Source organism: Corella eumyota, chromosome 7 (genome assembly GCF_963082875.1).
Source record: "Corella eumyota chromosome 7, kaCorEumy4.1, whole genome shotgun sequence".
Classification (NCBI taxonomy): domain Eukaryota; kingdom Metazoa; phylum Chordata; class Ascidiacea; order Phlebobranchia; family Corellidae; genus Corella; species Corella eumyota.
Window position 1 is genome coordinate 9,363,336 of NC_137496.1, and position 70,885 is coordinate 9,434,220.

General features: G+C 33.1%; 8 protein-coding genes and 1 long non-coding RNA gene across 9 annotated transcripts in view; 7 read left to right on the top strand and 2 right to left on the bottom strand.

Annotated features, from left to right (window-relative positions):
* The first annotated feature begins 3,904 nt into the window (after positions 1–3,904).
* On the top strand, positions 3,905–5,203 carry LOC145760033 (uncharacterized). The gene is made up of 4 exons (XM_082573898.1): positions 3,905–4,040; positions 4,210–4,457; positions 4,574–4,681; positions 5,027–5,203. Exons 1-4 carry the CDS (start codon positions 3,980–3,982, stop codon positions 5,123–5,125), a joined length of 516 nt encoding a protein of 171 aa, XP_082430024.1. The 5' UTR covers positions 3,905–3,979; the 3' UTR covers positions 5,126–5,203.
* A 1,145-nt stretch (positions 5,204–6,348) lies between these two features.
* On the top strand, positions 6,349–8,303 carry LOC145759414 (uncharacterized). The gene has a single exon (XM_082573244.1). It carries the CDS (start codon positions 6,423–6,425, stop codon positions 7,899–7,901), a length of 1,479 nt encoding a protein of 492 aa, XP_082429370.1. The 5' UTR covers positions 6,349–6,422; the 3' UTR covers positions 7,902–8,303.
* Positions 8,304–8,347: 44 nt separating this feature from the next.
* LOC145759415 (putative proline--tRNA ligase, mitochondrial) lies at positions 8,348–9,669 on the top strand. The gene has a single exon (XM_082573245.1). It carries the CDS (start codon positions 8,350–8,352, stop codon positions 9,646–9,648), a length of 1,299 nt encoding a protein of 432 aa, XP_082429371.1. The 5' UTR covers positions 8,348–8,349; the 3' UTR covers positions 9,649–9,669.
* Positions 9,604–13,671, bottom strand: LOC145759416 (E2F-associated phosphoprotein-like). The gene is made up of 6 exons (XM_082573246.1): positions 13,475–13,671; positions 13,048–13,136; positions 12,117–12,212; positions 11,253–11,451; positions 10,402–10,509; positions 9,604–10,071 (listed from the first exon to the last, which is right to left on the bottom strand). Exons 1-6 carry the CDS (start codon positions 13,546–13,548, stop codon positions 9,765–9,767), a joined length of 873 nt encoding a protein of 290 aa, XP_082429372.1. The 5' UTR covers positions 13,549–13,671; the 3' UTR covers positions 9,604–9,764.
* Positions 13,672–14,117: 446 nt separating this feature from the next.
* Positions 14,118–17,411, top strand: LOC145759863 (ATP synthase F(0) complex subunit f, mitochondrial-like). Its single transcript, XM_082573719.1, has 5 exons — positions 14,118–14,141; positions 14,447–14,535; positions 15,328–15,453; positions 16,769–16,885; positions 17,294–17,411. Exons 2-5 carry the CDS (start codon positions 14,484–14,486, stop codon positions 17,320–17,322), a joined length of 324 nt encoding a protein of 107 aa, XP_082429845.1. The 5' UTR covers positions 14,118–14,141; positions 14,447–14,483; the 3' UTR covers positions 17,323–17,411.
* A 545-nt stretch (positions 17,412–17,956) lies between these two features.
* On the bottom strand, positions 17,957–22,415 carry LOC145759260 (asparagine synthetase domain-containing protein 1-like). The gene is made up of 4 exons (XM_082573037.1): positions 21,879–22,415; positions 20,986–21,201; positions 18,806–20,049; positions 17,957–18,292 (listed from the first exon to the last, which is right to left on the bottom strand). Exons 1-4 carry the CDS (start codon positions 21,906–21,908, stop codon positions 18,004–18,006), a joined length of 1,779 nt encoding a protein of 592 aa, XP_082429163.1. The 5' UTR covers positions 21,909–22,415; the 3' UTR covers positions 17,957–18,003.
* Positions 22,416–25,174: 2,759 nt separating this feature from the next.
* On the top strand, positions 25,175–35,731 carry LOC145760307 (uncharacterized). Its single transcript, XM_082574174.1, has 13 exons — positions 25,175–25,260; positions 26,125–26,410; positions 27,235–27,413; positions 27,934–28,047; positions 30,386–30,482; positions 30,589–30,720; positions 31,048–31,200; positions 31,751–31,895; positions 32,289–32,428; positions 32,754–32,937; positions 33,656–33,836; positions 33,915–34,069; positions 34,989–35,731. The coding sequence occupies exons 1-13, from the start codon at positions 25,175–25,177 to the stop codon at positions 35,276–35,278; spliced, it is 2,142 nt and encodes a 713-aa protein (XP_082430300.1). The 3' UTR covers positions 35,279–35,731.
* A 24,925-nt stretch (positions 35,732–60,656) lies between these two features.
* On the top strand, positions 60,657–62,824 carry LOC145759815 (uncharacterized). The gene is made up of 3 exons (XR_014286539.1): positions 60,657–60,793; positions 61,026–61,145; positions 62,448–62,824. It is a non-coding gene; the product is annotated as an uncharacterized LOC145759815 (long non-coding RNA).
* Positions 62,825–63,922: 1,098 nt separating this feature from the next.
* Positions 63,923–70,885, top strand: part of LOC145760308 (uncharacterized) — a 10,417-nt gene continuing 3,454 nt past the window's right edge. Inside the window, exons 1-11 of the mRNA XM_082574175.1 lie at positions 63,923–63,928; positions 64,053–64,114; positions 65,065–65,364; positions 66,159–66,359; positions 66,899–67,012; positions 67,452–67,514; positions 68,391–68,537; positions 68,944–69,196; positions 69,558–69,689; positions 70,020–70,172; positions 70,748–70,885. The exon at positions 70,748–70,885 is cut by the window's right edge and continues 13 nt beyond it. Of these exons, the coding sequence (XP_082430301.1) occupies positions 63,923–63,928; positions 64,053–64,114; positions 65,065–65,364; positions 66,159–66,359; positions 66,899–67,012; positions 67,452–67,514; positions 68,391–68,537; positions 68,944–69,196; positions 69,558–69,689; positions 70,020–70,172; positions 70,748–70,885 (1,569 nt within the window). The remainder of the gene's footprint in view (positions 63,929–64,052; positions 64,115–65,064; positions 65,365–66,158; positions 66,360–66,898; positions 67,013–67,451; positions 67,515–68,390; positions 68,538–68,943; positions 69,197–69,557; positions 69,690–70,019; positions 70,173–70,747) is intronic.

Below are 70,885 nucleotides of genomic sequence, written 5' to 3' on the forward strand. Positions count from 1 at the left end.
ATTGTTTATATATCATCTTTATCCTCGATGTGGAAAAATCAAATTCGCGACTTAAACATCGAGTAACATCGGTTACTCCGACCCAGTCTCGAGTTGCCTGTGGCAGTTTGGGGTATTACAGATTATAATTGCCCGGTAATTATGCTGCTGATTAAGTGCTGGCTCAGCCGGAGTTTATACCGTTTATAGCGCCTTACTCAAGGGCGCTACAGCATGAGAGCAGTCTGGATTGAACCCACGACCTCATGTGTGGTGTAGCAAGGGTTCTTACCACTACACCACGCTGCCGGTCGATTGTATAAGTTCTTTGCTAACGCCTAACTTATCTCTGACCAAGTACTATAGTAGTTATACAGTGCATATATATATTTATATATTATGATTATTGCAACTTTAACTTTTTGTATTTGAATACGGTTTATTTATAGTAAGGAATTAGAATTGATTATAATTTAACTAATGAGTGATGTACTAGCAAAACGTCATCAGCAAGTATTTAAATAATTAGCAACCAATTTTTGCTTTTTCGCTCTCGGAAATAAATTTGTAATGTTAACTGGCACAGCAAAAGAAAATGAAATTTTATTTGTTTATTTTATTTACTTAAAGAACCACACAAATTATTAAATCTGTTATAACTTTTATTTCCGATTATAATTTACTTTATCTGGCATGTTTACCCATGCTAAATGTAAGCTATTCCAGGGTATAGCTGACCTATGTTATTTGGTTACTCTAGATCGAAATAACATAAAGGTACAGGTTTGTGAACAGTGCCAATTGGAGTGTTGAAAACCCCTCCGTGTTTGGAAAGGCGATCCATATTCACCTTAAACCAAATAACTTGAATTATTTTTAAATTTAAATCGTAATATACTTTAAATACAATTTACAGAATTCAACACGATGTGGCAAACTACTTGGCTTCATTACATGGGTTCAGAAAACTTGGCTCCCAATATGAGGTACCTGGGTTCGATTCCGACTTTTCTTCTGCTGTGGCGTCAATGAGTTATGTGCTTTAAATTGTGTAAACTATTGCTAAGCCAAAAACTCTCAGCAGGTTATAAAAATCCAACAAATATATTATTTTATCTATAACATTACAAACTGCCAAAGCTACACGAAACTGGATCGGTGTAGCTGATGTTACTGTTTGTAGGTCGTAAAATTGCATTTCCCACATCGAGGATAAATAAATATATAAAATAAAGCATGTTATAGTTACCAAAAATCCAATATAAGTGTATCCGGATTTCTTTTGTGGAAATCCTGGCTGCCACAAACCTTTTCTTGGGATCCAAAAGTCACCGCTGTTGAGTCGAATTCCATTGTTTTAAAATTAAAAACAATGAAAACTTGAATCTTTTGTTGAAATTCGTGGTTTAAATGGAAAACTAACAAACACAGTTTAGAAAAGTCGGTTAATTATGTAAAATTTTAAAATACTTACTTCGTATTTTGAGGCTAGTCTAATATTGACGTATTGCCACCACCCACCCAAATACGTGTTCCAGTTATCTTGAACATAACTGTAAAACAAGTCGTACTGCTCTTCCGAAGCAACCTCAGCCAGTTTTCCACCATGGTGTTTGCAGATATCATGAGCTTGGGCTAAAGTAAAACCATTCGCTGGAGCAACTGTGTAGATTAACCTGTAGCACTTGTTATTGCTCACCACACCATCGCAATTCCGATTTTCTAAATAAATGAAAAAGAAATGATTAATTTTAAGAAAATTTTTGTGTAAGTTAATAACGCCATAGTGTATCGCTATAAAAGTTACAAGTCAGGCATTTAGTTTAAATATTTAACCTAACCTAATTGGCATTAAACGTTGTTTTATTAAAAATACTTGAACCTAAATTACCACAATTGCCTCTCCCATTCACCAGTACTAGACAAATCAAAGAAATTACGATAATAACTTTTAAGAACATTTTTCTCACAATATCTTCTTAATTAAAACGAATTTTTCAATCTGAAATATTGCACAACTTAATTACCACTTTTTGGTAGAAGCGTACAAGTAAGTGATCAAGTGTACACTGCTTACCTTGTTATATAGCTTTACTCCAAGTCATTATTGACTATTGAATTAACTATCGGAAGTTTTACTCAGAAATTTTGATATCAAATGAAAATTTTCTATTCACACGTACCAATTTTATAAGACAAATAGTGTTAATAATGAAATATGTGCAAAAAGGTATGAGCAAATATATAATTAATTAGTAACAAAATTTTCGCTATTTAGCCTGCGGAAATGAGTTTGTATTGTGAACTGGCACACCAAAAAAAAAAAGTTATACAAAGCTAAATTTATATTAAAAACTGATTAATTATATAGTTTTGATCAAAATTGAAGTAGATTTTCATTTTCTATTCAAAATTGATTGAGGGTAGGCAGAAACTTACGGAAGTCGTTATAAATTAATCTACCAAACCTTATGGGGCTTTGTGCTTGAATATATCAAACCGGGGTAGCTGACAACAGAAAGAATATTAATTATAAATTCTTACCACATTGCGTTTTGTTACTTTTTTGCTTTGCCACGTAGCATGTTAGTTTTGCAGGCTTTTAATTGGTTAAGAAACCCAAGTTATTTTAGTCTCACTACAAGCCTTTTCCTTTTTTACAGGTAGCAAAAAAGGCAAAAAACAATATGGAAAGGGCCTAAGCCAGTTCACAATACAAACTCATTTCCGTTAGCTTAGGGGTGAACACTTTCGCTGGCAATTAATTATATATTTGCACATAGTTTTTTGACTATATTTCATTAAAAACACAATTCGTTTTATTAAAATTGGACTGTGTAAATAAAAAATTTAAATTTGTAATTTAAATAATGCGTTATTTATTATTTCATTTTAAATTAATTTGGGAGTTTTAGGGATATTTTAAATATATTATTTGCATTAGATTGTATGTGTGCTTTAAAACTCTAGTAATTATTATGTAGGGATAAAAATCGCTCCGCTACACAAAAATTATTTAAATATTCATAATACTCAAACAAACATGTCACAAAAGTTCGAAAAATTCGTATTTTTATTAAACATTATTTAAAAACTAAAATAAGTAACATAACAAACAACGTGGCCCAATAAAATAAGATTTTTATTAAAGACTTAATGCACTTATAACAGTGGGAATTTTTATTTTGGTTACTTAATACTTACAACTAGCCTGTACTATTAAAATAATTAAACGAAACAACGCAGAGCTCCATCCAACTCGTTTTTTGCCCTTTTCTGCGTATAAAAAGAAAAAGGCGTGTAGTAAGACTAAAAAAGTAAGGTCTCTTAACCAATGAAAAGCTTAAAAAATCATAACGCTACGTGGCAAAATCAAAATCCAAAACGCAACGTGGTATTAAGAATTTATAATTAATATTCTTTCTGTTGTCAGCTATCCCGGTTTGATATATTCAAGCACAAAGCCCGATAAGGTTTGGTGGATTAATTTATAACGACTTCTTCCGTAAGTTTCTGACTACCCTCAATCAATTTGGAATAAAAAATGAAAATCTGCTTTAATTTTGATCAAAACTGGATAATTAATCAGCTTTTATTATAAATTTTACTTTGTATAACTTTATTTTTCTTTTGCAATGCCAGTTCACAATACAAAGTCATTTCCGTGAGATTAGGGGCGAACACTTTTGTTGTCAATTAATTATATATTTGCTCATACCTTTTTGCACATATTTCATTAATAACACTATTTGTCTTATCAAATTGGGACGTGTGAATAGAAAATTTTCATTTGATATCAAAATTTCAAACTCCGCTTAATGAGTAAAGCTTCCGATAGTTAATTCAATAGTCAATAATGACTTGGAGTAAAGCTATATAACAAGGTAAGCAGTGTACACTTGATCACTTACTTGTGCGCTTCTGCCAAAAAGTGATAATTAAGTTGTGCAATATTTCAGATTGAAAAATTCGTTTTAATTAAGAAGATATTGTGAGAAAAATGTTCTTCAAAGTTATTATCGCAATTTCGTTGATTTGTCTAGGACTGGTGAATGGGAGAGGTAATTTAAGTTCAAGTATTTTTAATAAAACAACGTTAAATGCCAATTAGGTTAAGTTAAATATTTAAACTTAATGCCTGACTTGTAACTTTTATAGCGATACACTATGGCGTTATTAACTTACACAAAAATTTTCTTAAAATTAATCATTTCTTTTTCATTTATTTAGAAAATCGGAATTGCGATGGTGTGGTGAGCAATAACAAGTGCTACAGGTTGATCTACACGGTTGCTCCAGAGAGAGGTTTTACTTTAGCCCAAGCTCATGATATCTGCAAACACCATGGTGGAAAACTGGCTGAGGTTGCTTCGGAAGAGCAGTACGACTTGTTTTACAGTTATGTTCAAGATAACTGGAACACGTATTTAGGTGGGGCGTGGCAATGGGTCAACATTAGACTAGCTTCAAAATACGAAGTAAGTATTTTAAAATTTTACATAATTAACCAACTTTTCTAAACTGTGTTTGTTAGTTTTCCATTTAAACCACGAATTTTAACAAAAGATTAGGTTTTCATTGTTTTTATTCCTAGAACAATGGAATTCGACTTAAAAACGGTAACTTTTGGAAACCAAGAAAAGCTTTGTGGATTCCAGGATTTCCACAAAATAAACCTGGATGGACAGGTATAGGGTTTCAGGTAACTATAACATGCTTTTTTTATATTTATTTTTCCTCAATGTGGGAAATGCAATTTCACGATCTATACAAACAGTAACATCAGCTACACCGATCCAGTTTCGAATAGCTTTGGCAGTTTGTGATGTTATAGATAATGTAATTTAATTGTTGAATTTTTATAACCTGCAGAATTTTTTTGGCTTAGCAGGAGTTTACACAATTTATAGCGCATTACTTAATGGCGCTTCAGCATGATAGAAGTATGGGTCGAATCCAGGACCTTATATAGTAAATTCAAGTATTCTGACCTCCACACCATGTTGTATTATGTAAATTTAAAATAATTAAAATTATTTTATTTAAGGTGAGTATGCAACTCAATCATAAAAATAAAGGTTTTTTTGACATTCCAATTGGCACTCTTCGTAAACCAGTACCTTTATGTTATTTCGATCTTGAGTAACCAAATGACATAGGTCAGCTATACCCTGGAATAGCTTACATTTAGCATGGGTAAACATGCCAGATAAAGTAAATTATAATCGGAAATAAAAGTTATAACAGATTTAATAATTTGTGTGGTTCTTTGAGTAAATAAAATAAATACAATTTCATTTTCTTTTGCTGTGCCAGTTAACAATACAACGTCATTTCCGAGAGCTTAAAAGCAAAAATTGGTTGCTAATTATTTAAATACTTGCTGATGAGGTTTTGATAGTACATCACTTATTAGTTAAGTTATAATCAATTTCAATTCCTTACTATAAATAAACCGTATTCAAATACAAATGTAAAAGTTAAAGTTGCAATAATCATAATATATAAATATAGATATGCACTGTAACTACTATAGTACTTGGTCAGAAATCAGTTAGGCGTTAGCAACAAAAGACCGGCAGCGTGGTGTAGTGGTAAGAACACTTGCTACACCACACATTAGTTCGTTAGTTCGATCCCCACTGCTCTCGTTCCCCCTTTCCAATAAAATTTATAACAATTTTAAATATTGTGTGGTTTCTTATTTTTCTTTCGCTTTGCCAGTTCACAATACAAAATCATTATTTTGAAAGGCCCAGAAACAAATATTCGTTGCTAATTAATTATATATTCGCTTATACCTTTTTATAATTTTGACAATAACAACGCCCCATAGTCTGACACTGACAGTATGTAACCAATAACATTGCTTGGCAAGTGATCGTAAGCCGTAATTAATGTTAAACTAATAACATTAGTTAGGGATTTAAAATATAACAGCAGGCAGTCGGATAATTAGAAAAAAAACATGTCGTGACGCGGCGTTAAAAATGTCAGATAAAATAGTTTTCCCTTTTTCTAATGTTGTATAAACACAAAAGCCGCCCTCCATTATTGTCGTAGTGGTAGTCACGTACTCAAAATGACGTTTACTGACTGTAAATCAATTAGTCATTTATTAATTTGTGTTGCTTAATAAAAACAATAAAATTTCAGTTTTTAAAATATATAAATTCTATTGTAAAAAAGCCTACTGACTATCTTTTTGTCAAGTTTTTATTGGTTTTACTTTAAAAATATCAGTATATTTAGACAATAGCCGACAAAATAGATAAAATATTGTACATAATCATTTTAAAAATAACAAATTGTAGTTTTTGATGGCTATCTATAAAGTTTTATCTTCATATATCTGTCTGATCTGTTCATCACCTTATATTTTAAATTATAGGTTAATAAATAAGTATTTTTTTTTTACAATTTTTAGTACCAGTATTTGCAAAATGACATTGCCTCAGGATTTGGTTAAGGAAATTAAACTAGCACTAAAAGAACCAAACTCTGCTCAAAATGGCATCGAAGCTTTAGATCTTGATGCAAATCGAGTTAGAGACAAAATTCGATCGGTTTTTACAAGCAAGGTTCATCAATTAAGGGTCCGGGAGCAGTGGTTGCTTAATCAAGTCGAGCAACTGCATCATTGTATGTTACTCGTGCTGCAAAGCAATGAGGAAAACGTAACGGAAGGCCGTGGAAAGCTGAAAGCATGCTTGGACATTCTACAAAGCTGTGAAGCGAGCGATACTATCCAAATAAAACGTTACGTTGATGATATTCTAGAGACATACAGGGATTGTGTAACTCAGATAACTGGAAATGCCACAATTGATTTTGAGTGCAAAGATTCAAAGCTGTCGGAAGTGATCAGAAAGTTCGGATCGGTGAAAAAGGTAGTCGATGACACTGCTTCTGATGCTTCATGGGAATTTCCTGCCAGCGAGACGCAGTCGACCGACTACGATTGCAATGAGACTTTACCCGAGACCGATGATATCGAAATAAAAGAAACAAGTTGTTGCGGAAATTGTGATACGAAAAATTCCTTCGAAATTGAAGATTTGGACAAATATTTCTCAAGCAAAACAGCATCTGTTGACCTGAAAGAAGTGTGTCGCGCGAACGAAACTTGCTGTAGTTTTGAAGAGTGTTTATGTGACCAAAAATGCTACTTAGTAGCCTCTGAAAATGGTAAACCATCGACTTTTGATAACAAATACGTCAACGCAATTGAATCTTCATTTTTGGTTAGGTCTGCAGCTTGTACACCAGTGAAAAGCAGTACAAATGAATATGTTAAGACAACAGAATTTGCGCCAAGTACTCAGCATATTACTACTATAGAAGAAGAGTTCATGCAGATCATGTCAGGAGTCTATAGTCCTATTCAAATACCATCCAAACCAGTGAGATCTTCTACAAGTCCGTGGTCGATGGAACAAGTGTCTTTCGAAATCAATCAGATTTTGGAAGAGCGTAATCAGTTGACTACCACACAAACCCAAGCGTTGCCGGTAGAAATCGCTTCTGCAGCAATTAATGACATAATTTCTTCACCCAATCCTGGCGATTCCTTTGATTTTTTTACCCCTTCTTCTGCCATCATTGCCCAAAACCCAACACCCTCTGCCCCGAATTATCACTTCGGTGAGTTAAACTCTCAACTGGATTCAATTCTTAATGGGGAAATGCCAATGTTTGGAGTAGACACAAAAGAATTTACCGGAAACAGCCAAGCCGTTCCAAATACAGAAAGTTACCATGAAAAATTCAGCTTCATCTTGAAACAAAAGGAACAGAATCAGCAAGATCGTTTTGAATCTGAAAAAGATGATCATGTTGAGAAATATATCAAAGACGACAACCCGAAAAAGTGGAGTACTGTCGAAGATGTTCAAGATATACTCAGCGCAATTTTGAGCTAATATCCAACCATTTTCGGTCATTTTTAAACTGATTTTATCATTTTTTATGGGTGTTACGAAATGTAATTTTATCAACCTTGTACCAAAACCTTATGCTTAAGAACTGTATTTTACCGACAATGGGACCCATCTATAACCCCCATTAAACTCTAAGAAATGCCCCTTTATTTTCTAGGTTTGGTCAAATGTCTTTTCGTTAAAATTTTTTGGAAAATTTCCAATTTTTTAGCAAACTTTATAAAATTATATTTGGTTGATTTTTATATATCTTCTTGTTTGTATATAAGTATTAATTACCTTAATTTTTAATACATGTATTCGCATTCATTTAAAGAGATCTTTTAACTTGTAAATACATGATGCACTTTTTAATATAATTGTAAAAACTTAATTTTTTATTAGGTTAGATTATGGTTTTTTTCCGATAATTTAGTTTAAAATTTTTATTATGAGAAGACTTGTTTCGAAATATTTTCCGTTGAATATTATAAGCAATGCAAATATACAAGCTAACATTTCAGGGAGCCGGAGCACAAATTTGCTCCTTCGAAACGGTCTTCTTTGGCCCGCAAGTACTGGAATGTTCCACATCTCACCTGCTCTTCTTCGCTCCTTAAATAAATTTGAAGTGCTTATAGACCAGCACATGCAAGGAATTGGCTCAATTAAAATAAGAATGTCGAACTTAGCAACTAAGAACCAACTAGAAGAATCAGGTCGTTGGAATTTATTCGGTAATGAGCTTATCTCCACAAAGGTTGGAGGAAAGTTACATTGCCTGTGCCCTACCCACGAAGAATCGATATGTGCTATAATTAAACAGTACGAAAAACAACTTTCTTACAAACATTTGCCTTTAAAGTTGTACCAAATTACTAACAAATATCGGGACGAAATACGGCCACATTTCGGTTTGCTACGCTGTCGCGAATTTTTAATGAAGGACCTTTACACCTTTGATAGGAACAAAAAAGATGCCGCACAAACTTATGAAGACGTCTGCCTGTCCTATGATAAATTATTTCAGTACCTTGGTATTAATTTTGTAAAAGCTTTAGCAGTAAACGGCGTTATAGGGGGCGAATATTCACACGAATATCATATTCCGATGCCAATTGGTGAGGACACAATTAGTATGTGTACTAACACCGGAACTGCATGGAATTCTGCATTAGACGAAGACAAACAAATTAATTCTTTTGTAAAACATATTAAAGGCATGGAAATTGGACATACATTCCTACTAGGTAAAAAATACTCTAAATTATTAAACGCTAATTTTATGAACAAGAGTTCTGTACCGGAACCTTGTGAGATGGGTTGTTATGGCATCGGTGTGACAAGAGCTCTTTCTGCATTTCTTGAGATTCTGTCCAGTGAAAACGAAATAAGATGGCCCATTCCGCTTTCCCCTTTTAAAGTGTGCATTATTCCAGCTAAAAAGGGAAGCGATGAATATTCTAAAACCACGATATTAGCCGAAGAACTGTACGACGAATTCCAAATGACATCGGAATTAAAAGATGAGGTAATTATTGATGATCGTGACGATCAAACCATAGGTTGGAGAGTTAAACAGGCCGGTATTTTTGGATATCCAATTGTTATCGTATTGGGCAAAAAAGCGGTTTTAAATACCCCAACAATCGAAGTTATTGAACAAAAAAACACTAAAACTACTAAACATTTACCTATATTTGATGTTAAACAACATATTAAATCAATTTTGAAACCCTATTTTAGATGATATTTTAATAAAAAACAATTAATTGAATTCAGTTCATCTTTTTAAAAGAAAACAGTAATATTTTTGCATTATTTTTAAAACAGGTTACATTTTTGGAGGGGTTAAATTTTTAATATTTAAGGTTGTCCTGTGATAACGTTAAAAAAATGGTAGACTTCGTCGTTATCGTACACAGCTACTTCTGTATCACAACTTGCACAGTTTACTAGGTTATAAAAATTGTCTGTAGTAGCTGAATTGTCTGACGGTTGTAATTTTGTTGTTAAACTTCCCGGGGTTTCAGCGTTTTTCGTAGGTTCACTTATTTTCCTTTTTCGTTTGAAAATCTTCTTTTTAGGTTCTTTGTAGGTAACTTTTTGGTCTCTTATTACTTTGCAATTCATTACGAACATTGCGCGATATTGGTTGGGATACTTTTCGTGCCTAGAAAAAAATTATTGATATTGGGTTAGAACCGGCAGTGTAGTGTAGTGATAAGAACACTTTCTACACTACATGAGGTCGTAGGTTCAATTCCTACTGCTCTCATGCTGTGGCGCTCTTGAGTAAAGCGCTATAAACAGTATAAACTCCTGCTGAGCCAGCACTTAATCAGCAGCATAATTATCGGGCAATTATAATCTATAATATTCCAAACTGCCACAGGCAACTCGAGACTGGGTCGGGGTAACTGATGTTACTCTATGTTTAGGTCGCGCATTCGACCTTCCCACATCAAGGATAAAAAAAAAAAAAAAATATTGAAAAGCTTACTTCTGGCAATCTATGCACAGGGTTGTTAAGCAAGCAGGGCAACTTAGCATTTCATTTTTCCTTTCTTCTTTTTGTTTGGTTTTCTTATTTTCTTTCACAGCAGACCCTCTAAATAAAACATTTTTTGTTATTTCTACCACATATTTTTTTTTGTATATATCTTTATCCTCGATGTGGGAAAGTCGAATGCGCGACTTAAACATAGTATAACATCAGTTACTCCGACCCAGTCTCGAGTTGCCTGTGGCAGTTTGGAATATTATAGATTATAATTGCCCGATAATTATGCTGCTGATTAAGTGCTGGCTCAGCTGGAGTTTATACCGTTTATAGTGCCTTACTCAATGGTGCTACAGCATAAGATCAATGGGGATTGAACCCATGACCTTATGTGTGGTGTAGCAAGTGTTCTTACCACTACACCACGCTGCCGGTTTATATACTACCTGAACATTGTTCTTACAACAAAGTTGAACAATAATAGATCTTTTAAAACAGGAGTTTATACCATTTTGTTTGCCTTACACAATGGCACTACAGCATGAAAGCATAGGAATCAAACCCATTAACTTAACCATGTAAGGTCACTGGTTTGATTCCAACTGCTTCTATGCTTTAACTACCTTAAGTGGGGTGGTATAAACCAAAAGGTTACGAACTCCTGCTGAGCCAACACTTAATCAGCAGCATAATTATCGGGCAATTATAATCAATATTATCCCAAACTGCCAAAGTCAACTTGAGACTGGCTCGGGGTAACAAATTTGAGACCATGAAGTTGACTTTTCCACATCGAGGATAAATATTTAAAAAAGAAGATGACTTTTTTATATTAAGAATTAATTATTTGCCTTAATCTCTGCTTGTCCACCCAATTTTGATCCTTTTCATCTGCGTTAGGATCATAAAATAATTCGTCGTTAGATTTCCTGCGTTTTCCGACCTTTTTATTTTCTGTATCTTCATCAGAGTCGAAGTAGATGTCATTGTAATACTCCTTAAGTGATTCTTTCTGCTGCTTTGAGGAACTCGAAGCTTCGTTCTTATCATCTTCAGAAAAAAAACACAAATTAAAATCTATTACTTTAATGCTTTTAAAATGGCAACAGGGTTTGGTGGTTAAAACACTCGGCTTTACTGTGTGAGGTCTTGGGTTCAAACCCCATTGCTGTAGCACCCTTTATTAAGAAGCTTTTAACAATATAAATTTCTACTGAGCCCAAAAACTATTGGCACGTTGATTATCAGGCAATTATAATCAATATAAAATTGCATGATAATTAAAAATGACCGGCAGCGTGGTGTAGTTGTAAGAACACTTGCTACACCACCATGGGGTCGTGGGTTTAATCCCCACTGCTCTCATGCTGTAGTGCCTTTAAGTAAGGCGCTATAAACGGTATAAACTCCTGCTGAGCCAGCACTTAAGCACCAGTATAATTATCGGGCAATTATAATCCATAATAACCCAAACTGCCACAGGCAACTCGAGACTGGGTCGGAGTAACTGATGTTACTCTATGTTTAGGTCACGCATTCGACCTTCCCACATCGAGGATAAAGATATATACAAAAAAATAAAACCCTAAACTGCTAAAGTCAACTTAAGACTGGGTCGGGTAACTAGTGTTACTCTTTTTAAGGCCCTGCTTATATTGACTAGGGAATAATGAAAATATAGAATAATATAAGTAACATTAAAAACTAAATCTGACCTTTAGTCCATGTGGTTTTAATATTTTTAATTTTGTTTTCGAGTTCGTCTCTCATTTCTGCTTCAAACTCATCTTCAGAAGAAGACGCTTCATTTCCTAAAAAAATATTTTTTTAAATGTTATTAAACTCTATCTAGTGGTTTAAACACTTGGCTTCATAAAATAACTTCCTGGGTTCAAACCCCTTAAATTGGGTTAACTAAAGACTGGGTAGGAGTATTAAAAATAAACCGGCAGCGTGGTGTAGTGGTAAGAACACTTGCTACACCACACATGAGGTCGTTGGTTTAATCCCCACTGATCTCATGCTGTAGCGCCCTTGAGTAAGGTGCTATAATAGGTACGAACTCCTGCTGAGCCAGCACTTAATCAGCAGCATAATTATCGGGCAATTATAATCTAAATATTCCAAACTGCTAAAGGCAACTCGAGACTAGGTCGGAGTAACTGATATTACTTTATGTTTAAGTCGCGCATTCCACCTTCCCACATCGAGGATAAAGATATATACAAAAAAAAATGTTACTTCATGTTTAGGCTGTAAAGTCACTCTTTCCACATCAAGAATAAATAAATTTAAGCGGCGGCTTGGTGTACTGGTTAGAACACTTGGCTTTACTACATAAGGTCTTAGGTTCGATCCCCATTGCTTTTATGCTGTAGCATCCTTGAGTAAGGTGCTATAAACAATATAAACTCCTGCTGAGCCACCGTTTAATCAGCAGCTTAATTATTGTGCAATTGTAATCAATTATATCCAAAACTGCCACAGTTAACTAAGTTAGGGTAACAAATGTTACTTTACGTTTAAGCTGTAAAGTTGTCCTTACCACACTGAGAATAAATACAAAGATTCAATATGATATCATTTGTCATGTTAAACTTAGGTGTATTTTAACAATTTTTCAATAATTTTAAGCAATATAACTACCAGCCAATCGTTGTAAAGCACGTTGTCTTTGCTTGGAAGTACCATTTAAGAAAATATTGACTTCGTCCAAGGGTGGTGGATCCTCAGAACTGCAAAAACAAAAAAGAAAACTTTATAGTTGATGTAGAAAAGTCGAATGCGCAACTTAAACATAGAGTAACACAAGTTACTTCGACCCAGTCTCGAGTTGCCTGTGGCAGTTTGGGATATTATACATTATAATTGCCAGATAATTATGATGCTAATTAAGTGCTGGCCCAGCAGGAGTTCATACCGTTTATAGCGCCTTACTCAAGGGCGCTACAGCATGAGATCAGTGAGGATTGAACCCACGACCTCATGTGGTGTAGCGAGTGTTCTTACCACTGATCTGTTAATCTAAAAAACTAATAGTTTATATTTAAACCATTTAACAATAGAGGTTTACCTATCTGAACCACGACATTCATCGTCGCTTTCGTTAGAAATGTAATAGTTATATCCATCTATTTGGTGAGACATTTTAATTAAAAAGGTAAGATGCGTAGCGCTTAGCTTTTACAAAAAATGGCCGCAATTAAAACGTAAAAAAATCGTATTTTGTTTGTTTTCAACTAAGCACGTGAACTGGAAAATGATACAAAGATGTCTTTTTCGTATGTAGGTAATGATAACCCATATACTTATAAGGCTGACCTTACAAACTAAACATAATATAGTATTTTATAACATATAATTTCCCGATAATTAAATTGGCAATTGGATTTTGGATACTGTTTATAGCACTATAGCTTAGAAGCGGCGAGGATCGAACCAGGAACTTTAGGTGGTGAACAAAGATGTAACTGAATTAATTGTTAATACTTATTTTTGAATTAATTAATATTAACTTAATTGTTTTTTAAATATTATTAATTAAACAATAAAAATTTTAGAACCGTGTTAAAGACTTTTGATTACAAAATTCAGTAAGGCACGTTAGCCTTATATATGTTACAACTTCTGCCTTATTTAACGAAGGTCATTTTTTCTAATTTTGAGATTTTTTTAGTTTTAAATTTTAGGTAATAAGTAAATAGTTTTTATATATTTTTGGTAAACAGGATATTTTTGTGGTAAGTTAAAGCTGTTCCTAAACGCCGGTTTCTAGTCAGCTGGGGTAAATAGTATAGCATTAGTCTGTTAGTGCTCTTAAACCGGCAGCGTGCGTGGTCAGGTGGTGTGGTTGTAAGAACACTTGCTACACCAACGTAAGATCGTGGAGTCAATCCCTACTGCTCTCATGCTGTAACGCCCTCGAGTAAGGCGCCATAAACCGTATGAACCCCTGCTGAGCTAGCATTTTGACCTTTACACTCTGCCTAATGATAGTGATTAGTCATTTTATTATAAAAAATGAATTAATATGCTGTTTTTGCAGAATCGAATTTAAATTTAAGTTACTAAGGTTCTTCATAATGGCTGAAACTAGTGGCTTGACAACTCATCCAAAAGCTTTTGGGGCAAAAAGTAAGAATTATTTATTTATATACACTTGGTAATTAATCATATATATATATACAATAATAAGTCAGTTATATATACTTTTAGAATTAAAATTTTGGATCTCTATTAGTTTCGCACGCCCTACATAAACAGGGTGTGTAACCAAACTGCGGCACATGTATTTAAACAAAGAGGTTGCATAAATTAAACCCTTACCCTAACCCTCACCTATTAAGTTTACCCATTAACACATCTGACTTGTAAAGTGGACTAAGTTATACTCATTAAAACATATTTTAACTAATTTTTAATGTCTGGTTGAACAATTGCCATACTTAGGTTATAACGCCTTGTTAAATTCGGGCGTGCGAAAGTAATAGAGATCCAAAATTTTAAGTCTTTTATTTATTAAAACGTATCGTACTTTATGGTTGTTGAATTAACTCACTATTTTACGTTTTTTGAAATATATGTATAAAAAACCGGCAGCATGGTAAGAACATTTAGTAAACCATATGAGGTCATAGGTTCAATCCCTACTGCTCTCATGCTGTAACGCCTTTGAGTAAGGCGCTATAAACTCCTGCTAAACCAGCACTAATCAGCAGCATAATTACCAGGTAATTATATTTTATAATATCCCAAACTGCTAAAGGCAACTCGAGATTGGGTCGGGTTAACTAATGTTACCCAACCTTCCCAGATCGAGGATAAAGATATATACAAAAAATATATTACGGTTGTTAAATTAACTTACTAATTTTCTAAAATACCCGGTCATCTGACAAAATTTTAAATGACATTATTTTTTTTTAGTCTTACCCGAAATGAGGGTACCTTCCGACCCCAGATTGTTTCGGGACATTAAACTCCGTGAGGTACCCGGATGGCTTAAAACGAGGAATTTCTCTGGGTTGGGAATGTACTTCTGGGCGAAACGATGTGAGAAAATTAATTTATTTATCCTCAATGTGGAAAGGTCTACTTCATAGCCTAATAACATTGAGTAACATTTAGTACCCTGACCCAGTCTCTAGATGGCTTTGGCAGTTTTGGATATTATTGATTATAATTGCACGGAAATTAATCTGCTGATTAGTTATTTGGCGGAGCAAAATTATATTCTGTTTGAAGCACTTTAGAAAAGGTTGCTATAGCTTTAGGGATGGGCCAATCGAGTCCGAGTACTCGGCCCAAGTATTAGGAATATTTTAATACTCGTGCTTGTCGAGCATTTTTTAGTACTCGGACGCCGAGTAATAATTTCGTATACGAATTACTTTACTTAAAAAAACACGAAGTTTGCTCTTTTCTAATAAATTATAATCTACTCTCAATTATATCATGTTATTTAAGCAACGATTGCACAACAAATACCGTTTTTACGTGGTAAAATTTTACGCATAATAAATTTAAGACTTTTACATTTTCGTTTGGACTTAAAATAATATTGCTATCAGCGGTAGGTAGTTTTGCCAATGTTAAACACTTTATAATCGTTATTTGGCAGTTTAAAATTATGCGGGAAAGATTCTCGTGAACAGTTATATACATTTAAATGACGTCATAACCAAGTACTCGGACTCGGCCGAGTATCGCGACAAAATACTCGGGCTCGTCGAATCCAAGTAATTTGGATTTTAGCCCATCCCTAATAAATATATATCCCCAAAAAAACGATATCAAAAATTTAGGTTGAATTTTTTTTTCGAAAATTAAGACCAATTCACAAAAAAAGTGGTAATTCACAAAAAATTGTTAACGGACCTGTTAACTTTCATTAAATTGTACTTCCTTTAAATTAAGTCTGTTAATTAAAAGTAAATCGTGGTATTATAGGGATATATTTGTTTAATTTTGCCGTTTATCGGGCTTAAACATTTCAATTTTTAAAACAATGTACGTAACTACCATCTGGCCGCTGTTATTCGGACATTATTTAAGTTTCGAAAACGTCTTTTATATATATATACTTAAGTTCGTTTAGTTATAATATCAACTAAGTTAAAAACTTTTTTTTTTTTGAAAAAAGGGGACGTTTCTTTGTTTGTTTTATTTAAATTTTAACGTCCACGGTTATCGATAACTTCTGTTACATTTCGTTTAATTTAACTAATCAACATTAATGTATTGTGTAACGAATTATCACTTAACGAATTTACTTTCTCAGTTAACTGTGCTCACCTGTGAAAATATCCCATTGTCTGTAAAATGGTCTTCATAAATTAGTTATCTAACAATTAATTTACTTTTTTAGTCAAGAAGAGTTTTCACACTAAATATTTTTACACCCGAAGGCCCGGTGGAAATTTTATTGCCATACAAGCAGTGGTTATTTCAATTGTTATGTATTGTTCAAACTATCCATGGACCCGTAAGTTCTAAATTTTTTTTACAAAAGAAAAAATGGATAGGTCAATAGTTTCATATTTAGATATATACCGGCAGTGTAGTGGTCAGAACACTTCCCACACCACATGAGGTCCTAGGTTCAATCCCCAGTGATATTTTGCTGTAGCGTCCTTAAGAAAGGTGCTATAAACGGTACAAATTTCTGCTGAGATGTTAAATTTTCTAGCAAATTTAATCTATAATATCTTAAACTGTCACAGGCAACTTAAGACTGGGTGAGAGTAACTGTTCTTACTTTATGTTTAGGTCGTGCATTCGATCTTTCCAACGGTGTGTTTAACTGACATTTGACCATCATTATACTAGCACTAACATAGTGTAAAAAAAGTAACGTTTTTTAAAAAATATTGTAAATATTTCCTCTGTTTAGGTATGGAGCGATTAAGAAAGTACCACTAACCTGACGTTAGACCGATAATTTTGTGTTTTGAAATACTCTCTCTAAAATTCAATATTTTGTGCTTAATAATAAACCAAAACTAAATTGATGTGGGTTAATTGAAAGAAAATTTTAGACAAAATACACTTAAGACTACTACAACTCCATAAAATGCCTTTTTACCGTAGTGCCCTTGGGTAAGGCATTATAAATGGTAAAAACTCCTGCTAACCGGCACCGTGGTGTAGTGGTAAGAACACTTGCTACACCACACATGAGGTCGTGGGTTCAATCCCCACTGCTCTCATGCTGTAGCGCCCTTGAGTAAGGCGCTATAAACAATATGAACTTCTTCTGAGCCCTTTATCAGCAGTATAATTATCGGGCAATTATAATCTATATAATATCCCAAACTGCTAAAGGCAACTTGAGGCTGAGTCGGAGTAACTGATGTTACTCTATGTTTAAGTCGCGCATTCCACCTTCCCACATCGAGGATAAAGATATACACAAAAAAAAAACTTTCAACTAATTTTTGATTGCAATAATTTACCCAGACACCACAAATTAAAATTTATTTATTTTGTAGACCTATAAATTGGACTGTCCATTGGCTGCAATATAATATTTACAAAACAGTTTTTTTATAAGTTTTTGTTTAATTAAAAAAAAAATTTGCGGTAAAAAACAAAAAAAATTCTTTAACTTAGTTTTGCGGCAACGTCAAGGCGTTGGCATAGATCATTTCCCCTTTCTTTCCCACTTTCAGCTTTTGCAATTCTGGATCCAAACTGAATCGCTCTTTTTGGTAACACTGCTGCTTCTCGCAGACCAAGATAATATGCTGCTCCTCGGAGGAGGATTTTTTCGCCTACTCCACGATTAAGTCTTAAATCAGTTTTATAATGAACAGGCAGGGACATAAGGAATGAGACGACATTTTCGTCTAGATAAGGAAGCAAAGCCTCTCGGCTGTGGTCTGCGATAACTCTGTAAAAAAATAAAATGATGTTTATGGCACAGTGGTTAGAACAAAGCAGCGTTGTGTAGTGGTTAAATCACTTTCTACACTACATGAGGTTCTGGGTTTGATCCCCACTGATCTCTTGCTGTAGTGCCCTTGAGTAATGCGCTATAAATGGTATAAGCTCTTGCTGAGCCAGCACGTAATAAGCAGTATATATAATTATCGAGCAATTACAGTCTCTATAATATCCCAACTGCCACAGGCATTTGAGACTGGGTCGGAGTAACTGATGTAACCTATGTTTAGGTCGCGCATTCGACTTTTCAACATCGAGGATAAAGATATATACAACCCAGTCTTAAGTTGCCTTTGGCAGAATAGGATATTATTAACTATAATTGCCAATTAAGTTTTGGCCCAGCAAAAGTTGATACAGTTTATAGCATCTTACTAAAGGGCGCTACGGCATGGAAGCAGTGGTAATAAAACCCAGGACTTTATGTAGTGAAGACAAGTGTTCTGACAAAATAACTTACCTGTCATCTCTGCCCAAGTTTCTGGATGATATGCGCTCCACTTCCATATTCAATTCCGCCTCCACACCATTCCAATTCATTTCCTTATTGTTAAATATATTTCGATGTCTTGAATAACCACCCAACTGCTCGTCAGCTCCCATACCACACAATAATATTCGACAAGATGAAGAGTATGGAGTTCTCTTGTTGTTTTCGTCGCGGATAAAACCAGTACCACGACTGGCAAACCATAGAGCACATGCAATACTGTCGTCTAGTACTGTCGCTTTCGGGTAGGTTAGATTTGCTATGGTTTGTTCGCGCATTAATTTTAGCCCTTCAATTGTGATATTGATTTCAACAAAATTCCATTTACGATTTGGGAAAAGTTGTCGTAACTCTAAGAGCGTTGATAAACCTGTGATTCTATCAGGAACGTTATATTCTTCTACATCCGATGTGATTTGTTTTTTGTGTTTTAATTTCAGGTTTTGTTGTCGATGTCTTTGAAAAGCAACATTAAGTAAATCGATAGGTTCATTTTCAGGCAAATTTTTATGGGCTAAAAGTGCTAACATCGTACAGTCTATACCACCAGAAAATAGAATCCCAACGTTGCAGTTCGTTCCCCACGATTCTAACGTTCTTGTACGCTTCTTAACAGCATTATTTAAATAAAAAATAAACTGTTTACAAATAGGCCATAAATTCGTTGTATCACAATACTGTTTTAAAGTTACAAGTGGATCTTGGTTTTCGATATTACTAAGAAGACACGGTTCATTACGTTTAATTTTTATATCATTTATTTTTTGCTGCATATTTGTAACTAACGGACTTTCAACAGTGTAAAAAATATGCTGGCCACCAGCAAAAAGGTCTTCTTTCTTAAGAGTATTATCACTAACAGAAATCCAAGGATATAATTTGAAGTTACTAAAATGGTTTTTAGGGTGAAGTTGGTCTAAAGAAAGTGAAAAAACACCGCAACCCGGAATTTCATCCCATTTGAAGTCGATTTCATTGTAACACGATCTATTTGCCGTAGAACTTATTACAAAATTGTCGTTGATAATAGTACACAACAAACTGCGTCTTCCAAAATAATCCCGCCCGAAAAATAAGGTCTTTGTGGACAGTTGAAAGTAGACAATCGACCATGGGCCTTCAATGGTAGCCATTAAATTTGCAATATCAAGTTGAGAAGTACATTCATCGAGCTTGTTTAATAATACTTCAGTATCACATTCATGATCAAGTACCTAGAAATAATGTTTTTCTAATTTAGTTATCCTTAATGCAGCACCTAAACATAGAGTAACATATTGACACTGGCAGCGTGGTGTAGTGGTAAGAACACTTGCTACACCACACATGGGGTTGTGGGTTCAATCCCCACCGCTTTCATGCTGTAGCGCCCTTAAGAAAGGCGCTATAAGCGATATGAACTCCTGCTGAGTCAGCACTTAATCAGCAGAATAACTATCGGGCAATTATATTCTAAAATATCCCAAAATGCCACAGGCGACTCAAGACCAGGTCGGGGTAACTGGTGTTACTCTTAAGTTTAAGTCATGCATTTGACTTTCCCACATCAAGGATAAAGATATATTTAAAAAAAAATTAATATTGACCAGCAGCATGGTGTAGTAGTAGTTAGAACACCTGCTACCCTACATGAGGTTGTAAGTTTGATCCCCAATGCTCTCATGCTGTAGCTCCTTAAAATAGGTGCTAAAATGTTATAAACTTTTGCTGAGCAAGCATTTAATCAACAGCTCAATTATTGTGCAATTATAATCCATGATATCCCTAACTGCCAAAGTCAACTTTATTTGGAGGAGCTACAGCATGGAAGCAGTGGGGATCAAACCCAGAACCTCATGTAGTAAACCCAAGTGTAACACCACGCTACCGGCTTAATGTATATGTATCATTGTGATGTTGTTATGTTATTCAACTTCCTTTGGCATGGAAGCACTGGATATCAAAATAGGCCTCAAGACCAGCAGCGTGGTGTAGTGGTTAAAACACTTGGTTTTACTACATGAGGTTCTGGATGCGATTCTCACTGCTGTCATGCGGTAACGCCTTGAGGAAGAATCAATATAGTCAAAAATATGGTAAAATGCCAGGATCATCATAAGACTGGGTCTGGGTAACAATTACTTAACAATTATGCAGTAAATCCAACCTACCCTTATTCCCCCAAAAATTTCACCATTCCAAACTAGTATATTTCTATCTTCAGATGTGCTCGGCTGTCGATAAATTTCGTCTCCTCTCATGTGAAGAACCCATGCTTCAAAATGCAAAAAATAATCATCCAATTGAATTTCTTTTATTCCATGATGGTCTGGTCCTCTTCTTTTGAGGATTTCTCTGTGTTTGTTATCACATTTGTGTTGCCCTTTCTGCATTAAAAGCATTGTATTTTAATTCAACATACAACAACACTTTAAATTTTAAGCAAAAAATAATAAGATATAAAAACCTTAAAATTTGTCCTCAATGTGGGAAGGTCGAGAGCGCGACCTAAACATAGAGCAACATGGGTTACTCCGATCCAGTTTTGAATTGCCTTTACCAGTTTGGGATATTATATAGATTGTGACTACCAGTAATTATGCTGCTGATTAAGTGCTGGTTTAGCAGTAGTTCATATTGTTTATAGCGTCTTAATCAAAGGTGCTACAGCATGAGGTCAGTGGGGATTGAACCCAAGACATCATGCTGGTGTAGCAAGTGTTCTTACCAATACACCACGCTGCTGGGTAAATAGGTATTATCTGGAATATAAAATAATAAAAACCAATCATTTGATATAAACATTTTTTGTTGTATTTATTTATTCTTAATGTAAGAAGGTGGATTTCACAGCCTTAACATAGGATTTCACAGCCTTAACATAGACATTTGTTACTCTGACTCAGTAGTAAGTTAACTTTCACAGTTTGCGATGTTATTAATTATAATTTTCGGATTAAACCCAGGACCTCATGTAGCAAAGTCAAGTGTTCAAGATCATTAATTTTCAAATTTATTATCCAAAATTTTTTTAAAACACAAATTGTTTATTAAGTTTAAATACCTTTGATATAGAGCAAAAAATGCCACACATTTTGTATTAAAAAAGTAGAGAGAACTATAAAAGAGAAAATTAAATTGTTATTAGAAATGTAATCCTAAATTATTTTTGGGGCTGTTTAAAAAAAATATTTTTGTTTATTAACGTATTTTTTTGTATATAAATTTATCCTCGATGTGGAAAGGTCAAATGCGCAACCTAAACATAGAGTAACATCAGTTACCCCGAATTATGCGGCTGAAAAAGTACTCGCTTAGCAGGAGTTCATTCTGTTTATAGTGCCTTACTCATGGGCACTGCAGCATGAGAGCAGTGGGGATTGAACATACGACCTCATGATGGTGTAAAAAATGTTCTTACCACTACACTGCTACACCACGCTGCCGGTTGAATTATCTAAACAGTCACTTTAAAAACTTATAAAATGCAAAATTTACTTTTTTATATTGTTTTTGTATTTTTAGGACAAAGAAGAATATATTAAAAGTTAATATTAGTCACAGCAAATCGAGTTTAATAATTCTAAAGACCCTAATTCATCAATAGGGGTTGCGGGTTCGTTTGGCACATGTGCTAAAAAATGTGCCAAAAAACGGCACAAAATATTGGCAAAAAAAATGGCACAAAAATTGTGCCAAGCTAGAATGTGCCAATCTGAAAAAATTTTACAAATTATGTGTCATTCTGCGAAATATGCTTGTAAATGTGCCAATCAATAGTAAAGGATTAAAAGTAATATTAACGTTTTAGATTATCACTGGTGTTGTAAATTATGTGCCAATTTGCAAAATTAAGCTAATTCTTTAAAATGTGCCAATTTGCAAAATTGAACTGATTCTTAATTATGTGCCAATAAGTTGTGGATTGTTAAGGGTAATGATATGTTTTAAGATAATAGTATAAATTATGTGCCAATTTGCAAAATTGAGCTAATTCTTTAAAATGTGCCAATTTGCAAAATTGAACTAATTCTTAATTATGTGCCAATTTACAAAATTGTGCTAGTTTTTAATTATGTGCCAATAAGTTGTAAAATGTTAAGGGTAATGATATGTTTTAAGATATTAGCATAAATTATATGCCAAAACGTTCTTTAAAAGCCATTACATAAAAGGATTTTAAATTTTCATATTATTAATTTAGTTTATTTAAACTTAATTTAGACTGTTTTTAGTTTAAACAATTATGGATTCGTATGACGATTTGCTGTACCTTTACTTTTAAATTAATAAAAATCGTTTTTAAAGAAATTGTTAATTACATTTAAATAAAAATAATAAAAAATTGTTTTAAAATGTTATTTGTTAGTGTAATATTTAAGTTTTTTCAATGCACTTTACTTAAACAGGATGTAGACAATATATCACAAGCAACATTTAATTTAAAAATAAACAAGCCTATGTTACATATATAGTCTATATTCAATTCAAGTCATTTTTGACAAATGATTTATTTAATATGTTAATATACAGGTAGTGCAGTAAACGTATGCTGTAGCGCCATTTTAATTCCCACTGATTCTGTGATGTAGCATTATTTAATAAGGCATTATAAACATTATAAAATCATGCAGTGCTAACACTTAAAGTCATATATTAGCGATATTTTTTTCCTCAAAAATTAATAAAGTTGGTGTCACTGAACACAAAAATAATTTTAACTTTTAATTATTTCACCTACTTTTTAAGTTATGCAACTTTAAAAAAAAAATTTAAATTAATTAATAAAAAAAAAGGAAGCCCTGTTTGTGATGACGTAGAAAGTACTAGCTTATAAAGTACTAGCTTACATTCACTACGCTACTTAGTACTTTCTACGTCACACAAAAAATATGGTAACCTGATTTTTTATGTTAATCATTTTCTAATATTTAAAAAAATTAAATTGTAGGTACCACAGACATTTTTTAAAGGTTTTAAAGCCATTTGGTGATTCAGTGTCAACCATACTAACATGCTATATACATCACTCACAAAATTGCAAAACTCTGTAACATAACACTTTAATCAACAAATCTGTAATATTTGCGGTTACAGATGTTATTCTATGTTTGGGTTATGAAGTTAACCTTCCCACATTAAAAATAAATAAATATAAATAAGTAACAGTTTAAAATTAAAACAAACAATTTTTAAACATTTTTTTTCGAAGATAAAAATCACAAATTTTATTTTTTAGACTAGAAAAAACACGGTTGAAAAAATGTTAAGTTTGTTAAAAATCAAGGATATATTACCTTCAGTCTATTTTCAAATGCTCGTCAGGTGTTTTGGTCTTTCTGTGATTCAGCATCTAACAAGAGATCATCTACAAATTGAGTAAACTAAAAAATTAATTTTACAAGAATAAAAAAAAAAAATTTTTAAATTAAAAAAAATTCGTAAGCAAAATTAACTACATTTTAAAACTGTATTTTAAATATTTAATAGGTTATTTTGTTGTATTTTTTTATTTTTTATTTGGAAAGGTTAACTTTACAGCTTAAACACAGAGTTATATTTGTTGCCCTAACCCAGGGATATTATAGAATAAAATTGCCCGATAATTAAGCTGCTGATTAGGTGCTAGCTCAGCAGGTGTAAATGGCGCTACAGCATGGAATCACTGGGGATCAAACCCACGACCTCATGTAGTGTAAAAAGTGTTCTGACCACTACACCACGATGCCGGCTATATAAAAAAAAGTTGTTATGATAAGCCGACTACGGTTGGGTAGCGTTAATAACGTTCTTTAAAAGCCATTACATAAAAGGATTTTAAATTTTCATATTATTAATTTAGTTTATTTTAAACTTATTTTAGACTGTTTTTAGTTTAAACAATTATGGATTCGTGTGACGATTTGCTGTACCTTTACTTTTAAATTAATAAAAATCGTTTTTAAAGAAATTGTTAATTACATTTAAATAAAAATAATTAAAAATTGTTTTAAAATGTTATTTGTTAGTGTAATATTTAATTTTTGTCAATGCACTTTACTTAAACAGGATGTAGACAATATATCACAAGCAACATTTAATTTAAATAAATAGGCCTATGTTACATATATAGTCTATATTAAATTCAAGTCATTTTTGACAAATGATTTATTTAATATGTTAATATACAGGTAGTGCAGTAAACGTATAATTTATTACATAAATAAACCATAACATAGATATAATGACAATATGTGCAAGTGTCTAGGGAGTTAGAAAAAGTTGCTTTAGAGTTGCTTGCTTATTTTGAAAACAAAAATTGTACCTAAACTATAAGGTTTAAAATTAAATTTGAATTTTTTGTTATGTTAGAGTTTAAAAATGAACTACTACTTGGTTATTGCTCTTTTGACACTTGGATGGAAAGTTTATGGAGAATATGATTTTAGTAAAGTTGACCTTTCGAAGTATGAATTTAATGGTTGAGTTTCAATTTTATAAAAAGTTAATACTCAAAATTTTTTATTTTTAATCCGCTTTTATATTTAGCTTTTTTACATTTAATTTTTTACGCATTAACGAAATTTGGGCAGCGCGGTGTAGCACACGGCAGCGTGGTGTAGTGGTAAGAACCCTTTCTACACCACCATCGGGTTGTGGGTAAAATTCCCACTGCTCCTATGCTGTAGCGGCCTCGAAGAAGACGCTATAGACGGTTTAAACTACTGCTGAGCCAGCACTTAATCAGCAGCATAATTATCGGGAAATTATATTCTATATAATATCCCAAACTGCTAAAGGCAACTCGAGACTGGGTCAGAATAACTAATGTTACGTTGCTATGTGTTTAGGTTGCGCATTCGACTTCCCACGTCGAGGATAAAGATATATACAGAAAAAAACTTTTTTATATTTAAATTTTTCACGAATTATTGAAATTTGGGCAGCGTGGTGATGGGGTAAGAACACTTGCTACACCACCTTGGGGTTATGGGTTAAATTCCCACTGATCTCAATCTGTAGCGCTCTTGAGTAAAGCGCTATAAACGGTACGAACTCCTTATCGGCAACTAATATTTATAATATCCCAAACTGTTACAGGCAACTCGAGATTGGGTCGGCGTAACTGATGTTACTCTATGTTTAGGTTGCGCATTTGACCTTCTTATATCAAGGATAAGGATATATACAAAAAAAAATTAATAAAGGAAAAATTTCAAAATCAAATTCATGAATAAAAAAAAGCAAAAAACATACGTTACTTCAGTACAAAAATATGCACAATAATCTAGAACGGTAATTTGTATTACACCCTTTTAATTTTAATACAGGTTTTCTGATTATGAAACCCTTGATGAATATTCAAATCTTCACCCAGAATTATTTTTTGAATGTCCATATCGATCTCATTCAAGATTTTGTAAGAGCGGCCCAAACAAAACAATTTGTTTGCGAAACATATTCAATGGCAATTATCCAACATGTTGTTTAAGTTCCTATGATCGAGGGTTTCAATGCTCAAGTGATTACCCATACTTCTTACCCCAAATTCTGTTGTATGATTTTATTGCCGACTGTCAAAACGGAGAAGATTTGTGTTTTAACAAAGAAGAAAATGTAAACACTAGGTAAATATAATTTTTATTACTTATGTTTTTAGCATGTCAGTAATGGTGACAAATATTTGGCAGCATGGTGTAGTGATCAGACTACTTTCTACACTACATGAGGTCCTTGGTTCGATCCCCACTGATCTTTTGCTGTTGCGCCCTTAAGTAAGGCGCTATAAATGGTACGATCTCCTGCTGAGCCAGCACTTAATCAGCAGCATAAATATCGGGCAATTATAATCTATAATATCCCAAATTGCCAAAGACTACTCAAGACTGATTTCAAAGTAACAGTTGTTACTCTATGTTTAGGTCGCGAAGTTAACCTTTCCACATCGAGGATAATTTTATATAAAAAAGAAATAAAAATAACATTTTCAATCTCATGGTTTAAAAAATCATAATTTTTTAAATTTGTGTTGCAATGATTGTAGAAAGGGCTTCTTACCAAATTGTAAATTGTGCAATTTATTGTGTAAAAATTATTTGCTTTTTTTGTATATATTTTTATCCTTGATGTGGAAAAGTCGAACTTTCACATAGAGTAACATCAGTTACTCCGACCCAATCTCGAGTTGCCTGTGGCAGTTTGGAATATTATAGATTACAATTGCTTGATAATTATACTGCTGATTAAGTGCTGGCTCAGCAGGAGTTTATACCGTTTATAGCGCCTTACTCAAGGGTGCTACGCTACAGCATAAGATCAGTTGGGATTGAACCCACTACTTCATGTGTGGTGTAGCAAGTGTTCTTACCACTACACCACGCTGCCGGTATATTTTTCGTTTAATGTATGTATTTTTAAGCTTTGTTCAAATAAAAAGTTAGGTGTTAAACGAAACTGCTTGTTGGAAATGCTTTGATTCCACTTTAATTAAAAAGAAAAGTGTTTGTGATGGAAAAATCGATTGTCCAGATTTATCGGATGAATGTCTTTGCCAAAATCAACTGAAAATGTTCACAGAATTATGCAAACATATTACATTGTTTGCATCAACATCTACCAGGTATTATGTAGTTAAAATTTTATGTAAAAGGTTTAGAATTCTGTTTAAAACTTTAATACCCATATTTATGTTCAATTGTTAAAAATATATATATTTCTTTTTGTATATATTATTATTTTTGATGTGGGAAAGTCAAATGCGCGACTTAAACATAGAGTAACATCAGTTACTCCGACCCAGTCTTGAGTTGCCTGTAGGAGTTTGGGATATAATATAGATTATAATTTCCCAGTAATTATGCTGCTGATTAAGTGCTGTCTCAGCAGGACTTCATACCATTTATAGCGCCTTACCCAAAAGCGCTACAGCATGAGATCAGTGGGGATTGAACCCACGACCTAATGAATGATGTAGCAAGTGTTCCTACCACAACCCCATGGTGCTGAGTATATTCTGGCAATATTGCATAACCAATTTTACGAAAAGAAATTCAAAATTTTTAACATTTGTGAACCCAGAACATCATGTTGCATTTAAAACCTGACTGAAAGTATTTTAATATTTTTGTTATTTTTTACAGTATAAAAAACAACATCTGTAAAGCTGGGGAAATCGTATGTGATAATACAACTTGTGTGAACAAAACAAGTGTTTGTAATGGGTATGTGGATTGTGAAAATCAAATGGATGAAAAGTAATTTATTTTTTTACAGTATTTTTTTAATATATCTTTATCCCTGATGTGGAAAGGTCGACTTCACGACCTAAACATACAGTAACATCGTTACCCTGACTCAGTCTCGAGTTGAAGTTTGCCAGTTTGGGATATTATTGCCCGATAATTAGGCTACTAATTAAGTGTTGGCTCAGGAGGAATTTATATCTGGGCTCGATCCCCGCTGCTTTTATGCTGTAGAGCCCTTGTATAAGGCAACTTAAGACTGGGATGGGGTAACTAATGTTACTTTATGTCTAAGCTGTGAAGTCAGCCTTTCCACATCAAGGACAAATTTACATAAAAACAAAAAACAAGATTGTATAAACCACATGTAAGATACAAAACATTATAATATCTATTTGTTTCAAAACTTTTAGTTTTTTTTTTAATTTGATTACTTTTTATGCTATGTTTAGTCCTCAGTTTTGCCATTCTCCGATGTTGTGTACTGAAGCTTCAAAACAAGGACAAAAGTGCAGGTGGAGTTTTTATTAAGTGTTTAGCAATTTTAAAAAATTGTGAATTTTAAGACTTAAACTAACTTTTCTTCTTTTTTTTTGTTGTATATATCTTTATCTTCGATGTGGGAAGGTTGGGTGCTGCTGGTTAAGTGCTGGCTCAGCAGAAGATTAAACCATTTATAACGCCTTACTTTAGCAGTGGGGATTGAACCAACGACCTCATGGTGGTTTGGCAAGTGTTTTTACCACGGATTTTTTATTAAAAGGTAAAATAAAAACCAGCAGGTGGTGTATTAGTTAGAACACTACTACATTACATAAGGTCCTGGGTTCTATCCCCAATGTTCTCATGCTAAGCCAGCACTAAATTATCAGACAATTATAATCTATAATATCACAAACTGCCAAAGGCAATTCATGACTAGGTTGGGGTAACTAATGTTACTCTATGTTTAGGTTGTGAAGTCGACCTTTCCACATCAAGGATAAAGATATATTTAAAAAAAATTAGTAAAGTCAAACTTAAGATAAAAACAAGAATTATTCATTAAAAAAGTAAAATAAAACAATTTCAACCAGCAGCGTGGTGTAGCGGTAAGAACACTTGTTACACCACACATGAGGTCGTGGGTCCAATCCCCACTGACCTCATGCTGAAGCGCCCTTGAGTAAGGCGCTATAAACAGTATAAACCCCTGCTAAGCCAGCACTTAATCAGCAGCATAATTATCGGGCATTTATAGTCTCTATAATATCACAAACTGCCACAGGCAACTTGAGACTGGGTCGGAGTAACTTATGTTACTCCATGTTTAAGTCGCGCAATCGACTTTCCCACGTCGAGGATAAAGATATATACAAAAAAAGTAAAATAAAACAATTTGGTTGTAGGTGTTTAATTATCGATAAATGTGACGTTGAAATTGGTACATTCTGCGATGGCTTTTCAAATTGCCACTATGCTGATGACGAATGCACTCCCCAATGTTATAGAAATATACAACATTTAAATCAGTGCTCTATAGATTATTTTCCCGGGTAAAATTATGGTCGTTATAAAACTACACTTTTATTTTTTATCCTATAAATAATGTACAAAAATAATATTATATTTTTAAAATCTGATTTTATCTTGTGTGGTGTAGTGCATCGGCAGCGTGGTATAGTGGTAAGAACACTTGCTACATCACACATGAGGTTGTGGGTTTAATTCCCAGGGATCTTATGCTGTAGCGCCCTTGAGTAAGGCGCTATAAACGGTATAAACTCCTGCTGAGCCAGTACTTAATCAGCAGCATAATTATCAGGCAATTATAATCTATATTATCCCAAACTGCCACAGGCAACTTAAGACTGGGTCCAAGTTACTGATGATACTATGTTTAAGTCGCGCATTCGACTTTTCCACATCGAGAATAAAAATACAAAAAACATTTTTTTAGTTCCTTTGGTCTTCGTCCTGATGATATAATAAAGTCTTGTAATATATCTTCAATTACATACAATCAAACTAATTGTTGCGTGTTCCTTTATAAACTGAGTGCAGCAATATGTTGCAATGGAATAATAGGGTTTAGCGAAAATGCTATGATTTACGCCGGTTATGAAAATTTTATAGACTTTTTTCCATTGGATGATGAAAATATAAAATTGTGCCATGATAGAAAACGTTTTTTTTGTCAGACAAATGATGGAAGGGTAAGCCTTTTTTTGTATAAATTATATTTGATGTGGAAAGGTCGACTTCACGACCTAAACATAGATTAACTACCGTTACTCTCACCCAGTCTCAAGTTGGTATGGCAGTTTGGAATATTATAAAATATAATTTGATAATTTTGCTGCTAATTAAGTGCTAGCTCAGTTGGAGTTCATCAGGTTTATTGTGCCTTACTAGAAGGGCGCTACAGCATGAAAGCATTGGGGATTGAACCCAAGACCTTAAAAAATGTAGTTGTGTAAATGCTCTGACCACTACACCACGCTGCCAGTAATTTTATATGATCAAATATGTCGAAATCCTGAGACCTCATGGTATAAGACATTTTTTTTGTAGGTGTCTATTAGTCAACAAGAAGTTTGCGATGGAATAATAAACTGTGTTAATCAATCTGATGAAATAAGTTGCACCAATGATGGCAGATTTTATTGTGAAAATAAAATTCCATTGTTTGTACCAAGACAAAAAGTTAGTTTAATAACTTAAATTTATTGAGTGAATCTTTTTTTTTATTATATATATCTTAATTCTCGATGTGGGAAGCTCAACTTCTTAACCGGCAGCTAGAGTAAAATATGGTCTTAAGCTGTCATTTTACGCGGCAATTTCGTCACCGACCCCCCAGCGTTTTTTGCAGGCTGAACCTTCTGGCCGAAGCTTCTCACGGCCGAAGCTTCTGGTCCCCGTTCTGACCACTACACCATGCTGCCTGTAGTTTACGACAGTCTTCTAATCTGTTTTCAAAATCCACTTTTTCTAGTTATGTTGATTAAATAATAAGTTGTAATTAAACAGGTAGGGAACGGTGTTTTTGACTGTAAAGATGGAACAGATGAATGCCCTTCAAAACACGATGTCATTTCATCAACACAAAATCTTATCGGAAATAATATTTTAAGATATTTTGGAATTTGGTTTATGGGAATTTTTGCTATCTGTGGAAATTTGGTAAAACCTTTTGAACAAGAATACTTTTTAATTTTTACTGATTTGTTTATTCCTAATGCCACATTTTTTTTATTTTCCTTTTGGTTTTTCGCGCATTGATGAAAGTAAATAATAAATACGATAAACAATTAATATTACAACAATGCGACGGGAAAAAATAACTTTAATGATTTAAAACATGCCAAAAGTATTAATGTTTACATAAAGATTTTAAGTATGTTATGGCATGGTCACCAAACCCCGGCCATATGTTGTAATGTTAATGCGGCATTGTGCAACCGGCAGCTTAATGCATTGGTTAGAACACTTGCCTTCACTACATCAGGCCCTGGGTTCAATCCCAGTTGCTCTCATGCTCTTGAGTAGGGCTTTATAAAGAGTATGAACTTCTGGTAACCAAATACTTAATCAGCAGGCAATTATAATTTATATTATCCCAAACTGCCAAAGGCACCTCAAGACTGGGTCTGGGTAACTGATGTTAATCTATGTTTAGGTCATAAAGTAAACCTTTCCACATTGAGAATAAATACATATAAAAAAAATTTAGGCTGTAATTGGCGGAATCATAAAAAGTATAAGAAATGAAGCATCTATATCTGCAAACGAAATATTTGTTATAAACTTGGCAGTTGCTGATTTTCTTATGGGATTATATTTAGTATGTCTCGCCATTGTTGGGGTGTATTATCAAGGTATGTAGGTGAATAACCGGCAGCGTGGTGTAGTGGTAAGAACACTTGCTACTACACCACACATGAGGTCGTGGGTTTAATCCCCACTGATATCATGCTGTAGCGCCCTTGAGTAAGGCGCTATAAACAGTATGACCTCCTGCTGAGCCAGCACTTAATCAGCAGTATAATTATTGGACAATTATAGTCTATAATATCCCAAACTGCCACAGGCAACTCGAGACTGGGTCGGAGTAATTTATGTTACTCTATGTTTAAGTTGCGCATTCGACTTTCCCACATCGAGGATAAAGATATATACAAGAAAATAAACAAAAAAATCATATATTACTTATTTAAACAGAATTTTTTTACAACTTTACTTATTTTAAAGCAAGTTTTATGATTTTTTAGATCGATATTGTGCATATAGTCGAATATGGAGATCTAGCACCTTGTGTACTGCTTTGGGTATTCTTATTGTGTTGTCAAGCGAGACTTCAGTAGTTACAATGGCTTTATTAACATCCTATCGTCTTTTTTGTATTTTAAAGGTAAATCGTAACAAAAGATTAAGTTCTTTTTATCTATCCTAGATGTGGAAAGGTCGACTTTCGACCTACCTAAACCTAGAGAAGCGTCAGTTACCCTGACCCCGTCTCGAGTCGACTTTGGCAGTTTAATATTATAGATAATAATTGCTTGATAATTAACTGCTGATTAAGTGTCGGCTTAGCAGGGGTTCATACTGTCGTCTACAGCATAAGGACAGTGGGGATCGAACCCCAGACTTCATGTACTGTAGCAAGTGTTCTGACCACTACAACACCATGCAGGCAATAAATTTAAATTATCAGACTGAAAAAAACATTTTTTTAGCCTTTCGCATCTCTGCATTTTCCTAAAACAAGACATGTAGTTGTTACAGTTTTGTTGACTTGGTGTTTTTCTGCTGTGCTTGCATTTATACCACTTGCAAATGCCTTTCAAACCATGTTTACTCCAGAAGTTAATTTCCGTACTAAAAGTCCTTTCTTTAACTCAACTGAAGTTGGCTTTAAAGGTCAAGTTTAAAACATTTTTGTTTTTTTATTTATTTTTAAATATAAAATTTTTCAAATTTATTCCTAATGGTTTTTTTGTATATATCTTCATCTTCGATATGGAAAGGTCGAATGTGCGACCTAATCTTTAACGGTAGCGTGGTGTTGTGATTAGAACACTTGCTACACCACACATAAGGTCGTGGGTTCAATCCCCACTGATCTCATTCTGTAGCGTCCTTGAGTAAGGCGCTATAAACGGTATAAACACCTGCTGAGCCAGCACTTAATCAGCAGTATAATTATCGGCCAATTATAATCTATAATATCCCAAACTGCCACAGGCAACTCCAGACTGGGTCGGAGTAACTGATGTTACTCTATGTTTAAGTTGCGCATTCGACTTTCCCACATCGAGGATAAATTTATATACAAAAAAAATAAATAAAAAATAAAGTAACATCATTTACCCCAACCCTGTCTTAAGTTGTTTGTGGCATTTTAGAATATTATAGATTATCTTATTATTAAGCTGCTGATTAAGTGCTGGCTCGGCAGGATTTTATTTCGTTAATGGCACCTTTTTTAAGAACGCTACAGCATGAGATCACTGGGAATTGAACCTAAGAAATTGTTCTGACCACTACACCAAGCTGACAGTGTGAACCCTAACTTAGTTTAAAGTTTATTTTTTAGTTAAAATATTAACTTTTTGTAACATTAATGTAATTGATTTAGATTATCAAAACTTTCTTATACTTCGAACTGAAATTTACCCTGCAAATGTAACTGAAGAATATTTAAACTTATCGCCTTTGATTATTGATCAAATTAAATTTGCAAAAACATGGTCAGAATTACAAGACATTCAAATGAAGAGGTTTCCAGATTTATCCCACCAAATATCAAAGTATTTTGGGTAGGTTTTACAAAAAAAAAACATGTAATAATTCTGGAAAAAAAAAACATTTAAAATTATTATTAAATTTTTTTTTAGATATTATAGCTCTCAAAGTGTGTGTATGCCGAAGATTTTTGTAACTAAACAAGATCTTTCTTGGCAGTTTTCCATTGCTGTTATGACTTTCAACTTTGCAACCTTTTTTTACATTTTTGTTGCTTATGTTGTAATTTACAAACATTCACAAGGAAGCAGGAACTTACAACTTACAAATGATAATGCTATTGCTCAAAGGGAATTAAAAAAAAGAACTAAGTAATATACCGGCAGCGTGGTGTAGTGAGAAGAACACTTGCTACACCACACATGAGGTCGTGGGTTCAATCCCCACTAATCTCATGCTGTAGCGCTCTTGAGTAAGGCGCTATAAACGGTATGATCTCCTGCTGAGCCAGCACTTAATCAGCAGCATAACTATTGGCCAATTATAATCTATATAATACCCCAAACTGCAACAGGCAACTTGAGACTGGGTCGGAGTAACTAATGTTACTCTATGTTTAAGTCGCGCATTCGACTTTCCCACATCGAGGATAAAGATATATACAAAAAAAATGTAAGGTGCTATAAACGGTATAAATTCCAGTTAAGCCAATAAACCAGCAGCTTAATTATCGGGCAATTATAATCAATAATATTTTAACTGCCAAAGGCCACTCGAGACTGAGTTGGAGTAACGTTTGTTAATCTATGTTTAGGTTGTAAAGTTTTTTTTTTGTATATATCTTTATTCTCAATGTGGGAAAGTCAAATGTGCGACTTAAATATAGAGGAACATCAGTTACTCCGACCCAGTTTCGAGTTGCCTGTGGCAGTTTGGGAAATTATAGATTATAATTACCCGGTAATTATACTGCTGATTGAGTGCTGGCTCAGCAGGAGTTCATACCGTTTATAGCGCCTTACTCAAGGGCGCTACAGCATGAGATTAGTGGGGATTGAACCCACGACCTCATGTGTGGTGTAGCAAGTGTTCTTACCACTACACCACGCAGCCGGTTAAAGTTGACTTTTCACATCAAGAATAAAGATATATACAAAAAATAATCCTGTGCATTTATTACACAATATTTAAAAGTATTCACTAACAAAATTTACATTTATTTTTAGTCATGCAAAAGAAGATTATGAGATTGGTGTTCACAGATTTTTGTTGTTGGGTTTCTATTTGTATTATGGCTTTCTTAAAAATCTCAGGAGTTTACATTTCTGATTCTGCTTATGCGTTTTCTGCTATTATTCTCTTTCCGTTTAACAGCTCACTCAACCCACTTTTGTACTCCAATGTGCTAGATAACGCTTGGGCCAGAATCAAATGGATTTTTGCTAGAACGAAAAAACAAAATAACAATCAAGAAAGGTCAAATCCAAGGAACAAAACAGATGAAACCAAACTTTAAAAGTGTAAATAAACAAAGTGTTGGATGTGGTATTTGTATATATATTTATGTTGTTGTCATTTTTTATTCAGAAATTTTAATTAATGAATTAATATAAAAAAGCGCTTAACATCTCCATCAATTCTAATGCCAAGGCTTTCCTAGCCTCAAACCAGACTTGATGCCGGTTCACACCGAACGACAAGAAAACCGTATGACCTGTTGGTGGCCTTGGACAATAAAATACAGCGTTGGCCACTGCAGTACCAAAAACAGAACATTATTAACCAGAATCAACTGATATTGATTCAACAAACAAAAGAAATACGTAAGAAACCCATTTTCACAGGCGTAATAATAACTTTCGTCCGGCGAACCAAAACAATGCGAACTCGCTACCATCCCGTGCGGTTTAAACACCGTACAAAAGACTTATTGATATGAAAAAACTCATAGAGACTGTATTTATGTATATTTAAATATATACAGGTTATAAAGGGGACAAACAAATTAATCCATTTATTTAAGGACAAGTCTAACGCCCATAAGGCAGTTAGACGCTCTAAATTTAATCGTTATTATATTGACCATGGTCCAATTGTGTATTTTTCGCGTGCCCTTGTAAACATTGTCGCTATTTGTTATGTAGAGCCAATGGAAGCTGTGCGTAATTTCCTATTCAGTCGTACTGTATTATTCTATAAATTTCATAGAATAAGGGTTAATATAAGCCGGCAGCGTGGTGTAGTGGTAAGAACACTTGCTACACCACACATGAGGTCGTGGGTTCAATCCCCACTGATCTCATGCTGTAGCGCCCTTGAGTAAGGCTTGAGTAAGTTGAGCATTCGACTTTCCCACATCGAGGATAAAAAAATATACAAAAAATAAATAAAAAAATAGTGTAAACCTTTTGATGTAAAAATGTGGATTGACTTTTCGTTGTTGTGTTTTTTTGCGCGATTTTATTTTCTGACAGTTAGTATATTTTTTGGTTCCTAAAACACCTACCTATTTTTACTTTGCCAAGTTTTATATCTACAATTAGTTAACAGTAGAATACCATAATAAAGGATGTAGTCGATATACGGAAAACGTTTTTTGTGTGTGTAATGTACTCGTAATTATGTTTATCGCTAGGTATGTAACCTAGAAACCAGATTTTGTAGTGTGTACGTGTAATACCATTTTTTGTATATGTGTAATGTAACTTTCGGGATAATTATGTGATGTACGTGCTTGATTAATAAATAGATGTTGTCTGTAGATTCAGTTTGCTATTTTTGACCATTTTTAACGGGTCTTAAACCCTGTTTTAGACATTAGAGACTTATACTTTATACATCATTGCATTTATATTCGAATAAGAGCACCCTTAGGAGTCAATACTTTTATGATTAGATTTTTTTAACCTCAGTCCCTACAGTTCAATCCCCACTGATCTCATGCTGTAGCGCCCATGAGTAAGGCGATATAAACGGTATGAACTCCTGCTGAGCCAGCACTTAATCAGCAGCATAATTATCGAGCAATTATATTCTATAATATCCTAAACTGCCACAGGCAACTTGAGACTGGGTCGGAGTAACTGATGTTACTCTATGTTTAAGTCGCGCATTTGACTTTCCCACATTGAGGATAAAAATATATACAAAAAAAAATATCATCCACTAAGTTTCAATGTGTATATTTGTAGATGTTCTAATTTAATATAAAGTCTACTTAATGGTATTGCCATTTTTAGAACACAGTCAATTCAATAACATATTCTCATTGTTTATTATTTTGCATGTCAAGCCTCATACTATTAAGAAAGTTAATAATTAAACTATTGTTGAAGGCTGGTTAATTAGTTGAAAATTTGGTACGTTGTAAGGGGCTAGCTTGTATGGTAAGAGATGACCCCTTATTACATTAGGCTTTTGAAAGTGGGCTAGCTTAATGTCTTTGTAATATTAATAATGTTAGCATATACGGTAGTATAGCGTACTGGTTAAAAAAAAGTTCTGGTTCAACCCACATTACGAATGGGTCAAAAAACACGACCCATTTACACAATATTGTTTTACAAAAATTAACTTAAAACACCTGTCGTGAATTAGGTGTTTCTGCTCCACAGCGCCACCGCACGGGATTTGTAAAAAGTGCACAGGCGAGCTAAGGTCCGCTAGAGGGCAACAACAATGGCTTAGTATCAAGCATACTTTCACATCAAGGTAACATAAAAAAAGCTTTTAATAATAATAATCTAGCACTTTAATGTTTTTGTTAAATAAACATGCTAATCTTTATGTATGTTATTGCATTTTGGCACAACTGGTTTTGTAATACTATAATAATATTGAATATCTTGCGGGGCTGATTGTGGGTAAGAAAAGAAGGCTAGTTTGCAAGTGATAATGTTTATTACCAACATCATATACTTGTTTTTTTAATTATTTTTCACAAATTAACTGCCTGCAGTGCTAACCAGATATCTGTTCTTGCTGACAATGTCCAATCTAAGTAAATTATTTCTGTAATGTGCTTAAGAGAACAACATAATTTTATTTAAAAAAATATGGATTGTTTAAATAATTTTATTTAAATCCTTTTTTAAAAACAAAATTTTTAGATCAACAGAAAGGGAAATTGACATTAAACTTATCAACGGGGGATGGATTGGGGTTTGGTATATCTTAGTTAAAACTTATCGTTTGTACACTTTGTAGATAAACGTACAATTTTTTTAAAAGGAACTTAAGTGCTAGTTTTTGTGAAACATTTATTGTTTTAATGTAAAAAAAACTTCTAAACGTTTTAAAACACAATAAAGGTGTCATAAATATTGTTCATAGTTTTAAAAAGATAATTACCCATTAAATTTCTTTGTTTTTGGGTCATTATTTTGCAGTATTTTTTAGTTCGTTATCTTCTATACCCAAACAGTACTTATTTTTTGACTTATTTTATATTTTTATAAATTTGTATCTATTTTTCAAATAATTTTTTGTAATCAACTATGCTTTAGATAAATTTTACATTTTTCTTCATTCTTTTATAGCAATTATTGTCGCTTTTGTGTTTTACAAGTAGCGATTTATTTTAGTTGCTTTAGATCTCACTATAACAAAAATTTTGTGCTTTGCATTTTTAGTTGTTTTTTTATAGGATTTTAAGTCTTGCATTTTAAAGTTGTTTTTATGTATAATCAAACTTATAAGTAAGTCCCAATTTTAAAAGATTTTTAGGATTAAATAATGTCTTGAAACCATACTTAAAAAATGAATTTAAAAATATGGAAGCAAAATTGTCCAAGCTTTGCTATCATTAAACTAAAATAATAAATATATTCGGACAGAACAACCGGTAGCAACTAATTATTGCATTACCCTGTAGATAAGTAAGGGGGCACTTAATTATAAGATAAAGGGTGTAGTGATTAAAACACTTTGTTTCAATACTGGTGCTTTGGTGCTTATGGGTTAGGTAATACAAGAATATAAAATTCTTAATTTTTTGCTAACTGCAAAATTTTTTAGATAGCGTTCATAATAAAAAACCCTACATACGATCCTGCTTTACTCGAGAGTGCTTTAGCATAAGGAAAGCGGGGATCGAATCTTTGCCTCACAACATGAGGTTCTGGGTTCGATCAACACTGCTCTTCTCATGCTGCAGCGTTCTTAAGTAAGGTGCTATAATTGGCATAAACTCCCTTTGGGCTCAAAAGCTTAGTTATTAGGGTGTTAAAATTTATAGTTGCCAAAGAGAAAGTATGGATGATCCTTTTAATCAAATTATATTGTTTTTTTTAATTTTAGAATTTATGTTTATAAAGTAATTTTATTTTTTGAGACTATTTAAGTTTTTAAAATCGAAAATATTTAAATTTTAATCAGCTTAACTAAACATTTTGCGTTTTAGCTATACGTGAACGCCGGGCTTTATTTCTACTAAAATTTTACGACAGTTGCCATTAATAAGACCTAGAAAAACAAAAAAGATTTTTTTTCCGGTTTCAATAAAATGGGACCGACCGCAACTGAAGGAGCCCAAAGTACCGGAACTGTTTTTTTTGCACGGTCCTACTAAAAACAGCCCGGGAGCGACCGGCGACGACCGGGAGATAGAAGATGTATATTACGATGAAATAATGCCTATTTTATCAATATTTAGCTATTTTCTAGGCGACCGGGTGGTAGAGGATGTGTTATACGTACAACTAATGCTTAAAACACCATTATTTGGATATTTTCTTAGCGACCGGGGGGTAGAGGGTGTGTTATACGTACAACTAATGCTTAAAACACCATTATTTGGATATTTTCTTAGCGATCGGGGGGTAGAGGGTGTGTTATACGTATAACTAATGCTTAAAACACCATTAATTGTCTATTTCCTTGGCGACCGGAGGTAGAGGGTGTGTTATACGTACAACTAATGCTTAAAACATCATTATTTGGATATTTTTTTGGCGACCGGGGGGTAGAGGGTGTGTTATACGTACAACTAATGCTTAAAACACCATTATTTGGATATTTTCTTGGTGACCAGGGGGTAGAGGATGTGTTATACGTACAACTAATGCTTAAAACACCATTATTTGGATATTTTCTTAGCGACCGGGGGGTAGAGGGTGTGTTATACGTACAACTGATGCTTAAAACACCATTATTTGGATATTTTCTTAGCGACCGGGGGGTAGAGGGTGTGTTATACGTACAACTAATGCTTAAAACATTATCAAAATATATTTTTATTGTTATAAAACGAAAATACATTTTTATTGTTATAAAATTTTGCAATCTTTGCAACATTATGACGGCATAATAAAAGCGGTGACTTTCTGGTAAAATTTTTTTCGGATGATAAATTATCTTGTTATTCTGTTTTACTGGCTTAAGGGAGGTTGGGAATTAAATAATTTACAACCTGACAAAAAATGAATTAAAAAAACATAAATAAATCAGTTTGCTTGTCACAAACTGATAGAAAGTTAGATCTAGGTTTACAGAAAATTATCTAGTACCAGATTTAAAACTTTAGTTTATTTTAAAAGAAATGGATTGCGCAATTTAATATAAAGCACCCGACTTAAAAGCATAACTAATTTTATTATTTAAAGCATTAGATCAATAATGAATAAATTAAAGAAAACGATGAAAAAATGGCTTTGTCCAACGTGCAAGAATAGTTGCCAATTTGATGGCATTTTATGCGAAATTTGCATAAACTGGTTTCACGCTTCGTGCGAAAAATTAAAACCGGCGGAATTTAAGCGTGTGTCTCTAAAAAATTCCAAGCCATACATATGCAGAGATTGTTGCAAAAATAACAAAGGGGCGTTTGACTACAGTATGAGTCTTATGAGGCTAAACCAGGTACAAATAAGTTAAATAAACAATTTTTTAAACTACAAAACGGCTATTGAAAAAAAGCTATACGTAAATTGAATAGGCCTAACCTTACTTAAAAATACCGAATTAAACTTACTTATTTAAGGACCGAATTAAACTTACTTATTTAAGGACAAATACTTACAAGATTTAATTATATTACAAAAAAAGTTAAAACAGCAAAACTTTTATGTTTTTTAATTAAAAAAAACTAAAGATCAAAAAATTTATTTCAGGCAAGGCTGGCAAACAAAAACAAAACGAACGACTGGCTACAGCAACAATAATATACCTTTAACTTAATGCGTAATAATTTGCATCATCAAGGCAAGGCGCGGTCAGGCAATTAGTAAAAAGGCAAAGCACTGTTGTACTGTAGCTGTGGGTTATTTTATAGCTTAGTTATGGGTAGTAGTTAGTTATGGGTAGCAGTAGTTCAAATCGATTATCAGATTATAGCAGCTTACTCAAGGGCGCTACAGCATGAGAGCAGGTAGGATTGAACCTAGGACCTTATGTACTGTAGCAAATCACGCTTTGTGTTACAACAATTTTTTTACCTACTTTTTATTCTTATTGCAATTTGTTAAAGAGATGGTTCGGTCGCAGAGTTTCTTTTTTAATTATGTTGGAATTTTTCCAACTTGCACAAGGATACGATTATTTTAAAAATTGGTCAAGTAGTTTTTGAGATATCGTAATTTGAAGGTAAATATTGTAAATAGGGAAAATCCCTACGCTCGCGAGTCACGTGACGCACGACGTCATCGTCGTAAGTCATTTGCTGGCAGACATAGGAAAATAACCTTATTTTACCCTCTCTGAGCCGTTTGTTGTACTTTTTTTAAAATTTTTTTGCAAAAAAACAAACTTAGCATGAAAAGCAAAATTTATCCATATTATATAGGACAGTTGTTACTTGTTAAGTATTTTTAATTGGGTAGGCCGTGTTTAAAAATTTTTAACAAATTATGGCTATACTCTGAATTTTGAAAATTTACCACCCAAAAACGCTTACAAACTCTTGCAAGAAAAAGACGGGTCAACTAAGTCTTATTAAAGCAAAGTTTACCGTTAACACAGTCTTAGTTTTGTTTAAAATAAAAATCACTTCATTGTTGTTAACTAATATATTGTCAAATTGTTCAAATTAGCGTATATAGCCTATATAGACGAAATATACTTTTATTTTGGTTATACTATAACAATTATTTTAGTTATATTTTTACAAGTGTAAAGCCCAAACTAAAGTTAATAAAGGCAGCAAACACTAATATTTGTTGCCAGGGGTACAAGTACTTACGTATATGGTACGTTATATTAAAAATTGTTTGGAGTTATTAATTAAAAAAATACATAAAAGATGTTAACCAGAATATTTAGTTTATAGTTTATTGATGTATATTATACTTTATGTGTCTTAACCAATGTGACGTTTAGTGATTAGAGCTATTTTTATATGATACCCAACAAAATTGTCGGATTTGTTAAGTTTTAAGCAAAACTTACTGTTCTAACAGTAACTTTTCTTTAGTAACACTCAGTTGACCTGTCTGTTTCTTGTAAGTGTTGTCAGCCAATGTTGGCCGTTTCTGGCTTGTAAATTTTTAAAATTAACAACATAACCTTAATTTGTTGGAATTCTTCAAATACAGCCTACCTAATTAAAAATACTTTGCTAAATATTGCTTTTTATGTTAAGTTTGTTTTCTGCAAAAAGAATTAAAAAAAAAGTACAACAAACGGCTCAGAGAGGACAAAATAAAGTCATTTTCCTATGTCTGCCAGCATATGATCTAAGGACGATTACGTCGTGCGTCACATGACTCGCAAGCGTTGGGACTTTCCCTATTTACAATATTTACCTTCAAATCCTGATATCTCAAAAACTACTTGACCAATTTTTAAAATAATGGTATTCTCGTGCAAGTTGGAAAAATTCCAACATAATTAAAAAAGAAACTCTACGACCGAACCATCTCTTTAATTTTTAGAATAATACTAAAGTTCAAAATACAGGAATACGGAATTAATAAAAATGTTAACAACAATTTATGACATGCATTTACCTTAATCCAGTCTGGAAAGTACGGCACTGTGTACGCACGATATTTTTTTTATTAAAAAAAATGCACGCCTGGAATTATCGTTTTGCACGCCTGGTTTTTAAAAAAAAATGTGCACGCGCAGTACTAACGCCTAAAACACGCTAACCTAAATCACGCGTGCACGCCTAGACCGGAAATTTTGGTACGTGTGCACGCGCGGTCATGCATTTTTTTTACGCTTGCATGCACGAGATCTCGTGCGAAAACTGTCCTACTTTCCAGACTGGCAAACACGATGCGAGTTGATAGTCGCAAACGTTTTCACAATTTTTTTTTTAATCAAACTAATTGCAACAATATTTTATATTTATGTAAGTTCAGCCATAAAACATAAATGTAAGCGGAAAAATTCCAATGTATAGTCGATAATAGAATGTTTTGCATTTAATAGTCATAGACTATATTCTAGACAAAATTTCAAGTAAAAAATTTCCGCTTATTTCTAGGCCAGTCTGAAAAGTAGGGCACTGTGCATGCACAATTTTTTTTTCATTAAAAAAATGCACGTCAAGATTTAACGTTTTTCATGCCTGGTTTCTTAAAAAAAATGTGCATGTGCAGTACTGACGCCTAAAGCATGCTAACATAAATCACGTGTGCATGCCTAGACCGGAAATTTTGGTACTCGTGCACGCGCGGTCACGCATTTTTTTAAACTTGCACGCACAAGATCTCGTCGAAAACTGCCCTACTTTCCAGACTGGTTTCTAGGGCGGACAACGCTCATAGGGCTCCAAATATTTCCACCTTTTAGCATAAAATTAATGAAATTTTGTGTTCAATAGTCGTAAGAAGATTCGGCCTAAGAAATTTTTCCCTTTTATTAAATACTTGAGATAATGTTTAGTTACTAAAATTTTAACCAGACATTTGTTTTGTACAGGGGTGATTTTTTATAAGATATATACTAGATATTTAATTATGGTTTAAAAAAGGATGTTAATGTACAACTAAACTATTTTTTGGGCAAAAAACAACATTTCTAACTGATTGAAGCAATAATTAAATAACAAGAAAGGTAGGGCAAAAACCCAGCTTGTTTAACTATGAATGTGAGTAACATTTAACAACTACATTCTTTGAAGACATAGTTTTATTTTATTCTTGCAATAAAGAGTTTTGTTATTTTGTGAAATTTAAAATAACCTAATTAAATAATTTAAACTAAGTTATGATAGCTATTATAATTTATTTGTAATTACAAACTTACAAGAAAATAAGATTTTAAACCAGGTTTAATTATAATTTAGGATTCAAACAAAGATGTTCCAGTTACTTCTGAGGTTGCAAAGTTGGATGAAACTGAGATAACTGATACTTTAATGCAAAAAGAAGAATTTAGCGAAGAATCATCTGGACCTAAGGCTTCAGTAAGCTTATAAAATTTTCTATTATGCATCGTAAACATACAAAAAGCAACAGAATAAATGGTTTTACTAAAACAAAGTTTCTTGTTTTATATACTTTTTATTACACTTGAAGTAACCTCATGCTAATACAACTTAGTTTTAAACTTATATGTATTAACATAAAGCAAACTGTAAATTTTTATCTATTTAAAATTATGTTAAAGAGATGGTTCGGTCGGGGAGTTTCTTTTTAATTATGTTGTAATTTTTCCAACTTGCTTGAGGATACCATTATTTTGAAAATTGGTCAAGTTGTTTTTGAGATATCAGGATTTGAAGGTAAATATTGTAAATAGGGAAAGTCCCAACGCTCGCGAGTCACGTGACGCCCAACGTCATCGTCGTAAGAGCATATGTTGGCACCATAGGAAAATGACATTATTTTGTCCTCTCTGACCCGTTTGTTGTACTTTTTTTAAAAATTTTTTGGCAGAAAACAAACTTAACATAAAAAGCAATATTTAGCCATATTATATAAGACATTTTTTACTTTTAAAGTATTTTTAATTAGGTATATTAAAAAAAAAGGCCGTATTTAAAAATTTTTAACAAATTATGGCTATGCTGTTAATTTTGAGAATTTACCAGCCAGAAACGGCCAATATAATGGCATATATATATGTATGTTTATGTATATATTCCAACCTTTCAAAATTACCGAAAACATTTTACAGAATAGACATATTTTCGAAAAACAAAATTTCGAAAAAGATTTTTTTTCGAATTTTTGGTTTACTTTTTTCCGGTTATTTCATTTTTTAAATTTTGTTTCGGTTTTTCGCGTATTAATGGCAGTGATTTAAAAGGTATATGATCAATTAAAAGGTATTTTTCACTAAAAGTTTAGGCTGTATGGGATTATTAAAAAATAATACCATCAGCGTGGTGTAGTGGTAAGATCACTTGCTACACCACACATGAGGTCGTGGATTCGATCCCTACTGATCTCATGCTGTAGCGCCCTTGAGTAAGGCAAGGCGCTTTAAACGGTATGAACTCCCACTGAGCCAGCACTTAATCTGCAGCATAATTATCGGGCAATTATAATCTATAATATCCCAAACTGCCACAGGCAACTCGAGACTGGGTCAGAGTAACTGATGTTAAGTCGCGCATTCGACTTTTCCACATCGAGGATAAACATATATACAAAAAAAATGACTTATTGTCAGTAAACTAGCATATTTAAGCATACAATTTTTTGGGTAAATATTTATTTGGTTTAATGTTTATGGTTTAAACATCAGTTTAAAATATTTACATGTTTCTGTTTGTTATTTTCAGATTGCGTCTAATTGCCTTTCTTGAAGCAAAAAAAGAAAAATTTGGTCCCCAAGAAACGACCAACGACCAAGTTGACAATAATTCTATCTCAATAGAAAATACAACTTGCGACAACTTAATATCTTCAAAAAATTCTGTAAATTCACATACAGAAAAATCTTTATCGCCCCCTTTGCAGAAAATAGCATCAGAATAACATTTTAAAAATGTTAAGTGTTTTTTTTATCTATATATGATTTTTAAGTGTAATTTTTTTTGTTATTTTTATCTTGTTGTAATAAAATTCTGTATTTAGAATTTGTTAATTTGTTTTAAATCACAAAACATAATTTATGTGTTTTTTAATTTAATAATTTTTAATTGAAGTTTATAAATTCTTTATTGATTATTACGATAAAAATATATGTTAGTTTTAGAATATCTATTTTTTTTAAGATTTATGTCTCAAAAACTAATTTTAAAACGAATTAAAGACGTAAGCTTGAAAAATATTTACTTATAGTAGTTCATGTTAGCTCAACCAACATTCAAAAAAAAAATTTGTAAAAATTGTAGGAACATATTTACTTTTACATATTGACTGTCGTAGAGCCTTTTTTATAACGATTTAGTCAAAAGTTATATATATATATAATTTTTGTATGTATCTTTATCCTCGATGTGGGAAGGTCGAATGTGCGACTTCAACATAGAGTAACATCAGTTACTCCGACCCAGTCTCGAGTTGCCTGTGGCAGTTTGGGATATTATGGATTATAATTGCCCGATAATTATACTGGTGCTTAAGTGCTGGCTCAGCAGGAATTTATACCGTTTATAGCGCCTTACTAAAGGGCGCTACAGCATGAGATCAGTGGGGATTGAACCCACGACCTCATGTAGTGTAAAAAGTGTTCTGACCACTACACCACGCGATATAAAAATAAGTTGTTATGATAAGCCGACTACGGTTGGGTAGTGTTAATAACGTTCTTTAAAAGCCATTACATAAAAGGATTTTAAATTTTCATATTATTAATTTAGTTTATTTAAAACTTATGTTAAATACGCGCTAATATGCTTATCCTCAATTTTGAATCGTATTGCGGTTAATACTCTCATGCAATGTATTGCACCACATGTCGTAAAATAACTTTCTAGAACAGTCATTAGAACTGATTGTTATCATAGTAAATCGTTACAATTTGGAAGAATTTTTATGTAAATTAGTTTTTACTGATATAATAGTTCATTGTTAATCACGGCAGATCTTTCATTGACTGATTGGAATTTCTGGTAATTATTTTTTGTTCTTTGTAGTGTAAATATGTTACTAATCTGTTTTTTAAATGTTTAAAATATGTCATAATCTTTAACCACGTGCAAAACTTGCCAATAACATACATAGTCTTGGGGTATCTTAACAGTGTTTTTTAATGTTTTATAACGTACTTTTAGAACTGTGATTGTTCACTTGGGTAGTACTGTTGGTCGACACTGTTTTTTCTGTTAGATCTTACTGACTGGATATCAGGTATTTTAATATTGCTGTATTGTTGGACATAATCATCCTTTTTTGGTATCCATATTATTAATACTATCAGACTATAATAACTGGTATGTTTTTATTGATACTTGTAAATTTTGTTAATGGATCTACTTTTATGCCAAATAACCTCTTATTAATGCATATAGACTAACGTTAGGTTTTTTATTCTTCTAGTGTTCACTACTGTTATTGTATCACTGTTTTTGCCGAATTTGCCAGTATTTTTGAGTGGTTAGCATACTGTGTTGGTAAGCTTAATTTGTGCCTTACTATAGTTAATACCTGTGTAGTTATTGTTATCATATTTTTTGTATATTCACACGCGTTATTCGTTTCTTTTAGAAACTTCGGGTACTAATTCTTGAACGTGGATGAAATTTGTGTGCCATTATTCGTGTTAAATACATGTAAACAAAGTGGTTTTTTATCCAAGAAGAGTTATTGCTGTAGTATGCCTCTAAGCGCTACTTACTTTATAAGGCAAACGGCTATAGGCAGTTACAAATTTGTTGCCATATTAAATACTCCGGCATTTGACCACTAGGTGCTAGCTAAGGGGTATTTAACAACTTAATTTAGACTGTTTTTAGTTTAAACAATTATGGATTCGTGTGACGATTTGCTGTACCTTTTCTTTAAATTAATAAAAATCATTTTTAAAGGAATTGTTAAATACATTTAAATAAAAATAATTAAAAATTTTTTTAAAATGTTATTTGTTAGTGTAATATTTAATTTTTGTCAATGCACTTTACTTAAACAGGATGTAGACAATATATCACAAGCAACATTTAATTTAAATAAATAAGCCTATGTTACATATATAGTCTATATTCAATTCAAGTCATTTTTGACAAATGATTTATTTAATATGTTAATATACAGGTAGTGTAGTAAACGTATAATTTATTACATAAATAAACCATAACATAGATATCATGACAATATGTGCAAGTGTCTAGGGAGTTAGAAAAAGTTACTTTAGAGTTGCTTGCTTATTTTGAAAACAAAAATTGTACCTAAACTATAAGGTTTAAAATTAAATTTGAATTTTTTGTTATGTTAAAGTTTAAAAATGAACTACTACTTGGTTATTGCTTTTTTGACACTTGGATGGAAAGTTTATGGAAGTGAATACTATAATAGTTATATCACCTATGATTATAATAAATTTGACGTTTCGAAGTATGAATTTAATGATTGAGTTTCAATTTTATAAAAAGTTAATACTCAAAATTTTTTATTTTTAATCCGCTTTTATATTTAGGTTTTTTACATTAATTTTTTTACGCATTAACGAAATTTGGGCAGCGCGGTGTGGCACACGGCAGCGTGGTGTAGTGGTAAGAACCTTTTCTACACCACCATCGGGTTGTGGGTTAAATTCCCACTGCTCCTATGCTGTAGCACCCTTGAGTAAGACGATATAAACTACTGCTGAGTCAGCACTTAATCAGCAGCATAATTATCGGGAAATTATATTCTATATAATATCCCAAACTGCTAAAGGCAACTCGAGACTGGGTCAGAATAACTAATGTTATGTTGCTATGTGTTTAGGTTGCGCATTCGACTTCCCACGTCGAGAATAAAGATATATACAAAAAAATCTTTTTTATATTTAAATTTTTCACGCATTAATGAAATTTGGGCAGCGTGGTGTAGCACACGGCAGCGTGGTGTGGGGTAAGAACACTTGCTACACCACCTTGGGGTTGTGAGTTAAATTCCCACTGATCTCAATCTGTAGCGCTCTTGAGTAAAGCGCCATAAACGGTACGAACTCCTGCTGAGCCAGCACTTAATCAGCAGCATAATTATCGGCAACTAATATTTATAATATCCCAAACTGTCACAGGCAACTCGAGACTGGGTCGGAGTAACTGATGTTACTCTATGTTTAGGTTGCGCATTCGACCTTCTTATATCGAGAAAAAATTAACAAAGGAAAAATTTCAAAATCAAATTTATGAATAAAAAAAGCAAAAAACATACGTTACTTCAGTACAAAAATATGCACAATAATCTAAAACGGTAATTTGTATTACACCCTTTTAATTTTATTACAGGTTTTCTGATTATGAAACCCTTGATGAATATTCAAATCTTCACCCAGAATTAGTTTTTGAATGTCCATATCGATCTCATTCAAGATTTTGTAAGAGCGGCCCAAACAAAACAATTTGTTTGCGAAACCAAATATTCAATGACAAATATCCAACATGTTGTTTAAGTTCCTATGATCGAGGGTTTCAATGCTCAAGTGATTACCCATACTTCTTACCCCAAATTCTGTTGTATGATTTTATTGCCGACTGTCAAAACGGAGAAGATTTGTGTTTTAACAAAGAAGAAAATGTAAACACTAGGTAAATATAATTTTTATTACTTATGTTTTTAGCATGTCAGTAATGGTAACAATTATTTGGCAGCATGGTGTAGTGATCAGACTACTTTCTACACTACATGAGGTCCTGGGTTCGATCCCCACTGATCCTTTGCTGTTGCGCCCTTAAGTAAGGCGCTATAAACGGTACGATCTCCTGCTGAGCCAGCACTTAATCAGCAGCATGAATATCGGGCAATTATAATCTATAACATCCCAAATTGCCAAAGACTACTAAAGACTGGGTTCGAAGTAACAGTTGTTACTCTATGTTTAGGTCGCGAAGTTGGTAACCACACACTTCGGCCCCCAGACACTTCGGCCAAAATTTTTTTTTCAAAACAACGGGGATTTTGCAATTTAATTACCGCGAGAAATTTTATTTTCGCGTAGTTATATACAGTTTTTTAGACAGTATTTGAAACAAAATAAGCAGTAAATTAATATTTTTTTTTTAAATAATGTGCAAGAACATGTTATCTTTCTTTTGGCGTGTCAATTTTTTTAATTTTACAAACTAAAACCTATAAAAAACTAATTTTGAAAGAGCGCGCTTTTAGGTGACGGAGGACAATGCATAATGATAACTTGTATTTTGCCAAATAGTGCCGCCTTTCCAAACAATATTTGAAAAAAATAGAGCGTTAATTTTTTATTTTTTACACTGAGGATTATGCATAAATATGTTATCTTTCTTTTTTCGTGTCAATTTTTTAATTTTACATACTAAAACCTATAAAAAACTAATTTTGAAAGCGCGCGCTTTTAGGTGACACAAGACGATGCATTATGATATCACGTATTTTGCGAAATAAGGACTGTCTTTCTAAACGATATTTGAAGAAAATAGATCATTAATTAATCATTTTTTATACTGAGGAATGTGCATAAATATGTTATTAGTTATTGTCCGTGTTAATGTATATAAATTCATTTTAGAATATTATTTTTTTAAATTTTTGTTTCTTTTACCAAATTTTATTTAAAATATCGGTAAAATATGTTCTTGCGTTAAAGGTATACGTGGGAATAACGCTGCAGGCCTCCCGCAGTTTAATGAACAATTTCGCAGGCCGAAAGCGATTAGTCGTAAAATTTTGCAGGCCAAAAGCACCCGTCTTAATTTCGTTTTAAAAAAAGGTTTTTGAAACAAAAATTTAAAAAAAAAATAATATTCTAAAAACTAACATATGTCATTAAAGTAACAACCAATAAAAACTTTTATATATATTGTACTTTACGCAAAATTTTATTTTGAATATCGGTAAAATAAGGTTTTGCGCTGACTTTATACACGGGAATTTCATCGCCGCCTCCCCGCCGTTTTTTGCAGGACAAATCTTCTGGCAACTCTTTAAACGTTTTATTCTTTGTGTTTTAGTTTATGAATTTATATACATTAACACGGACAATAACTAATAACATATTTATGCACATTCTTCAGTATAAAAAATGATTAATTAATGATCTATTTTCTTCAAATATCGTTTAGAAAGACAGTCCTTATTTCGCAAAATACGTGATATCATAATGCATCGTCTTGTGTCACCTAAAAGCGCGCGCTTTCAAAATTAGTTTTTTATAGGTTTTAGTTTGTAAAATTAAAAAATTGACACGAAAAAAGAAAGATAACATATTTATGCATAATCCTCAGTGTAAAAAATAAAAAATTAACGCTCTATTTTTTTCAAATATTGTTTGGAAAGGCGGCACTATTTGGCAAAATACGAGATATCATTATGCATTGTCCTCCGTCACCTAAAAGCGCGCTCTTTCAAAATTAGTTTTTTATAGGTTTTAGTTTGTAAAATTAAAAAATTGACACGCTAACATGTTCTTGCACATTATTTAAAAAAAAAATATTAATTTACTGCTTATTTTGTTTCAAATACTGTCTAAAAAACTGTATATAACTACGCGAAAATAAAATTTCTCGCGGTAATTAAATTGCAAAATCCCCGCTGTTTTGAAAAAAAAATTTGGCCGAAGTGTCTTGGCCGAAGTTTCCGGGGGCCGAAGTGTCTGGCATTCCGCGAAGTTAACCTTTCCACATCGAGGATAATTTTATTTAAAAAAGAAGTAAAAATAACATTTTCAATCTCATGATTTAAAAAATCATAATTTTTTAAATTTGTGTTGCAATGATTGTAGAAAGGGCTTCTTACCAAATTGTAAATTGTGCAATTTATTGTGTAAAAATTATTTGCTTTTTTTTGTATATATTTTTATCCTAACATCAGTTACTCCGAGTAACATCAGTTACTCCGACCCAGCCTCGAGTTGCCTGTGGCAGTTTGGGGTATTATAGATTACAATTGCTTGATAATTATACTGCTGATTAAGTGCTGGCTCAGCAGGAGTTTATACCGTTTATATCGCCTTACTTAAGGGTGCTACAGCATAAGATCAGTTGGGATTGAACCCACAACTTCATGTGTGGTGTGGCAAGTGTTCTTATCACTACACCACGCTGCCGGTATATTTTTCGTTTAATGTATGTATTTTTAAGCTTTGTTCAAATAAAAAGTTTGGTGTTAAACGAAACTGCTTGTTGGAAATGCTTTGATTCCACTTTGATCAAAAAGAAAAGTGTTTGTGATGGAAAAATCGATTGTCCAGATTTATCGGATGAATGTCTTTGCCAAAATCAACCGAAAATGTTCACAGAATTATGCAAACATATCACATCGTTTGCATCAACATCTACCAGGTATTATGTAGTTAAAATTTTATGTAAAAGGTTTAGAATTCTGTTTAAAAAATTTTAAACTATATAAAACTTTAATACCCATATTTATGTTTAATTGTTATAAATATATATATTTCTTTTTGTATATATTATTATTTTTGATGTGGGAAAGTCAAATGTGCGACTTAAACATAGAGTAACATCAGTTACTCCGACCCAGTCTCGAGTTGCCTGTGGCAGTTTGGGATATTATATAGATTATAATTGCCCGGTAATTATACTGCTGATTAAGTGCTGTCTCAGCAGGAGTTCATACCGTTTATAGCACCTTTTTCAAAATCGCTACAGCATGATTTCATTGGGGATTGAACCCACGACCTAATGAGTGGTGTAGCAAGTGTTCCTACCACAACCCCATGGTGCTGGATATATTCTGGCAATATCGCATAACCAATTTTACGAAAAGAAATTTAAAAATTTTAAAATTTGGGAACCCAGAAAATCATGTTGCATTTAAAACCTGACTGAAAGTATTTTAATATTTTTGTTATTTTTTACAGTATAAAAAACAACATTTGTAAAGCTGGGGAAATCGTATGTGATAATACAACTTGTGTGAACAAAACAAGTGTCTGTAATGGGTATGTGGATTGTGAAAATCAAATGGATGAAAAGTAACTTATTTTTTTACAGTATTTTCTTAATATATCTTTATCCCTGATGTGGAAAGGTCGACTTCACGACCTAAACATACAGTAACATCGTTACCCTGACTCAGTCTCGAGTTGAATTTTGCCAGTTTGGGATATTATTGCCCGATAATTAAGCTACTAATTAAGTGTTGGCTCAGGAGGAGTTTATATCTGGGCTCGATCCCCGCTGCTTTTATGCTGTAGTGCCCTTGTATAAGGCAACTTAAGACTGGGATGGGGTAACTAATGTTACTTTATGTCTAAGCTGTGAAGTCAGCCTTCCCACATCAAGGACAAATTTGCATAAAAACAAAAAACATGATTGTATAAACCACATATAAGATACAAAACATTATAATATCTATTTGTTTCAAAACTTTTAGTTTTTTTTTTAATTTGATTACTTTTTATGCTATGTTTAGTCCTCAGTTTTGCCATTCTCCGTTGTTGTGTACTGAAGCTTCAAAACCAGGACAAAAGTGCAGGTGGAGTTTTTATTAAGTGTTTAGCAAATTTAACAAATTTGTGAATTTTGAGACTTAAACAATCTTTTCTACTTTTTTTTGTTCTATATATCTTAATCCTCGATGTGGGAAGGTCGGGTAATTATGCTGCTGATAAAGTGCTGGCTCAGCTGGAGTTTAAACGATTTATAACGCCTTACTTAAGCAGTGGGGATTGAACCAACGACCTCATGGTGGTTTGGCAAGTGTTTTTACCACTACACCAGGCTACCAGTCATTCTAATGACTTACACAAAGATACTTTTTTTTTGTATATATCTTTATCCTCGATGTGGGAAAGTCGAATGTGCGACTTAAACATTGAGTAACATCAGTTACTCCGACCCAGTCTCGAGTTGCCTGTGGCAATTTGGGATATTATATAGATTATAATTACCCTGATCTTATGCTATAGCGCCCTTGAGTAAGGCGCTATAAACGGTATGAACTTCTTCTAAGCCAACGCTTAATCAGCAGCATAATTATCGGGCATTTATAGTCTCTATAATATCCCAAACTGCCACAGGAAACTCGAGACTGGGTCGGAGTAACTGATGTTACTCTATGTTTAAGTTGCGCAATCGACTTTCCCACATCAAGGATAAAGATATATACAAAAAAAATGTTGTTGTAGGTGTAAAAGTAACAATAAATGTGATGTCGAAACTGGTACATTCTGTGATGGTTTTCCAAATTGCAGACCTTCTGATGACGAATGCAGTCCCCAATGTTATAGAAATATACAACATTTAAATCAGTGCCCTATAGATTATACTTCGTTCGGGTAAAATTATGATCATTATAAAACTACACTTTCATTTTTCATCCTATAAATAATGTACAAAAGTAATATCATATTTTTAAAATCTGTTTTTATGTTGCGTGGTGTAGTGCATCGGCAGCGTGGTGTAGTGGTAAGAACAATTGCTACATCACACATGAAGTTGTGGGTTTAATTCCCAGCGATCTCATGCTGTAGTACCCTTGAGTGAGGCGCTATAAACGGTATAAACTCCTGCTGAGCCAGTACTTAATCAGCAGCATAATTATCGGGCAATTACAATCTATAATATCCCAAACTGCCACAGGCAACTTAAGACTGGGTCGGAGTAACTGATATTACTCAATGTTTAAGTCGCGCATTCGACTTTTCCACATCAAAAATAAAAATATAAAAAACATCTTTTTAGTGACTTTGGTCTCAATGTCGATTTAAAGTCTTGTGATGTATCTTCAACTACATACAATCAAACTAATTGTTGCGTGGTCCTTCAAAAACAGAGTGTAGCAAAATGTTGCGATGGAAAAAAGGAGTTTTACTTAAACAATTTGAATTACATTAATTATGAAAATTCTGATGACGATTATCCAATGGATGATGAAAATATAAAATTGTGCCATGATAGAAAACGTTTTTTTTGTCAGGCAAATGATGAAAGGGTAAGCCTTTTTTGTATAAATTATATTTTATGTGAAAAGGTCGACTTTACGACCTTAAACATAGATTAACTACCGTTACTCTCACCCAGTCTTAAGTTGGTATGGCAGTTTGGAATATTATAAAATATAATTGGCTGATAATTTTGCTGCTGATTAAGTGCTAGCTCAGTTGGAGTTCATCAGGTTTATTGTGCCTTACTAGAAGGGCGCTACAGCATGAAAGCATTGGGGATTGAACCTAAGACCTTAAAAAATGTAGTGGTGTAAATGCTCTGACCACTACACCACGCTGCCAGTGATTTTATATGATCAAATATGTCGAAATTCTGAGGCCTCATGGTATAAGACATTTTTTTTGTAGATGTCTATTAGTCGACAAGAAGTTTGCGATGGAATAATAAACTGTGTTAATCAATCTGATGAAATAAGTTGCACCAATGATGGCAGATTTTATTGTGAAAATAAAATTTCATTGTTTGTACCAAGACAAAAAGTTAGTTTAATAACTTAAATTTATTGAGTAAATCTTTTTTTTGATTATATATATCTTAATTCTCGATGTGGGAAGGTCAACTTCTTAACCGGCAGCGTGGAGTAAAATATGGTCTTAAACTGACATTTTACGTGGCAATTTCGTCACCGACCGCCCAGCGTTTTTTGCAGGCTGAACCTTCTGGCCGAAGCTTCTGGTCCCCGTTCTGACCACTACACCATGCTGCCGGTAGTTTACGTCAGTCTTCCAATCTGTCTTCAAAACCTACTTTTTCTAGTTATGTTGATTAAATATTAGGTTGTAATTAAACAGGTAGGGAACGGTGTTTTTGACTGTAAAGATGGAACAGATGAATGCTCTTCAAAACAAGATATCATTTCATCAACACAAAATCTTATCGGAAATAATATTTTAAGATCTTTTGGAATTTGGTTTATGGGAATTTTTGCTATCTGTGGAAATTTGGTAAAACCTTTTGAACAAGAATACTTTTTAATTTTTACTGATTTTTTTATTCCTAATGCCACATTTTTTTTATTTTTTTTTTGGTTTTTCGCGCATTGATAAAAGTAAATAATAAATACGATAAACAATTAATATTACAACAATGCGACGGGAAAAAATAACTTTAATGATTTAAAAATCAATTTAATGATTTAAAACATGCCAAAAGTATTAATGTTTACAAAAAGATTTTAAGTATGTTATGGCATGGTCACCAAACCCCGGCCATATGTTATAATGTTAATGCGGCATTGTGCAACCGGCAGCTTAATGCATTGGTTAGAACACTTGCCTTTACTACATCAGGCCCTGGGTTCAATCCCAGTTGCTCTCATGCTCTTGAGTAGGGCTTTATAAAGAGTATGAACTTCTGGTAACCAACTATTTAATCAGCAGGCAAGGCAATTATAATTTATATTATCCCAAAATGCCAAAGGCACCTCAAGACTGGGTCTGGGGGACTGATGTTACTCTATGTTTAGGTCATAAAGTAAACCTTTCCACATTAAGAATAAATACATATAAAAAAAATTTAGGCTGTAATTGGCGGAATCATAAAGAGTATAAGAAATGAAGCATCTAAATCTATATCTGCAAACGAAATATTTGTTATAAACTTGGCAGTTGCTGATTTTCTTATGGGATTATATTTAGTATGTCTCGCCATTGTTGGGGTGTATTATCAAGGTATGTAGGTGAATAACCGGCAGCGTGGTGTAGTGGTAAGAATACTTGCTACACCACACATGAGGTCGTGGGTTTAATCCCCACTGATATCATGCTGTAGCACCCTTGAGTAAGGCGCTATAAACGGTATAAACTCCTGCTGAGCCAGCACTTAATCAGCAGTATAATTATTGGACAATTATAGTCTATAATATCCCAAACTGCCACAGGCAACTCGAGACTGGGTCGGAGTAATTTATGTTACTCTATGTTTAAGTTGCGCATTCGACTTTCCCACATCGAGGATAAAGATATATACAAAAAAATAAACAAAAAATCATATATTACTTAGTTAAACAGAATTTTTTTACAACTTTACTTATTTTAAAGCAAGTTTTATAATTCTTTAGATCGATATTGTGCATATAGTCGAATATGGAGATCTAGCACCTTGTGTACTGTCTTGGGTACTCTTATTGTGTTGTCAAGCGAGACTTCAGTAGTTACAATGGCTTTATTGACATCCTATCGTCTTTTTTGTATTTTAAAGGTAAATCGTAACAAAAGGGGAAGTTCTTTTTATATATCTCTATCCTAGATGTGGAAAGGTCGACTTTCGACCTACCTAAACCTAGAGTAGCGTCAGTTACCCTGACCCAGTCTCGAGTCGACTTTGGCAGTTTAATATTATAGATAATAATTGCTTGATAATTAAGCTGCTGATTAAGTGTCGGCTTAGCAGGGGTTCATACTGTCGTCTACAGCATGAGGACAGTGGGGATCGAACCCCAGACTTCATGTACTGTAGCAAGTGTTCTGACCACTACAACACCATGCAGGCAATAAATTTAAATTATCAGACTGAAAAAAACATTTTTTTAGCCTTTTGCATCTCTGCATTTTCCTAAAACAAGACATGTAGTTGTTGCAGTTTTGTTGACTTGGTGTTTTTCTGCTGTGCTTGCATTTATACCTCTTGCAAATAAATAAAAAATAAAGTAACATCATTTACCCCGACCCTGTCTTAAATTCTTTGTGGCATTTTAGAATATTATAGATTATCTTATTATTAAGCTGCTGATTAAGTGCTGGCTCGGCAGGATTTTATTTCGTTAATGGCACCTTTCTTAAGAACGCTACAGCATGAGATCACTGGGAATTGAACCTAAGAAATTGTTCTGACCACTACACCAAGCTGACAGTGTGAACCCTAACTTAGTTTAAAGTTTATTTTTTAGTTAAAATATTAACTTTTTGTAACATTAATGTAATTGATTTAGATTATCAAAACTTTCTTATACTTCGAACTGAAATTTACCCTGCAAATGTAACTGAAGAATATTTAAACTTATCGCCTTTGATTATTGATCAAATTAAATTTGCAAAAACATGGTCAGAATTACAAGACATTCAAATGAAGAGGTTTCCAGATTTATCCCACCAAATATCAAAGTATTTTGGGTAGGTTTTACAAAAAAAAAACATGTAATAATTCTGGAAAAAAAAAACATTTAAAATTATTATTAAATTTTTTTTTAGATATTATAGCTCTCAAAGTGTGTGTATGCCGAAGATTTTTGTAACTAAACAAGATCTTTCTTGGCAGTTTTCCATTGCTGTTATGACTTTCAACTTTGCAACCTTTTTTTACATTTTTGTTGCTTATGTTGTAATTTACAAACATTCACAAGGAAGCAGGAACCTACAACTTACAAATGATAATGCTATTGCTCAAAGGGAATTAAAAAAAAGAAGTAAGTAATATACCGGCAGCGTGGTGTAGTGAGAAGAACACTTGCTACACCACACATGAGGTCGTGGGTTCAATCCCCACTAATCTCATGCTGTAGCGCTCTTGAGTAAGGCGCTATAAACGGTATGATCTCCTGCTGAGCCAGCACTTAATCAGCAGCATAATTATTGGCCAATTATAATCTATATAATACCCCAAACTGCAACAGGCAACTTGAGACTGGGTCGGAGTAACTAATGTTACTCTATGTTTAAGTCGCGCATTCGACTTTCCCACATCGAGGATAAAGATATATACAAAAAAAATGTAAGGTGCTATAAACGGTATAAATTCCAGTTAAGCCAATAAACCAGCAGCTTAATTATCGGGCAATTATAATCAATAATATTTTAACTGCCAAAGGCCACTCGAGACTGAGTTGGAGTAACGTTTGTTAATCTATGTTTAGGTTGTAACTAAAATAACTAAAAACTAAAAACTAAAATAATAAATATATTCGGACAGAACAACCGGTAGCAACTAATTATTGCATTACCCTGTAGATAAGTAGGGGGGCACTTAATTATAAGATAACGGGTGTAGTGATTAAAACACTTTGTTTCAATACTGGTGCTTTGGTGCTTATGGGTTAGGTAATACAAGAATATAAAATTCTTAATTTTTTGCTAACTGCAAAATTTTTTAGATAACGTTCATAATAAAAAACCCTACATACGATCCTGCCTTACTCGAGAGTGCTTTAGCATAAGGAAAGCAGGGATCGAATTTTTGCCTCACAACATGAGGTTCTGGGTTCGATCAACACTGCTCTCATGCTGCAGCGTTCTTAAGTAAGGTGCTATAATTGGCATAAACTCCCTCAAAAGCTTAGTTATTAGGGTGTTAAAATTTATAGTTGCCAAAGGGAAAGTATGAATGATCCTTTTAATCAAATTATATTGTTTTTTTTAATTTTAGAATTTATGTTTATAAAGTAATTTTATTTTTTGAGACTATTTAAGTTTTTAAAATCAAAAATATTTAAATTTTAATCAGCTTAACTAAACATTTTGCATTTTAGCTATACGTGAACGCCAGGCTTTTTTTCTACTAAAATTTTACGACAGTTGCCTTTAATAAGACCTGGAAAAACAAAAAATATTTTTTTCCGGTTCCAATAAAATGGGACCGACCGCAACTAAAGGAGCCCAAAGTACCGGAACTGTTTTTTTTGCAAAATCAAAACAAAAACAAAACGAACGACTGGCTACAGCAACAATAATATACCTTTAACTTAATGCGTAATAATTTGCATCATCAAGGCAAGGTGCGGTCAGGCAATTAGTAAAAGGCAAAGCACTGTTGTACTGTACCTGTGGGTTATTTTATAGCTTAGTTATGGGTAGTAGTTAGTTATGGGTAGCAGTAGTTCAAATCGATTATCAGATTATAGCAGCTTACTCAAGGGCGCTACAGCATGAGAGCAGGTAGGACTAAACCTAGGACCTTATGTACTGTAGCAAATCACGCTTTGTGTTAAAACAATTTTTTTACCAACTTTTTATTCTTATTGCAATTTGTTAATTTTTAGAATAATACTAAAGTTGAAAATACAGGAATACGGAATTAATAAAAATGTTAACAACAATTTATGACATGCATTTACCTTAATCCAGTCTGGAAAGTACGGCACTGTGTACGCACGATATTTTTTTTATTAAAAAAAATGCACGCCTGGAATTATCGTTTTGCACGCCTGGTTTTTTAAAAAAAATGTGCACGCGCAGTACTAACGCCTAAAACACGCTAACCTAAATCATGCGTGCACGCCTAGACCGGAAATTTTGGTACGTGTGCACGCGCGGTCATGCATTTTTTTTACGCTTGCATGCACGAGATCTCGGGCGAAAACTGTCCTACTTTCCAGACTGGCAAACACGATGCGAGTTGATAGTCGCAAACGTTTTCACAATTTTTTTTTTTAATCAAACTAATTGCAACAATATTTTATATTTATGTAAGTTCAGCCATAAAACATAAATGTAAGTGGAAAAATTCCAATGTATAGTCGATAATAGAATGTTTTGCATTTAATAGTCATAGACTATATTCTAGACAAAATTTCAAGTAAAAAATTTCCACTTATTTCTAGGCCAGTCTGAAAAGTAGGGCACTGTGCATGCACAATTTTTTTTTCATTAAAAAAATGCACGTCAAGATTTAACGTTTTTCATGCCTGGTTTCTTAAAAAAAATGTGCATGTGCAGTACTGACGCCTAAAGCATGCTAACATAAATCACGTGTGCATGCATAGACCGGAAATTTTGGTACTCGTGCACGCGCGGTCACGCATTTTTTTAAACTTGCACGCACAAGATCTCGTCGAAAACTGCCCTACTTTCCAGACTGGTTTCTAGGGCGGACAACGCTCATAGGGCTCCAAATATTTCCACCTTTTAGCATAAAATTAATGAAATTTTGTGTTCAATAGTCGTAAGAAGATTCGACCTAAGAAATTTTTCCCTTTTATTAAATACTTGAGATAATGTTTAGTTACTAAAATTTTAACCAGACATTTGTTTTGTACAGGAGTGATTTTTTATAAGATATATACTAGATATTTAATTATGGTTTAAAAAAGGATGTTAATGTACAACTAAACCATTTTTTGGGCAAAAAACAACATTTCTAACTGATTGAAGCAATAATTAAATAACAAGAAAGGTAGGGCAAAAACCCAGCTTGTTTAACTATGAATGTGAGTAACATTTAACAACTACATTCTTTGAAAACATAGTTTTATTTTATTCTTGCAATAAAGAGTTTTGTTATTTTGTGAAATTTAAAATAACCTAATTAAATAATTTAAACTAAGTTATGATAGCTATTATAATTTATTTGTAATTACAAACTTACAAGAAAATAAGATTTTAAACCAAGTTTAATTATAATTTAGGATTCAAACAAAGATGTTCCAGTTACTTCTGAGGTTGCAAAGTTGGATGAAACTGAGATAACTGATACTTTAATGCAAAAAGAAGAATTTAGTGAAGAATCATCTGGACCTAAGGCTTCAGTAAGCTTATAAAATTTTCTATTATGCATTGTAAACATACAAAAAGCAACAGAATAAATGGTTTTACTAAATCAAAGTTTCTTGTTTTATATACTTTTTATTAAACTTGAAGTAACCTCATGCTAATACAACTTAGTTTTAAACTTATATGTATTAACATAAAGCAAACTGTAAATTTTGATCTTTTTAAAATTTTGTTAAAGAGATGGTTCGGTCGTAGAGTTTCTTTTTTTAATTATGTTGTAATTTTTCCAACTTGCTTGAGGATACCATTATTTTGAAAATTGGTCACGTAGTTTTTGAGATATCAGGATTTGAAGGTAAATATTGTAAATAGGGAAAGTCCCAACTTTCGCGAGTCACGTGACGCCCGACGTCATCGTCATAAGATCATATGTTGGCACCATAGGAAAATGACATTATTTTGTCCTCTCTGATCCGTTTGTTGTACTTTTTTTAAAAATTTATTTGCAGAAAACAAACTTAACATAAAAGGCAATATTTAGCCATATTATATAAGACATTTTTTACTTTTAAAGTATTTTTAATTAGGTATATTTAAAAAAAAGGCTGTATTTAAAAAAATTTTACAAATTATGGCTATGCTGTTAATTTTGAGAATTTACCAGCCAGAAACGGCCAATATAATGGCATATATATATGTATGTTTATGTATATATTCCAACCTTTCAAAATTACCGAAAACATTTTACAGAATAGACATATTTTCGAAAAACAAAATTTCGAAAAAGATTTTTTTTCGAATTTTTGGTTTACTTTTTTTCCGGTTATTTCATTTTTTTAATTTTATTTCGGTTTTTCGCGTATTAATGGCAGTCATTTAAAAGGTATATGATCAATTAAAAGGTATTTTCCACTAAAAGTTCAGGCTATATGGGGTTATTATAAAAATAATACCGGCAGCGTGGTGTAGTGGTAAGATCACTTGCTACACCACATGAGGTCGTGGTTTCGATCCCCACTGATTTCATGCTGTAGCGCCCTTGAGTAAGGCAAGGCGCTTTAAACGGTATGAACTCCTGCTGAGCCAGCACTTAATCTGCAGCATAATTATCGGGCAATTATAATCTATAATATCCCAAACTGCTGTTAAATCTGATGTTAAATCGCGCATTCGACTTTTCCACATCGAGGATAAATATATATACAAAAAAATGACTTATTGTCAGTAAACTAGCATATTTAAGCATACAATTTTTTGGGTAAATATTTATTTGGTTTAATGTTTATGGTTTAAACATCAGTTTAAAATATTTACATGTTTCTGTTTGTTATTTTTAGATTACGTCTAATTGCCTTTCTTGAAGCAAAAAAAGAAAAATTTGGTCCCCAAGAAATGACCAACGACCAAGTTGACAATAATTCTATCTCAATAGAAAATACAACTTGCGACAACTTAATATCTTCAAAAAATTCTGTAAATTCACATACAGAAAAATCTTTATCGCCCCTTTGCAGAAAATAGCATCAGAATAACATTTTAAAAATGTTAAGTGTTTTTTTTATCTATATATGATTTTTAAGTGTAATTTTTTTCGTTATTTTTATCTTGTTTTAATAAAATTCTGTAGTTAGAATTTGTTAATTTGTTTTAAATCACAAAACATAATTTATGTGTTTTTTAATTTAATAATTTTTAATTGAAGTTTATAAATTCTTTATTCATTATTACAATAAAAATAAATTTGTAAAAATTGTAGGTACATTTTTACTTTTACATATTGACTGTCGTAGAGCCCCTTTTATAACGATTTAGTCAAAAGTTATATATATATATAATTTTTTGTATGTATCTTTATCCTCGATGTGGGAAGGTCGAATGTGCGACTTCAACATAGAGTAACATCAGTTACTCCGACCCAGTCTCGAGTTGCCTTTGGCAGTTTAGGATATTATGAATTATAATTGCCTGATAATTATACTGGTGCTTAAGTGCTGGCTCAGCAGGAGTTTATACCGTTTATAGCGCCTTACTAAAGGGCGCTACAGCATGAAATCAGTGGGGATTGAACCCACGACCTCATGTGTGGTGTAGCAAGTGTTCTTACCACTACACCACGCTGCCAACATCAGTTCGTCCGACCCAGTTTCGAGTTGCCTGTGGCAGTTTGCTATATTATAGAATAAAATTGCCTGATAATTAAGCTGCTGATCAGGTGCTAGCTCAGCAGGTGTAAATGGCGCTACAGCATGGAATCACTGGGGATCGAACCCACGACCTCATGTAGTGTAAAAAGTGTTCTAACCACTACATTACGCTGCCGGCTATGTAAAAAAAAGTTGTTATGATAAGCCGACTACGGTTGGGTAGTGTTAATAACGTTCTTTAAAAGCCATTACATAAAAGGATTTTAAATTTTCATATTATTAATTTAGTTTATTTTAAACTTAATTTAGACTGTTTTTAGTTTAAACAATTATGGATTCGTGTGACGATTTGCTGTACCTTTACTTTAAATTAATAAAAATCGTTTTTAAAGAAATTGTTAAATACATTTAAATAAAAATAATTAAAAATTGTTTTAAAATGTTATTTGTTAGTGTAATATTTAATTTTTGTCAATGCACTTTACTTAAACAGGATGTTGACAATATATCACAAGCAACATTTAATTTAAATAAATAAGCCTATGTTACATATATAGTCTATATTCAATTCAAGTCATTTTTGACAAATGATTTATTTAATATGTTAATATACAGGTAGTGCAGTAATCGTATAATTTATTACATAAATAAACCATAACATAGATATAATGACAGTATGTGCAAGTGTCTAGGGAGTTAGAAAAAGTTGCTTTAGAGTTGCTTGCTTATTTTGAAAACAAAAATTGTACCTAAACTATAAGGTTTAAAATTAAATTTGAATTTTTTGTTATGTTAAAGTTTAAAAATGAACTACTACTTGGTTATTGCTCTTTTGACACTTGGATGGAAAGTTTATGGAAGTGATTACTATGGTTATTTTGACTTTGATTATAGTAAATTTGACTTTTCGAAGTATGAATTTAATGGTTGAGTTTCAATTTTATAAAAAGTTAATATTCAAAATTTTTTATTTTTAATCCGCTTTTATATTTAACTTTTTACGCATTAACGAAATTTGGGCAGCGCGGTGTAGCACACGGCAGCGTGATGTAGTTGTAAGAACACTTTCTACACCACCACCGGGTTGTGGGTTAAATTCCCACTGCTTCTATTCTGTAGCGCCCTTGAGTAAGACGCTATAAACGGTATAAACTACTGCTGAGCCAGCACTTAATCAGCAGCATAATTATCGGGAAATTATATTCTATATAATATCCCAAACTGCTAAAGGCAATTCGAGATTGGGTCAGATTAACAAATGTTACGTTGCTATGTGTTTAGGTTGCGCATTCGACTTCCCACGTCGAGGATAAACATATATACAAAAAAAAAACTTTTTTATATTTAAATTTTTCACGCATTAATGAAATTTTGGCAGCGTGGTGTAGCACACAGCAGCGTGGTGTGGGGGTAAGAACACTTGCTAAACCACCTTGGGGTTGTGAGTTAAATTCCCACTAATCTCAATCTGTAGCGCTCTTGAGTGAAGCGCTATAAACGGTACAAACTCCTGCTGAGCCAGCACTTAATCAGCAGCATAATTACTGGCAACTAATATTTATAATATCCCAAACTGTCACAGGCAACTCGAGACTAGGTCGGAGTAACTAATGTTGCTCTATGTTTAGGTTGCGCATTCGACCTTCTTATATCGAGGATAAAGATATATACAAAAAAAATTAATAAAGGAAAAATTTCAAAATCAAATTCATGAATAAAAAAAGCAAAAAACAGACGTTACTTCAGTACCAAAATATGCACAATAATCTAGAACGGTAATTTGTATTACACCCTTTTAATTTTAATACAGGTTTTCTGATTATGAAACCCTTGATGAATATTCAAATCTTCACCCAGAATTATTTTTTGAATGTCCATATCGATCTGATGCATTTTTCTGTAAGAGAGGCCCAAACAAAACAATTTGTTTGCGAAACCAAATATACAAAGGCTTTGATCGAACATGTTGTATAAGTTCCTATGATCGAGGGTTTCAATGCTCAAGTAATTACCCATACTTCTTACCCCAAATTCTGTTGTATGATTTTATTGCCGACTGTCAAAACGGAGAAGATTTGTGTTTTAACAAAGAAGAAAATGTAAACACTAGGTAAATATAATTTTTATTACTTATGTTTTTAGCATGTCAGTAATAGTAACAATTATTTGGCAGCATGGTGTAGTGATCAGACTACTTTCTACACTACATGAGGTCCTGGGTTTGATCCCCACTGATCTTTTGCTGTTGGGCCCTTAAGTAAGGCGCTAGAAACGGTACGATCTCCTGCTAAGCCAGCACTTAATCAGCAGCATGAATATCGGGCGATTATAATCTATAATATCCCAAATTGCCAAAGACTACTCAAGACTGGGTTCGAAGTAACAATTGTTACTCTATGTTTAGGTCGCGAAGTTAACCTTTCCACATCGAGGATAATTTTATATAAAAAAGAAGTAAAAATAATATTTTCAATATCATGGTTTAAAAAATCATAATTTTTTAAATTTGTGTTGCAATGGTTGTAGAAAGGGCTTCTTACCAAATTGTAAATTGTGCAATTTATTGTGAAAAAATTATTTGCTTTTTTTTGTATATATTTTTATCCTCGATGTTGGAAAGTCGAATGTGCGACTTTCACAAAGAGTAACATCAGTTACTCCGACCTAGTCTCGAGTTGCCTGTGGCAGTTTCGAATATTGTAGATTACAATTGCTTGATAATTATACTGCTGATTAAGTGCTGGCTCAGCAGGAGTTCATACCGTTTATTGTGCCTTACTCAAGGGTGCTACAGCATAAGATCAGTTGGGATTGAACCCACAATTTTATGTGTGGTGTAGCAAGTGTTCTTACCACTACACCACGCTGCCGGTATATTTTTCGTTTAATGTAGGTATCTTTTAGCTTTGTTCAAATAAAAAGTTTGGTGTTAAACGAAACTGCTTGTTGGAAATGCTTTGATTCCACTTTAATCAAAAAGAAAAGTGTTTGTGATGGAAAAATCGATTGTCCAGATTTATCGGATGAATGTCTTTGCCAAAATCAACCGAAAATGTTCACAGAATTATGCAAACATATCACATCGTTTACATCAACATCTACCAGGTATTATGTAGTTAAAATTTTATGTAAAAGGTTTAGAATTCTGTTTAAAAAATTTTAAACTATATAAAACTTTAATACCCATATTAATGTTCAATTGTTATAAATATATATATTTCTTTTTGTATATATTATTATTTTTGATGTAGGAAAGTCAAATGCGCGACTTAAACATAGAGTAGCATCAGTTACTCCGACTCAGTCTCGAGTTGCCTGTGGCAGTTTGGGATATTATATAGATTATAATTGCCCAGTAATTATGCTGCTGATTAAGTGCTGTCTCAGCAGGAGTTCATACCGTTTATAGCGCCTTACTCAAAAGCGCTACAGCATGAGATCAGTGGGGATTGAACCCACGACCTAATAAATGGTGTAGCAAGTGTTCCTACCACAACCCCATGGTGCTGGATATATTCTGGCAATATCGCATAACCAATTTTACGAAAAGAAATTCAAAATTTTTAACATTTGTGAACCCAGAACATCATGTTGCATTTAAAACCTGACTGAAAGTATTTTAATATTTTTGTTATTTTTTACAGTATAAAAAACAACATCTGTAAAGCTGGGGAAATCGTATGTGATAATACAACTTGTGTGAACAAAACAAGTGTTTGTAATGGGTATGTGGATTGTGAAAATCAAATGGATGAAAAGTAATTTATTTTTTTACAGTATTTTTTTAATATATCTTTATCCCTGATGTGGAAAGGTCGACTTCACGACCTAAACATACAGTAACATCGTTACCCTGACTCAGTCTCGAGTTAAGTTTTGCCAGTTTGGGATATTATTGCCCGATAATTAAGCTACTAATTAAGTGTTGGCTCAGGAGGAGTTTATATATGGGCTCGATCCCCGCTGCTTTTATAGTGTAGTGCCCTTGTATAAGGCAACTTAAGACTTGGACGGGGTAACTAATGTTACTTTATGTCTAAGCTGTGAAGTCAGCCTTCCCACATCAAGGACAAATTTATATAAAAACAAAAAACATGATTGTATAAACCACATGTAAGATACAAAACATTATAATATCTATTTGTTTCAAAACTTTTAGTTTTTTTTTAATTTGATTACTTTTTATGCTATGTTTAGTCTTCAGTTTTGCCATTCTCCGATATTGTGTACTGAAGCTTCAAAACAAGGACAAAAGTGCAGGTGGAGTTTTTATTAAGTGTTTAGCAAATTTAATAAATTTGTGAATTTTGAGACTTAAACTATCTTTTCTTCTTTTTTTGTTGTATATACATTTATTCTCGATGTGGAAAGTTTGGGTAACTATGCTGCTGATTAAGTGCTGGCTCAGCAGGAGTTTAAACCATTTATAACGCCTTACTTAAGCAGTGGGGATTGAACCAACGACCTCATGGTGGTTTGGCAAGTGTTTTTACCACGGATTTTTTATTAAAAGGTAAAAAAAACAGCAGGTGGTGTATTAGTTAGAACACTACTACATTACATAAGGTCCTGGGTTCTATCCCCAATGTTCTCATGCTAAGCCAGCATTAAATTATCAGACAATTATAATCTATAATATCCAAAACTGCCAAAGGCAATTCATGACTAGTTTGGGGTAACTAATGTTACTCTATGTTTAGGTTGTGAAGTCGATCTTTCCACATTAAGGATAAAGATATATTTTAAAAAAATTAGTAAAGTCAAACTTAAGATAAAAACAAGAATTATTCATTAAAAAGGTAAAATAAAACAATTTCAACCGGCAGCGTGGTGTAACGGTAAGAACACTTGTTACACCACACATGAGGTCGTGGGTCCAATCCTCACTGATCTCATGCTGTAGCGCCCTTGAGTAAGGCGCTATAAACAGTATAAACCCCTGCCAAGCCAGCACTTAATCAGCAGCATAATTACCGGGCATTTATAGTCTCTATAATATCCCAAACTACCACAGGCAACTTGAGACTGGGTCGGAGTAACTTATGTTACTCTATGTTTAAGTCGCGCAATCGACTTTTCCACATCGAGGATAAATATATATACAAAAAAAAGTAAAATAAAACAATTTGGTTGTAGGTGTGAAAGTAACTCTAAATGTGTCGTTGAAATTGGTACATTCTGCGATGGTTTTCCAAATTGCGCTCCCTATGATGACGAATGCAGTCCCCAATGTTATAGAAATATACAACATTTAAATCAGTGCTCTATAGATGATTCGTTCGGGTAAAATTATGGTCGTTATAAAACTACACTTTTATTTTTTATCCTATAAATAATGTACAAAAATAATGTTATATTTTTAAAATCTGATTTTATCTTGTGTGGTGTAGTGCATCGGCAGCGTGGTGTAGTGGTAAGAACACTTGCTACATCACACATGAGGTTGTGGGTTTAATTCCCAGAGATCTTATGCTGTAGCGCCCTTGAGTAAGGCGCTATAAACGGTATGAACTCCTGCTGAGCCAGCATTTAATTAGCAGCATAATAATCAGGCAATTATAATCTATATTATCCCAAACTGCCACAGGCAACTTAAGACTGGGTCGGAGTTACTAATGATACTCTATGTTTAAGTCGCGCATTCGACTTTTCCACATCGAGAATAAAAATATAAAAAACATTTTTTTAGTGACTTTGGTTTCCATCCTGATAATATTAAGTATTGTAATATATCTTCAATTGCATACAATCAAACTAATTGTTGCGTGGTCCTTCAGAAATACCGTTTAGCAAAATGTTGCAATGGAAAAATAGAGTTTGGAAATAAATTTGCGAATTACTTGGGTTTAAAAGATTTTGGTTACTATCATCCATCAGATGATGAAAATTTAAAATTGTGCCATGAGAGAAAACGTTTTTTTTGTCAGACAAATAATGGAAGGGTAAGCCTTTTTTTGTATAAATTATATTTGATGTGGAAAGGTCGACTTCACGACCTTAACATAGATTAACTACCGTTGCTCTCACCCAGTCTCAAGTTGGTATGGCAGTTTGGAATATTATAAAATATAATTGGCTGATAATTTTGCTGCTGATTAAGTGCTAGCTCAGTTGGAGTTCATCAGGTTTATTCTGCCTTAGTAGAAGGGCGCTACAGCATGAAAGCATTGGGGATTGAACCTAAGACCTTAAAAAATGTAGTGGTGTAAATGCTCTGACCACTACACCACGCTGCCAGTGATTTTATATGATCAAATATGTCGAAATTCTGAGACCTCATGGTATAAGACATTTTTTTTGTAGGTGTCTATTAGTCAACAAAAAGTTTGCGATGGAATAATAAACTGTGTTAATCAATCTGATGAAATAAGTTGCACCAATAATGGCAGATTTTATTGTGAAAATAAAATTCCATTGTTTGTACCAAGACAAAAAGTTAGTTTAATAACTTAAATTTATTGAGTAAATCTTTTTTTTGATTATATATATATCTTAATTCTCGATGTGGGAAGGTCAACTTCTTAACCGGCAGCGTGGAGTAAAATATGGTCTTAAACTGACATTTTACGCGGCAATTTCGTCACCGACCGCCCAGCGTTTTTTGCAGGCTGAACCTTCTGGCCGAAGCTTTTCACGGCCGAAGCTTCTGGTCCCCGTTCTGACCACTACACCATGCTGCCGGTAGTTTACGTCAGTCTTCCAATCTGTCTTCAAAACCCACTTTTTCTAGTTATGTTGATTAAATAATAAGTTGTAATTAAACAGGTAGGGAACGGTGTTTTTGACTGTAAAGATGGAACAGATGAATGCCCTTCAAAACAAGATATCATTTCATCAACACAAAATCTTATCGGAAATAATATTTTAAGATATTTTGGAATTTGGTTTATGGGAATTTTTGCTATCTGTGGAAATTTGGTAAAACCTTTTGAACAAGAATACTTTTTAATTTTTACTGATTTTTTTATTCCTAATGCCACATTTTTTTTATTTTTTTTTTGGTTTTTCGCGCATTGATAAAAGTAAATAATAAATACGATAAACAATTAATATTACAACAATGCGACGGGAAAAAATAACTTTAATGATTTAAAAATCAATTTAATGATTTAAAACATGCCAAAAGTATTAATGTTTACAAAAAGATTTTAAGTATGTTATGGCATGGTCACCAAACCCCGGCCATATGTTATAATGTTAATGCGGCATTGTGCAACCGGCAGCTTAATGCATTGGTTAGAACACTTGCCTTTACTACATCAGGCCCTGGGTTCAATCCCAGTTGCTCTTATGGTCTTGAGTAGGGCTTTATAAAGAGTATGAACTTCTGGTAACCAAATACTTAATCAGCAGGCAAGGCAATTATAATTTATATTATCCCAAACTGCCAAAGGCACCTCAAGACTGGGTCTGGGGGACTGATGTTACTCTATGTTTAGGTCACAAAGTAAACCTTTCCACATTAAGAATAAATACATATAAAAAAAATTTAGGCTGTAATTGGCGGAATCATAAAGAGTATAAGAAATGAAGCATCTAAATCTATATCTGCAAACGAAATATTTGTTATAAACTTGGCAGTTGCTGATTTTCTTATGGGATTATATTTAGTATGTCTCGCCATTGTTGGG

Bases quoted from the DNA above. Each gene is read 5' to 3' on its own strand.
- LOC145760033 (XM_082573898.1), top strand. From the start codon at position 3,980: ATGTTCTTCAAAGTTATTATCGCAATTTCGTTGATTTGTCTAGGACTG. The intron at 4,458-4,573 runs GTAAGTATTTTA...TTTTATTCCTAG, and splicing joins GACTAGCTTCAAAATACGAA to AACAATGGAATTCGACTTAA. The intron at 4,682-5,026 runs GTAACTATAACA...ATTTTATTTAAG, and splicing joins GGACAGGTATAGGGTTTCAG to GTGAGTATGCAACTCAATCA.
- LOC145759414 (XM_082573244.1), top strand. From the start codon at position 6,423: ATGACATTGCCTCAGGATTTGGTTAAGGAAATTAAACTAGCACTAAAA.
- LOC145759415 (XM_082573245.1), top strand. From the start codon at position 8,350: ATGAGAAGACTTGTTTCGAAATATTTTCCGTTGAATATTATAAGCAAT.
- LOC145759416 (XM_082573246.1), bottom strand. From the start codon at position 13,548: ATGTCTCACCAAATAGATGGATATAACTATTACATTTCTAACGAAAGC. The intron at 12,213-13,047 runs GTAGTTATATTG...ATATTTTTTTAG, and splicing joins TGCTTTACAACGATTGGCTG to GAAATGAAGCGTCTTCTTCT. The intron at 10,072-10,401 runs GTAAGCTTTTCA...ATTTTTTTCTAG, and splicing joins CTGTGCATAGATTGCCAGAA to GCACGAAAAGTATCCCAACC.
- LOC145759863 (XM_082573719.1), top strand. From the start codon at position 14,484: ATGGCTGAAACTAGTGGCTTGACAACTCATCCAAAAGCTTTTGGGGCA. The intron at 14,536-15,327 runs GTAAGAATTATT...ATTTTTTTTTAG, and splicing joins AAAAGCTTTTGGGGCAAAAA to TCTTACCCGAAATGAGGGTA. The intron at 15,454-16,768 runs GTGAGAAAATTA...TTACTTTTTTAG, and splicing joins GTACTTCTGGGCGAAACGAT to TCAAGAAGAGTTTTCACACT.
- LOC145759260 (XM_082573037.1), bottom strand. From the start codon at position 21,908: ATGTGTGGCATTTTTTGCTCTATATCAAAG. The intron at 20,050-20,985 runs GTAGGTTGGATT...CATTATTTCTAG, and splicing joins AAATTTTTGGGGGAATAAGG to GTACTTGATCATGAATGTGA. The intron at 18,293-18,805 runs GTAAGTTATTTT...ATTTTTTTACAG, and splicing joins AACTTGGGCAGAGATGACAG to AGTTATCGCAGACCACAGCC.
- LOC145760307 (XM_082574174.1), top strand. From the start codon at position 25,175: ATGAACTACTACTTGGTTATTGCTCTTTTGACACTTGGATGGAAAGTT. The intron at 25,261-26,124 runs GTATGAATTTAA...ATTTTAATACAG, and splicing joins AGTAAAGTTGACCTTTCGAA to GTTTTCTGATTATGAAACCC. The intron at 28,048-30,385 runs GTAATTTATTTT...CTGCTAATTAAG, and splicing joins GAAAATCAAATGGATGAAAA to TGCTAGCTCAGTTGGAGTTC.